Below are 72,089 nucleotides of genomic sequence, written 5' to 3' on the forward strand. Positions count from 1 at the left end.
GTAAAATAAAGATAAGCTGCTTAACGGTTACAGATCGCCCATAGATGGCTCTCCACTAACCTATTACTCAAATGGAGTGTAAAATCTGATATGGAGGGCACTTAGTTAGGGATATAGGCAACAAACTAGTGCAATTCCCAATTGGGAAACATTTTGCGCCATTATCCACCTAACATTAACAATATTTAATTCCTTATCTCTACTACACCATTGTGTTGTTGAGTACTAGGAATAATCAATTTTCTAAGCATCCATCTCTCTTCACAAAGTTTTTCTAAAAAAATAACTCAAATAGATACTTGCCACCTTGGTCAAAACTAAAAGCACAAAAGCTCTTATCTAATTGATCTCGACCTCATATGTGAAATGTCAAAAAAAAATCATCTCAAAACTTTTGACTTATGGGAGATCAAATAGTCTTGACTCAGATGCGTATCGTAATCTATAAATGTGTCGAGATGGAGGCTTAGCTATCACACCCTCACACATATCTAGTCACAAAAATCATAGTAGACTAAATGCGCCAATACAAATGACCTTCTACAGCTTTCCTACTTACTTGTGCGCACCCATTGCGAACAAAGTTACACATTCACATGAGAGCAAGATGTCATAAGCGAGTGGGCCCGAGAAGGCCTACTCAAACCATCGTGTCATCATCTCATTAATGTGATTAAGTATAATAAGCCAATGGTTCATGACCAATGTCATAAACTAATTCCAATCATCTTAATGTGTGAGTTCTCGAAGACAAGTTTCAAAGGTTTAGGCCCAACTAAGTAATGACTCACGACTAAGTCATATTCACTAGATCATAAAAAGGATGTCATGGAGATATCAACTGCGCCTAAGTCGCAAATTTAACTAGTAAGTGCTAATCCCCTGCACCTTCAAGTCAATTTTATTCTCCATACACTTTAATACATCTAGTTGAAAGATGACGATACTCCTCTTGCCATATTTATTTCTTGTTTCATAGTTACTTGCAATTAATTCAACTATCCACAAGAATGAGAGAATAAGCTATCACCTATAGCAGCTCCTGAAGTAACTTAAGCGCGAATGAGGCTAAAGAGTCTAATTTCAACACAATGCTCTCACAAGCGATTCGTCAAATTCTTAGAGTCATAACAACCTTGTCGGCCTTGACCTTTTCATTACTATGTTGCAACGTTTGCGCTTAGTGGTAAATGTTATTCAAAACGTTAGCCTAGTAAAGGAATCACACAAAGAAGCACCTCATCCATGTCTCACACTCAAGTGTGGAAACAGTAAGTGTCCAGACTTAGACAAGTTGGCAAAGCTAATAGATTTTGTAGCTTCTAAGCGCTAATCTTTTAACTTCACGTGATATTTCAACGCACACTATTATAGTGCACGAAATTTTTGCCCCATCCACTCCCAATAATTGGATAGAGAGCAAAACACTGCTCAAACTGGCTACTCGTCTTACACTTGATGACTAATTTATTTAAGCTCGCATTTCTTGGATGACGTGGCTCATGAATGTTACTTCATCCAATGATGTAACATTATTTACAAGTCAAATTACAAAGTCAATCCGCGCAGCTCAATAGTCAAGATCATATACAGATCTATTGAGGGCTTACTAATTTCATAACTCCAAAACTCGCCAACCAAAACTACGTAGCGTGCCGCTAACCATAGCGCACACATTAGTTTTTATTATGCCAAACAAGGCAACAAAACCACGGCGACTTTGAGTCATGTTTCCTTACTTTGGCTCAATTAAGGTTTGACCTAAAGTCTCCAAGACTTTTGCTCATCTAAAGAATGTGATTAGTTTGTTCACATTTGAACATCTCTACTAAGTCTAGGTCAACCAAATTAACTTCCATAAGCTAAATCAATTTAGAGAGAAATTCGCATTTAGGATTAATTTGATTAGCATAATATAATTTTGCCGCAAAAATCTAAATTAAATAGTGACAATATTACACAAGTCGCAAGATCGAAAATCCGCTATGCTCGTAATCATTTCTTGCGCCACAAGTGACAATTATCCAAAATTTAGTTTAATTTATGCGCAAAATATTGGTTTTCGGGAGTTAATCTACAAAGATTTCTCTCAACCGAATAACCTCCCACTGACTATGGCATATACAAAGCATGATAAATTCCATACAATAGCATCTTAATGTAAATTTACAAATAACTCATGCTATATTCATTTAATAATAGAATTCAAATAAATAAATAAATCACTAGTCATGCTCCTCTAATTACAACATATTACAAACCCAAAAAAAAATATGCTGTATTTAATATTCAGATTATGCCATAATTAAAGTGTACATCATTTTGAAATTTTCTAGAATTTTTCTGAAATATTCTGGAATTTTAAATAACTAATAAACACACATAAAATTAGAAATAAAAAATCCAGAAACTGATAAACTGAGACAATATTACCAGTAGATAGTAAAACATTTCAGAAGTCCACAATAAAAATTTCAACTCCAGAAAATTATTTATGCAATACCAGAATCATTTTAAAGCATAAATAATGAATTATTAACACAGAAAAAATATTTTTTATTTTCGTAAAATTTTCAAAATTTTACAGAATATAGAAAAATTAATTCTGAGTCTAACAGTACAAACCATGCATAAAACAAATATGTAATGAATTAATAATGACCATTTAACGTGATACAGAATTAAAAAAACAGAACAAACGGTGCCTTAGGCATCAGCAGCCAAGCCAGCCAAGCCGCCGGAGAAAAACGGCGCGGCTCAGCACCGGCTCGGAGCGGCTCGACGCACGGCTCAAACGCGGCTCGGCGCTCGGCTCCAGCACGCGGCGCGCGTGCAAGGCGCGGACGGCGTGCAGCGCCGCTGACGCGCGCGTGATGGCGCGTGCAGGCGCGTCTGTAGGGCGTCTGGCGCGTGTGGGCGCGTGGCAGTGCGTGGCTGCGGCTTACGACGTCAGGTGGCGCGTGCATACCACGCGCCGCCTTCCAGGGTGTTTTCTGGTCCCATTTTTGTACTGCCAGACTCCATTTTCCAAAATAAAATCATTTATGGTCTTAAAAAAGACATTAATGATCATAAAAATGAAATATTTTGGATCTCTACCTCTTTTATAAATATACACATGATAAAAGAAAGCACGAAAATACCCATACATGGCTCTGATACCAATGTAAATCAAAGTATAAAACATGCAGCGGATAAAATGTTTAGATCATACCTTTTTGATTTACATTGAACCTCGTGGATAAATCACGTGCTTCCAGAGCCTGATAAACCATCCCAACAGTGAAGTGATATTACAGAATGAATATCACCCACACAAATCACAGTGCAAATGACTTGATCGTTGTTCTTTGGGAGAGAGTCAGTATATGGGTAAAAAACAGATCATACGTTGTTTCTCTCTTAATCACCCATAACCCATATACCAGATATATAATATGTTATTATTATCTATCCATATCAGTAATGGAGATAATATCTGTATCTTGAGTGGTTATCCTAAATAGGTTTGCATTCAATTTCAAAACCTATTTGGATAAAATTCAAATTTAAATTCAAATGGTCATGCCACATGGGCGCCCATTACTGACAGAAGATCTTGCATTTATCTCTGACCTTGAGACTTCAGATTACTCTGACTATGAAATTCCTAAATTAAGCATAGATTAGGGCTGCATGTTTGTAATAAATTATGTTAGGTTATTCATTTTTTTATATTTTATTTTTTATTTTTGATAAGTTATTCATTATATAGGATTGTTTTGGGAAGTAGGTTAAAACCTAGATTTTTGATGTGTAAAAAAGTAGAGAGGTGATGTGACCCAAAAGAGTTTAAAAGCCAAAAAGTGACTTTTAATCTCTTCCCAAAAGAGGCCATAGTATTATTGTAGGTGTGTAATATAGCGACCCCGGTCTTTTTCCATTTTGATTATTGTATCCGGACTTAGGTTCCGTAGATTCTGTCATTGTATAATTGTTGTTGTTGTCCCTTATTTTCTCATTTGGAATTATAGGATGTGTTGGGCAGGTTTGTTTCAGGTTAGTTGGGTTTAGAAACCAAATGTTGCTGTCCAGGTTTTTGGTTCTTCGCTCGAGCGAGGAGTTGGTCGCTCGAGCGAGAAGTGGCGTCCAGTATGGACCTGTAGCTTTGCATTCTTGGCTCGAGCGAGATTTTCTTCGCTCGAGCGAGTTAGTTTGTTCTTCGCTCGAGCAATAGTTCCTTCGCTCGAGCGTGAGTCTGGTTTCAGACCTGAGGGTTTGAGTTCTTCGCTCGATCGAGCTTTCTTTCGCTCGAGCGAGCTTTTGGGTTGTTCGCTCGAGCAAGGCTTCCTTGGCTCGAGCGTATATTCTCTGTGTCTGGTCGCTCGAGCGACCAAGTATTCGCTTGAGCGAGCCTGTCCAGTTTAAATACACAGCAGCGGGATTTGATCAGTCTTTTTCATATTCTTTTGATTCCAAACCCTAAGGTTCGACCTCTCTCTCTCCCTACTCACCTTCTCTCTTAGGTTTGATCTGTTTAGAGAGTGTTTCAACCCTAGTTGCTTTATTAAAAAGATAGAGGGAGTCGAGAGCTTTCATTTAATCTGGACATTTGGCAATTTGGAGCATTTTGGTCTTTGGGCACTCATCTCTGTCTTTACCATTTGGGTTGTTTTCTCTGAGGTAGGGATTTCCTACTCCATTTTATAGGTTATGTTCTAAGTTTTGGTATTTTAATATGTTGGGAATACTTTGGTAAATTTTGGGAAAAACCCTAGTTGAATTATTGAATTGATTTGTAAAAGTAATTCATGGAATTGGGAAAAGAGGGTTAAATTCATGGAATTGGGGAATTCATTGATTAAATGGCATAATTGGATAGTTTGAATAATTTGTCTATTGGATTGTAGACATTGCATGTGGATTAGGAATAACTGAAACTAATCACATTGATTAAGTCATAAATTTTGACTATTGCATTGATACAGAAAATACGTGTATTGATTGAGCATTGCATTTGCATACATTGTTTTGTGTGTGGGAGGAGATAGGGGATGTACTCCACGGTTTAGGGGAAGATAGGAGATGGACCTCTAAACCGGATTTTGTTTGGGAGGAGATAGGGGATGGACTCCATTAGCATCACTTTTATGTGTGCTTATTTATATAGAAGTGTTTTATTGATACAGCACTAAAATGTGTATCAATCTGGAAGTATGAAGTGTTTTGATTTGAGCTTGAGACTCATTTGTTTGTTGATATTGGAAGGATGTGAATATGATATATGTAATTCACTGTTGTAAGTTTGGCCAGGTTCTGAGCCATGTTGATAAAATTGGAAAGTAAAACGTATCTTAGGCAATAGTGTCATGAGACTGTAAATGAAGTAATTGATTGTCTTGGTTAACCATCTGTTGAATGCTATTGCTTTATTCATTGCTTATATGTGGTTTAGTATATTTCTACTGGGCTGTGGCTCACCCTTTATGGGAACATCATTTTCAGGTTCAGGTGATAAACTACCTCCAAGGACTTAGCTTGGGAGGGTTTGGCTTCTGGATTGAGGAAGACTACCTTTAGTTAATTGTCTTTATTTATTAGTACATGTAAACATTCAAGCCTAGGGCTTTTCTTGTATTGAGTTAGAACTCATATTTTTGTATCCAAGTGTTGGCTTGGAAAGATGTAAGCCTGTAGGGCATTTTATTCGATGTTACATGTAATGCTTTATTTAGTAATACTCTGATGAATGAATTAATAAATTGTCTTCTTTAAATAATGCATGTCAATGATATATAATGGGTTAATTTTGAGGGCGTTACAACTTGGTATCAGAGCGTACCGGGTTTGAATACTTTGGGTACGTGGGAAGTGATTAGTATCACAATGGGTTCGTCTCGTTTGATAGAGACTTAGTGCAATGTTATATGCTTATGTGATAACATGTTTATGTGATTATATGGGTATGGAATGTAGTTTCTAGGATGTTGATTGGACCCTTGAGTTTCTAGTAGTCTTGTTGGAAAGGCACTTGATCACTGCTGCTTCCAACTGGAACTATAGTAACGCAATGGGACTATCATTATCCAGGAATGAAATTCGTAGGTGCTTATGTGATTATGTGCTTACGTGGAATGAATTATTGTTGTCCAATGCATTAGGACGTGAGTGTTTAGCTTCGGCACATTTATTAATGTGCTAATGTCTTTGTTTCCTTTATTAGGATGTCAGGACGAGGACGAGGACGCGGTAGGCGTGGTAGGCCGGGTAGGCAGGAGGTGCCTGTGCCAGAGGAGATTCCGGTAGTTCAGGAGGGAATTGGCCAGGCCAATGTGGCCGAGCCAGTAGGTCAGCAGGCTATGGGCGCTCTAGCCCGAGAGATAGCAGGGGCATTCAGGGAGTCAGTAGGCATTCTCAGAGCTGAGAATCAAGCTCAGGTTGTTGTGGCGGATGCAGGACCTTCCTTTCTGAAGAGGGAGTTCTTCCGGTCTAACCCGGATGAATTTGTGGGTGATCCTAAAGAGCCGCTTAAGGCAGATGAGTGGCTCGAACAGACAACGAAGACGTTTGAGATGCTTGGCATCGAAGACGAGGGGTTGAAAGTGACCTTGGCATCTTTTCAGTTGAAGGGGGATGCGGGTCAGTGGTGGAAGTTCACTAAGGGGCGTATAGGAGCTACATGGGAGGCTTTTGTGAATGCTTTCCAGGAGAAGTTCTTATCTCCAGCAGTCAGGGAGAAGCTGCGAGACCAGTTTTGTCAGCTTAAGCAGTCGAGTTCTTCTGTGGCCGAGTTTGAGGCTGCATATACTAGCTTGTCCAGGTTTGCACCTGAGTTGGTGGCGTCTGAGGAACGCCGCTGTATTGAGTTTGAGAAGAAGTTAAGGCGTGGCCTCAAGCTGAGAGTTGGGGGAACTATGATTCGGGATTATGGGCGTATGGTTGATGCTGCAGCCCATATGGAGATCATGATGCAGGAGGAGGAGGAAGGGCAGAAGGGCTCCAAGAGGAGTCAGGATGGTCAGAGTGATGGTAGGAGACAGAAGGGTTTTAATCCCCAGCAGTCTCAGGGTAGCTTTTCTAGATCGACTTTTCCTGTGCCAAGTGCTAGTTCGGGGAAAAGCAGTCAGGGAGACATTACCTGTTTCAAGTGTGGCCAGCTGGGCCACAAGTCTCCAGTTTGTCCTCAGAGGGGAGGAGTGCAGAGAGCAGCATCATCTTCGGCTCGAACTCAGAGCCAGAGTCAGGGTAGAGGCCAACCACTCTCGTGTTATCAGTGTGGTCAGCCAGGGCATATGAAGAGGTATTGCCCGCAGTTGGGTGGCACACCTGGTGCATCTGGTTTGAGGCCGATTCAGGGTCAGCAGCCAGCTCAGTCAGGTCAGGCCTCGAGGGCCAATCAGGGGGCTTCATCGTCCCAGTCAGTGCAGCAATCTTATGCTCCTAGGGGTGAGCAGGTTGATCAGAGGTCGTCTGGGCGCGTGTACGCTGTTACCGCGCAGGATCTTGTACCGGCACCATCAGTCGTGAGAGGTACCTTCTTGTTTTGCAACTCGGTTGCTAATGTTTTGATTGATACGGGTGTATCTCATTCCTTTGTGTCTGCTGCATTTGCATCTGTTTTGGAGTTGGAGTTAGCACAGTTAGCATCTCCTATATGTGTAGTGTCACCTCTTGGGGGTGAATTGATTTTGAAACAAGGTGTCAGGGGTTGTGATATAGAGGTTGATTATCATAGAATTCCATTTTCCTTTGTAGTTATGCCTATGAGGGGTTTCGATGTTATTTTGGGTATGGACTGGTTGTCGTCATACCGGGCAGTTATTGATTGCTACCGCCAGAGGGTCACTTGTTGTACCGTGAGCGGAGAGTATTTTCATTTTCTGGGGGACCGGGTTGGTGATGTGTTGCCACCAGGGAATGTTCCACGAGGACGGAGTGAGCTTAGTAGTCTACTTGCTAACCTTTAGATTAGTGAGGATAAGGAGACACAGATTGTGTTGCCAAGGGTGGTTTGTGAGTACTCGGACGTCTTTCCTGAGGATCTTGTTGGTTTGCCACCGCATCGGGAGATTGAGTTCTCCATTGACCTAGTGCCCGGCACGGCGCCGATTTCTATGGCACCTTATCGTTTTGCCCCAGCCGAGTTAGTTGAGTAGAAAATTCAGCTCCAGGAGTTACTAGACAAGGGTTTTATACGTCCTAGTGTTTCGCCGTGGGGAGCACCGGCCCTCTTTGTTAAAAAGAAAGGTGGTGCTTTGAGACTTTGTATAGATTACCGGAAATTGAATCGGGCTACGGTTAAGAATAAGTACCCTATGCCTCGTATAGATGATCTGTTCGATCAGTTGAAGGGTTCCCGTTGTTTCTCGAAGATAGACTTGAGATCGGGTTATCATCAGTTAAGAGTCAGGGAGGAGGATATTCCGAAAACGGCTTTCCGTACGCGGTATGGCCACTATGAGTTTCTGGTGATGCCATTTGGGCTCACCAATGCACCGGCAGTCTTTATGGATTTGATGAACCGGATCTTCCGGGAATTCTTGGATCGGTTTGTAATCGTTTTTGTGGACGACATCCTTATTTATTCACCTTCTGAGGAGAAGCACAAGGAACACTTGAGAGTGGTGCTTGAGTTACTTAGAGCTCATAAGCTTTATGCTAAGTTTGGGAAGTGTGAGTTCTGGCTAGAAGAGGTCAAGTTCTTAGGCCATGTAGTTTCTGGGGAAGGAGTGTCTGTTGATACATCTAAGACTGAGGCAGTGCAAGATTGGGCACAGCCTAAGAGTGTGTTTGAGATCCGCAGTTTTCTGGGGTTAGCTGGGTATTATCGGCGGTTTGTGAAAGATTTCTCCAGATTAGCTTCGCCTTTGACTAGGTTGACTCGGAAGGGAGTCAAATTTGTATGGAGTGAGACTTGTGAAAAGTCATTCCAGGAGTTGAAAGTTAGACTGACCACCGCTCCAGTATTGATTATTCCAGAGAGAGGGTTGGGTTATGCAGTCTATTGTGACGCCTCACGAGAGGGTCTGGGGTGTGTATTAATGCAAGAAGGGAAAGTAGTTGCCTATGGCTCACGTCAGTTGAAAATTCACGAGCAGAATTACCCTACGCATGATCTAGAGTTAGCAGCTGTGATTTTTGCCTTGAAGATTTGGAGGCATTATCTTTATGGTGAGAGATTTGAGGTATTCTCGGATCATAAGAGTCTGAAATATTTGTTTACACAAAAAGACTTGAACTTGAGGCAGAGGAGGTGGATGGAGTTTATAGAGGATTATGACTTTGAGTTGTATTATCATCCGGGAAAGGCCAATGTGGTGGCCGATGCCCTTAGCAGGAAACCTGTTGGTGACATAGCTAGTATAGCCATCCGAGAGTGGGAGATGTTGGGTGCACTTGGGGAGTTTGATTTACTTCTGGGCGAGTCCGTTGAGACTGCGGCCTTGTTTTCTGTTGTTGCACAGCCTACACTTGTGACTCAAGTGTTGGAGGCTCAGAGAGGTGACCTTGAGGTAGAATCTCTCCGTGAGAAGATTTCCGGTGGGAAGGTTGAGAAGGGTTTGACGGTGTATCCCGACCTGAGTGTGAGATACCGAGACCGTCTGTTTGTGCCAGAGTCTTGTCGAGAGGAGGTACTCCGAAATTTTCATCATTCACGCCTTGCGGTGCATCCGGGAGGCACTAAGATGTATCGGGATTTGGGTCGCCAGTTCTGGTGGCGGGGTATGAAGAGAGATGTGGCAGCTTTTGTATCTAAGTGCCTTACTTGTCAGCAAGTGAAGGCTGAACATCAAAGGCCAGCGGGCTTGTTGCAACCTTTGCCTATTGCCGAATGGAAGTGGGAACACGTCACTATGGACTTCGTTGTGGGTCTTCCGAGGACTCAGCGGGGTAGTGATGCTATTTGGGTGGTTGTAGACCGGTTTACTAAGTCGGCGCACTTTATTCCTATGCGCGTGAGAGATTCGGTAGATCATCTCGCCGACTTGTATATTCGGGACATAGTGAGATTGCATGGGGTTCCAGTGACGATCGTCTCAGATAGAGATCCTCGTTTCACTGCCAGGTTGTGGCAGAGTCTGCAGAGTGCCTTAGGCACTAAGTTGACCTTTAGCACGGCTTACCATCCTCAGACTGATGGGCAGTCCGAGCGTACTATTCAGATCCTTGAGGATATGCTGCGGGGTTGTGTTCTAGACTTTAGTGGGTCGTGGGAGAGGCACTTGCCGTTGGTGGAGTTTGCCTATAACAACAGCTTCCAGTCGAGTATTGGTATGGCACCATTTGAGGCCTTGTATGGCCGACCGTGTAGATCTCCTGTTTGTTGGGCCGAGGTGGGTGATGCACCTCTGTTGGGTCCGGAGTTGGTGAGGGAAACGACGGAGAAAGTTGAGCTTATCCGTAAGAGGCTGGTTACAGCACAGAGTCGTCAGAAATCTTATGCCGACCGTAGGAGGAGACCTTTGGTGTTTGAGGTGGGTGATCGTGTCTTTCTGAAGATATCACCTAGACGGGGTTTGATGAGATTTGGGAAGAGCGGGAAGTTGTCCCCTCGGTTTATTGGTCCGTTTGAGATCCTTGAGAGGATTGGCGAGGCTGCTTATCGTTTAGCTTTACCACCGCAGTTGTCCGGAGTACATGACGTGTTTCATGTGAGTATGCTTCGGAAGTATGAGCCGGATCCATCACATGTGTTGGATTGGACTGATTTGGTGATTGATGAGGATGTTTCGTATGAGGAGAGACCGGTTCGGGTCTTGGATAGGCGGGATCAAGTTTTGCGAGGCAAAACCATCCCTTTGGTCAAAGTTTTGTGGAAACACCACGGAGTAGAGGAAGCCACTTGGGAACGTGAGTTGGAAGTCCGCCAGAAATATCCGGACATGTTTGCTGATTTGTAATCTTATAATTAGATTCTGTTATATTGTTAAACTTAAGAGCTTTATATATGTCTTAAGTTGTGAAACATTAAGTATGTTTTGGTAAATGGGTCTATTTTGAAACTTGCTTCATTATAGAAGTTTAGTGTAACATTGCATATGTTGATTGCATTGTTAAATGTGTTGTATATATCATGCAATTGAAAGGAATAATGCATAATAGTGATACAGGCTGAAATATGTGTTGTTTATATATATTGTGAAGTGCCTCTTGATAAAGAGTTGAAGTGACCAGTATTGGGTCAACTTGTTTATTATTGTCCTATAATATCTTTGGGAATTGAGAAAAACCTATTTTTTAAAAAAAAAAAAAATTAATTAATTATGCTTAATTTCGGGGACGAAATTCTTTGAAGGGGGGGAGGTTATAGCGACCCCGGTCTTTTTCCATTTGATTATTGTATCCGGACTTAGGTTCCGTAGATTCTGTCATTGTATAATTGTTGTTGTTGTCCCTTATTTTCTCATTTGGAATTATAGGATGTGTTGGGCAGGTTTGTTTCAGGTTAGTTGGGTTTAGAAACCAAATGTTGCTGTCCAGGTTTTTGGTTCTTCGCTCGAGCAAGGAGTTGGTCGCTCGAGCGAGAGGTGGCGTCCAGTATGGACCTGTAGCTTTGCATTCTTGGCTCGAGCGAGATTTTCTTCGCTCGAGCGAGTTAGTTTGTTCTTCGCTCGAGCAATAGTTCCTTCGCTCGAGCGTGAGTCTGGTTTCAGACCTGAGGGTTTGAGTTCTTCGCTCGATCGAGCTTTCTTTCGCTCGAGCGAGCTTTTGGGTTGTTCGCTCGAGCAAGGCTTCCTTGGCTCGAGCGTATATTCTCTGTGTCTGGTCGCTCGAGCGACCAAGTATTCGCTTGAGCGAGCCTGTCCAGTTTAAATACACAGCAGCGGGATTTGATCAGTCTTTTTCATATTCTTTTGATTCCAAACCCTAAGGTTCGACCTCTCTCTCTCCCTACTCACCTTCTCTCTTAGGTTTGATCTGTTTAGAGAGTGTTTCAACCCTAGTTGCTTTATTAAAAAGATAGAGGGAGTCGAGAGCTTTCATTTAATCTGGACATTTGGCAATTTGGAGCATTTTGGTCTTTGGGCACTCATCTCTGTCTTTACCATTTGGGTTGTTTTCTCTGAGGTAGGGATTTCCTACTCCATTTTATAGGTTATGTTCTAAGTTTTGGTATTTTAATATGTTGGGAATACTTTGGTAAATTTTGGGAAAAACCCTAGTTGAATTATTGAATTGATTTGTAAAAGTAATTCATGGAATTGGGAAAAGAGGGTTAAATTCATGGAATTGGGGAATTCATTGATTAAATGGCATAATTGGATAGTTTGAATAATTTGTCTATTGGATTGTAGACATTGCATGTGGATTAGGAATAACTGAAACTAATCACATTGATTAAGTCATAAATTTTGACTATTGCATTGATACAGAAAATACGTGTATTGATTGAGCATTGCATTTGCATACATTGTTTTGTGTGTGGGAGGAGATAGGGGATGTACTCCACGGTTTAGGGGAAGATAGGGGATGGACCTCTAAACCGGATTTTGTTTGGGAGGAGATAGGGGATGGACTCCATTAGCATCACTTTTATGTGTGCTTATTTATATAGAAGTGTTTTATTGATACAGCACTAAAATGTGTATCAATCTGGAAGTATGAAGTGTTTTGATTTGAGCTTGAGACTCATTTGTTTGTTGATATTGGAAGGATGTGAATATGATATATGTAATTCACTGTTGTAAGTTTGGCCAGGTTCTGAGCCATGTTGATAAAATTGGAAAGTAAAACGTATCTTAGGCAATAGTGTCATGAGACTGTAAATGAAGTAATTGATTGTCTTGGTTAACCATCTGTTGAATGTTATTGCTTTATTCATTGCTTATATGTGGTTTAGTATATTTCTACTGGGCTGTGGCTCACCCTTTATGGGAACATCATTTTCAGGTTCAGGTGATAAACTACCTCCAAGGACTTAGCTTGGGAGGGTTTGGCTTCTGGATTGAGGAAGACTACCTTTAGTTAATTGTCTTTATTTATTAGTACATGTAAACATTCAAGCCTAGGGCTTTTCTTGTATTGAGTTAGAACTCATATTTTTGTATCCAAGTGTTGGCTTGGAAAGATGTAAGCCTGTAGGGCATTTTATTCGATGTTACATGTAATGCTTTATTTAGTAATACTCTGATGAATGAATTAATAAATTGTCTTCTTTAAATAATGCATGTCAATGATATATAATGGGTTAATTTTGAGGGCGTTACATGTAATGTTATGTGTTCCCACTATGAGTTTGTGTATTTCAATAATTTTTGCATTTTAAATATTAGTTATGTTTTCTATGGCACATGCTTCAATTGTTTATTTATTTATTTATATTAATGGTTTGTAAGAAAAGACAAAAATGCAAAGGAATATGTAATTAACTTTCATTTCAACAAAACTTGATAAAATTAAATTATGATTTTTAGAATTTAATGTGAATTGAATCCACATCATTTCATTAATTTTTTATTTTCTTATATAAAATTAAATTATGATTTTTATTTCTTTTCAAAATCATTCGGGCTTGAAAAAGGTGTCAGAAACCACATGGGCTTGGACAAAAACTAAGTTTTTGTAATTTTTTTTTTCCTATCCCACTATACTGTAATTTTTCTTTTTTATTATTTTTATGTTGTAGCAGTAATAATGTTAAGTGACACTTGAAATTGCATGTTCAAAATGCATCTTCATTTGAAATTGCATTTGCATGAAATCGAATCTTTATCAATAGCATTTGCATTTCAAATTACACTATTTATCAAGGATTTCAAACATTGCAAGCCAATCATCAGCATAGATGGAACCTTTCTAACTGGAAAATATAAAGGTAAGTTACTAATTACAATTTCATGGGATGCAAATAATCATGTATTTCCAGTTGCCTTTGCCATTGTGGAGGAGGAGTAACTAGATACTTGGTCATGGTTTTTAACTTGCATTAAGGAGTACGAAACACAACGGACTGGCCTCTGTCTTTTATCTAACAAACGTGGAGAAATCTTATCATCTTTGAATGCTCATGTTGGTAGCAACATCCAAATGGTTATCGTCGCTACTGCATTCGCCATCTTGCCAACAACACTACCATGCAAAGTACAACAATGCGATATTGTGAGACATGATAACTTCTGCAGCTTATGAGAATCAAAATAAGAAGTTTGACCAGAAAATAAAGTAAATCAGAGACTTAAATTCCAAAGCTACTGATGAACTTGATCATGTGCCACTTCAACTGTGGCCACTAACACATAATAGTAGCAAATGTTATGAAGTTATCACTACCAACCTTTCTAAAAGCTTCAATGGAGTGTTAAAGGGTGTACGACATCTTCCTATCACATCATTGGTATAACTAACTTTTTATAAATGTGTTAGTTATTTTTGAATAATCTTCACTGTATTTAAATAGATTAAATTCTGTTGTGTACTAAACAACAACAAGAATATAAAGAAATGAAGGAAATGAGAGAATTTGTTTGATTACAAAAATCAAACTAGATATAAATAAATAAATAAAAACAAATTTTATTTTGTTACAAAAACAAAATTAATAAAATCTGATTTAATAAACAAATAAAATAGAATAATAAATTAAACAACTTACTTGATTAATTTCTTCTAATAAATATCTGATCAAGTCCAGTGTTTGACACTATGTCCTTAAAACAGATTCGTCCTCTCCTCGGTGCTTTCAGAATATGGACGTCTATCTCCCAGGATGAAATGATCAACTACAAACAATAGCAGCACTACAAATTGTTTGCCTAACGAACACACAAAGTGTTTATACTCTTTCTCACAAAAATTAAATGCAGCAAAATGAAGAATAAATTTGCAGAGGTGAAGTACGAAATTTCTGAATGTGTAAACATCAAATGAGGGCTGTCCTATTTATAGATATAGTGGTGGCTGCAGGTTTTGAATTAAACAGGTGCAAGCCTATTTGAACAGGTATGACACCTGTTTGGTTTTGAATTTAAACAGATTTGAATCTGTTGGGTTCAAAAATTCAAATAGATAAAAAACGGGAAGGGCCCTGTTTGGGTGTACAGTAAAACTGGACCAGTTTATTTTTGGAATTAATTTGAATTTTAGATTTTATTTTTAAAAAAAATAAAATTCAATTCAAATGTTTTTGACCCAAAAAGAAAGGTATTGGGCCGGACAAGCCCAACCCAACCTCACACCATGCACCCGCGCCCAAGTCTGCCGGGCGGACGGCGGCAACACGCGTATGTGGTGATTTTTGGGTCCAATGGGTCTAGCACATTTTGCCCATAACCTCCCTCTCTAAAACACTTGGGCACCCCTTGGGGCACACCCCAAGTTCCAATCCCATGCCTTATAAACCCATTCAAAACTTTCCACCAAATCAATGTGGGACAAGCCTTATTTAAACCTTTGAGGAATTTTCACCAAAACTCCATTTCCATGGAACATACTTTGGCTTCAATTTCCCATTCACTCAGTAATGGTTTTGAGCAACTAAATATACCACGTGAATTACAATGCGGCATAGAACGCATTACCACTTTGACCCGCGAAAATCGACGCACGGGGCCCACCTAAAAAATAGACCAAACTTTGGAAAAAATTCTGTTATTAACCCAGAAGTTCTAAACCATTTCCAATAATCCCCCACATGAATGGAATTTGATGACAACGGAAATGCAACAATATGCAGACTTTATCGAAAGAGTATAAGTCGAAAATATCTTGCATCAGGATAGGTAGCTTTCGGTCTTGAACCTTTCCTAGTGATAACCTATCGGACTTACTAGCTAACCAATAGACGCGATGCCTTGAATTGTTCAGCCGTTTGTGTAAGCCAAGACAATAGATTTCACACAAAATATCTTCTAACACATCGTGGTTCTCACTGTTGTGTTCATTTTGGCCTTGAACGCTCCTAGTTTTCATAAGTGTTTCTAGAGAATTTAGCCTCTTATCTTCTCATAGAACCGGCTCCAGTTCGACACTCATATAGGTGATTCTTATTGTGAGTATCTCCTTATACTCGTCTTGATTTTATGCCTTAATCAAGATATAAGTAATCATTAAAAGCAAAGTTTATCCTTATACCCCTACAGACAACACATGTTGCAGATATCACTCTCACCATAGGAATGGGTAGGAAATTTTAATCCCTTGGTGATTTCTGGCGAGCCATACATAACTTAGTTGTCCCTTTGAACTTAGTTCTTGGGATCTCCAATCATATAAGTAGGGTTACCATTATGACGACTCTTATGTAATAGGCTTTAATCCCTTCCCCTTCGATGAACTATACACTAGCTCTTTTGTCACACCTTTTGTTAACGGATCCGCAATATTTTCTTTAGACTTTATATAATCTATTGAGATTATTCCATTTGACAACAATTGCCTTACGGTATTATGTCGACGACGAATATGTCGTGACTTACAGTTATACATGTGATTTTGTGCCCTACCTATTGCAGATTGACTATCACAATGAATGCAAATAGCTGGCACAGGTTTTGGCCACATTGGAATGTCTTTAAAGAAGTGACGAAGCCATTTTGCTTCTTCTCCTGCTTTGTCTAATGCATTGAACTTGGATTCCATTGTGGATCGTGCAATGCAAGTTTGTTTCGTGGATTTCTAAGAAACAGCAGCACCTCCCAGAGTAAAGACATATCCACTAGTGGATTTTGAATCTTTAGTATCCGATATCCAATTGGCATCACAATAACCTTCAAGTACTGCTGGATATCGAGTAAAGTTCAAACCATGATCACAGGTGAATCTTAGATATCTAAGAACCCGAATGATTGCCTTCCAATGGTCTTCTTCGGGGTTACTAGTGTACCTACTCAATTTACTGATAGCATAAGCTATATTAGGACGAGTACAATTCATTAGGTACATTAGACTTCCAATGATTCGGGAGTATTTTAACTGAGACACTGCATCACCTTTATTTTTTGGTAAATAAAGATTGACGTCTACAGGTGTTCTAGCTAAACTCATATCATCCTTGATAAATTTACCAAGAATTTTCTCAATATAATGTGATTGAGATAATGCATATCCGTCAGATGTTTTAGTAATTTTCATTCCTAATATAACATTTGCGACCCCCATATCTTTCATATCAAATCTTTTGTTAAGCATTTGCTTAGTTGATTTGATCATGTTTTGACTACTTCCAATGATAAGCATGTCATCCATATAAAGACAAACTATGACATAACCTTGGTCAGTGTTTTTAACATAGACGCATTTGTCACATTCATTTATCTTAAACCCATTAGTAAGCATTGTATGATCAAATTTTTCATGCCATTGCTTAGGTGCTTGTTTTAATCCATAAAGAGACTTTATAAGCCGACAAACTTTCTTTTCTTGCCCTGACACTACAAACCCTTCAGGTTGCTCCATATAGATCTCTTCATTTAGATCACCATTTAAGAAAGTTGTCTTAACATCCATTTGATGTATTTCTAAATTAAACAACGCTACTATAGAAATAAGCATGCGAATGGATGTTATTCTTGTCACAGGGAAATATGTGTCAAAATAGTCCAGACCTTCTTTTTGTCTGTAACCTTTTACTACAAGTCTTGCTTTATACTTGTCAATTGAACCATCTGCTTTCATTTTTCTCTTAAATATCCATTTATATCCAAGAGGTTTAGAACCTGGTGGAAGATCCACCAATTCCCAAGTATGATTTTGCATAATGGATTCAATTTCATTATTAACAGCCTCTTTTCACAAAGGTGCTTCAGGACCTGTCATTGCTGCCTTAAAGCTTTGAGGTTCATTTTCTAACAGGTATGTCAGAAAATGTGGACCAAAGGATTTTGATGTTCTCGCCCTCTTACTTCGTCTTGGTTCATCATCAGTTAATCTTGTTAGTCGAGACCATTACTAGTCTCTTGTGTTTGATTGTCATTAGTTTCTTGACTTTGAGTACAATCATAAGTTCTTTTCTGTGAACTTAATTCCTGTCCTTTCTTGTAAGGAAAGACATGTTCAAAAAACACAGTATTCCTTGACTCTATAATAGTGTTCACATTTATATCAGGTATTTTTGATTTATAAGTCAGAAACCAATATGCACTACTATTCTAAGCATAACCAATAAACACACAATCTACTATTTTTGGTCCAATCTTAGTCTTTTTAGGAATATGAACTTTAACTTTTGCCAAACACCCCTACATTTTTAAGTATTTGTAGGAAGGCGGTCGACCTTTCCACAATTCATAAGGAGTGCTGTTGGTTTTCTTGTGGGGTATTCTGTTAAGAACATAATTAGCAGACAATATTGTTTCCCCCCACAAGTTCTGTGGTAAGCCTGAACTTAGTAACATGCCATTCATCATTTCTTTTAGGGTTCTATTCTTTCTTTCAGCAATTCCATTTTGCTGAGGAGAATAGGGTGTTGTAGTTTGGTGAATAATGTCATGTTGTGCACAAAATTCATTTAATGGTGCATCATATTCACCACTTATATCACTTCTAACCATTTAATGGTTTTACCAAGTTGATTTTCAACTTCTGTTTTGTAGAGTTTAAACATTTCTAAGGCTTCATCTTTACTTCTAAGTAAATAAACATAACAATATCTTGCGCAATCATCGATAAATGTTATGAAATACTTTTTGCCTCCTCTAGTTTGAATAAATTTTAGATCACATACATCAATATGAATTAATTCTAGAGGTTCGGTTTTCCTTTCAACCGATTTAAATGAAGCCTTAGTTAGTTTCGCTTCTACACAAGCTTCACATTTATGATTAGAATTAATTTCAAACTTTGGTCTATAATCCAAACCAATTAATCTACGCAAAGCATCATAATTTACATGTCCTAATCTACCATGCCATAAATTCGACTCAAGAATATAAACAAAAGATGTGTTATTCTTATTCATAGCAACTTTCGATACAACTGTCATTACATTCAACTTAAAGAGACCATCACTCATGTATCCCTTACAAGCATACATACCACTCTTTGTTAATACAAATTTATTAGACTCGAAAACAAGCCTAAAACCATTTTTACTTAACAAAGAACCAGAAACTAAATTCTTCCGGATGTCAGGTACATGCAGTACATTGTTGAGGGTCAGTTCTTTCCCTGATGTCATCTTCAATATCACTTTCCCTTGTCCAGTCACAGCAGAAGTAGAAGAATTTCCCATGAAAAGTTGTTCACCATTTGCAGCCTCAAAGTAGGTAGTGAACATCTTCTTGTCCGCACATATGTGACGAGTTGCTCCAGTGTCAACCCACCACTCTTTGGGATATCCAACCAAGTTAGCCTCAGACACCACAGCAGAGAGGTTGATGTCATTCACTCCGTCAGAGATGTAATCTAGTTCAGTTACATTGGCTTGATTAGTGGTCTTCTTGCTTGTACTTTTATGATCCTACTTAGGGCGGCGGCAGTCAGAAGCTCGATGTCCAGTCTTGTTACAGTTATAGCATTTTCCTTTGAACTTCTTATTGCTATCGCCTTGTTTAGGACCATCTGCAGTAAACTTCCTCTTTTTGTTATGTGGCTTATGAACTTGTTCAACCACATTAGCCTTGGACTCAATGGGATTTTTTCCATTCCTCTTTTCAGCCTTTCGGTTATCTTCCTTAATTCTTAATCTTACAACCAATTCATCCATGATCATCTCTTTACGTTTATGTTTTAAATAATTTTTGAAATCTTTCCAAGCCAGTGGTAACTTTTCCACTAAAGCAGCGACTTGGAATGACTCGCTCAGAGACATACCCTCAGAATGAATATCATGTAAAATTAATTGAAAACTTTGAACTTGAGAAATTATCGTTTGGGAGTCTATCATAACGAAGTCCAGAAATTTACCGACAAAAAATTTCTTCGTGCTGGCATCCTCTGTCTTGTATTTCTTCTCCAAAGAATTCCACAATTCTTTTGCTAACTTCAAAGAACTGCAAACATTATACAGCATGTTGTCAAGGCCATTGAGGATGTAGTTTCTGCATAGGAAATCTGAATGTTTCCAAGCATCTACAGCGGCAACAACTTGCCGATCACTTTCACCCTCTTTAAGTGCTGGAGCCTCTTCATGGAGAAACCGAGCCAAATTAAGAGTTGTAAGATAGAACAGCATCTTCTGCTACCATCTCTTAAACTCAGTACCATTAAATTTTTCTGATTTTTCTCTATGATTTATTGGTACATGAACATGGTTCTGGATAGGGACCGGTGTTGGTGTAACAATTGGAGTACTACTTCCAATTGTAGTTTCAGTAGCAGTAGCCATAATCTCTGATTACAAAAATCAGAAAAACTAAAACACAAATTAATTTTCTAGTTACTAAAACTAGAAAATAAATTATTACACAAAATAATTTTATTTTCCTTGTTACTAAAACTAGAAAAATGAAATATCACAATAATTTTCTGTAACACAAATTTAATATTCTGCAATTGTTAATGACATCAGTATATTACTACTAGTTGTCAAAGAAAATAGACAGTATAATACTACTATCTGTCAAATAGCATAAACCACTATTTGTTTTTCCAACCAGAATATGTCTTTATGAAATCACAGAAAATTAAATACAATGAAGATACCAAAATAAGTCTGTCTTAAGATTGTTGGGCAATCTTCGCTGTATTTAAATAGATTAAATTATGTTGTGTACTAAACAACAACAAGAATATAAAGAAATAAAGGAAATGAGAGAATTTGTTTGATTACAAAAATCAAACTAGAAATAAATAAATAAATAAAAACAAATTTTATTTTGTTACAGAAACAAAATTAAAATCTGATTTAATAAACAAATAAAACAGAATAATAAATAAAACAACTTACTTGATTAATTTCTTCTAATAAATATCTGATCAAGTCCAGTGTTTGACACTGTGTCCTTAAGGCAGATTCGTCCTCTCCTCGGTACTTTCAGAATATGGACGTCTATCTCCCAAGATGAAATGATCAACTACAAACAATAGTAGCACTACAAATTGTTTGCCTAACGAACACACTAAATGTTTATACTTTTTCTCACAAAAATTAAATGCAGCAAAATGAAGAATAAATTTGCAGAGGTGAAGTACGAAATTTCTGAATGTGTAAACATCAAATGAGGGTTGTCCTATTTATAGATGTAGTGGTGGCTGTAGGTTTTGAATTAAATAGGTGCAAACCTATTTGAACAGGTATGAAACCTGTTTGGTTTTGAATTTAAACAGATTTGAATCTGTTAGGTTCAAAAATTCAAATAGATAAAAAACGGGAAGGGCCCTGTTTGGGTGTACAGTAAAACTGGACCAGTTTATTTTTGGAATTAATTTGAATTCTGGATTTTATTTTTAAAAAAAATAAAATTCAATTCAAATGTTTTTGACCCAAAAAGAAAGGTATTGGGCCGGACAAGCCCAACCTAACCTCACACCATGCACCCGCGCCCAAGTCTGCCGGGCGGATGGCGGCAGCGCGCGTATGTGGTGATTTTTGGGTCCAATGGGTCTAGCACATTTTGCCCATAACCTCCCTCTCTAAAACACTTGGGTACCCCTTGGGGTACACCCCAAGTTCCAATCACATGCCTTATAAACCCATTCAAAACTTCCCACCAAATCAATGTGGGACAAGCCTTATTCAAACCTTTAAGGAATTTTCACCCAAACTCCATTTCCATGGAGCATACTTTAGCTTCAATTTTCCATTCACTCGGTAATGGTTTTGAGTAACCAAATATACCACGTGAATCACAACGCGGCATAGAACGCGTTACCACTTTGACCCGCGAAAATCGACGCACGGGGCCCACCTAAAAAATAGACCAAACTTTAGAAAAAATTCTGTTATTAACCCAGAATTTCTAAACCATTTCTAACAATTTTCAAGAACGATGTAACAAAGCCAATGTTAAAATGCACGCCGGTGAAGTTTACAATGCTTATGCAAAACAGATGCTCACCAAATGGAAGAAAAAGTCCAGGGGTCATTCAATTCTGAGTTTCAATAAAAATTTGTGTATTTTTTATGTTCAAACTTCTATGAACCCCTTATATTCGAATCGGGGTTTTCATCTTCACGTGGTCAACTTGATGGAAAGAACATGTGACTGTCAAAAATGGCAGAATTATAAAATTCCATGTTCTCATGTCATTGCAGTATGAAAATTTGCCAGCCTTAACCACCTGCAATATGTTGATGAATGTTACACACTAAAAGAACAAATGACATGTTATTAACACTCATTCAATCCTATAGTTGATGCTGCTTATTGGCAAGAGCCTAACTTTCCTAAACTCCATCCTAATCTAAACCTTGCTAGGACTTGGGTTGTCCAAGGGCAACACGACTTCAAAATGCTATGGATTAGCGCGAGTCTCAAACCAAACAAAACTGTGGATTGCATGGGCAACAAGGTCATAATCAGAGGAGATGTTCAAATAGCAATATAACAGCCTCAAGTAATGGGCCACATAACTAATGATTATCCAAATTGATTGTACCATGTGTTGTATTTTAATATTGAATGTAATGTTATCAATCTTAAGTTATGTTGTATGTCGTATCATATTTCTTAATATAAAAATGTGTTATAACATTTATATTTTTATGGGTAAAATGAAGTAAATAATAAACATTACAATTGACATAGTTGTAGTTTTATATAGATAGATGATTCAGAGAGTTGTCAATTGACATAGTTGTCACCAATGATGTGAAGTTTAAAAACAAATACATTACACCTCACACTTTTCATATAATTATGCTAATTTCCTTTTTAGTAAAGTTAAATGGATCGAAACTAATGCAAATATTGTGTAAATACAAAATAAATAACATAAAATACACAATTTTGTTTAAAAAGGATGACAATATTATTTTTTCATCCATATAACTAAAAATATTATTGATTAAAATTAAGTATCATACAAATTAAAATAAAAGAATTCAATGTAATTGTGTTAAAATTATAGCGTTTGCTATGTTACGTTAAGGGAGTCCTTATCTTTTCTCAAAATTCAATTCAATATATAAGATGGGAAAAGTGAAAAAAAAAAAAAAAAAAAAAAAAAAAAAAAAAAAAAACATACAAGGAGTGATGATTTGACATGAATAAAAATTTATATGTACTAAAATAATATGAATAATTTGGCTATGTATGTTAAAAAATGTTGAAACGAATGGACTTTTAATTTGCCAAGAAATTGCTGAATTTCAATTTCTTTCCTATTGGAAAATAATGGTTTTTTGGCAACTTTAATTCGAAAGTAAAGTGGGACTCAATCGCCGATTGAGGTGGGTCTGAGTGTTTTATATTCTCTTAAGTGAGAATATTACAATATAAAAATGATGGGCCGTTAAAAGCTGACTTTTTAGTTTTTTTTAGCTTTTTTGACTTTTTTATTTGAGATGTGACGTAACCAAAAATGGGTTAAAAGCTGGCTTTTGGCTTTTTTTTGTATGTTCCCAAATGGCCCCTAAGTTGTGAATGAGAATTGTTTCATTAAATGGGCATCAATAAAAGTTGGACTTAGATTTGGTCTTAGTTTGGACTAGGCCTATGCTTGTTCTTGTGCAAGTGCAAGTGCATGTGCATGTGTTGGGTCTAGTCCTGGTCTTGGTCTTAGACTTGGACTTAATCTTGAGCTTGGGCAGAGTTGTGCTATATTGGGCTTATCTTGTGCATGTATTTGAGATTGGGTTTGGATCGGGTTATGACCCAACATCTATATCCGTTTTGAGACCTATTTGTTTGAATTATTCAAACATCATTATATACATATTTATTTGTATATATTAAGCACATGAGAGTTTTAGGCTTTTTATAACTCTCATCTTTTGATGATGGAGTTGATGACCATATTAGTGGCCATAGGTTTTCAACTTATGTAACTCTAACCCTAATGGCTAGAGTTGATGGCATTGGTTGATGGCAAGTTAATGACCCTATTGATGTTAGCCTTCATGGCTAAGGCTCTCCGTTACTAGTATAAATAGAGGCATTTCTCCTCCAACTTAGTAGGTTGTTTTAGAGAGATTTTTTGTGATTAAAAATTTGTGGTTTCCTTTAGATAAATTTGGAGATGGTTTTTACACCAATTTTTTTCCCCTATATTCTTTTTGCTAGTCCTTTATTTGGTTCTTATTAGAGAGAGTGCTGTTATTGTCAAGTTCGCCGAAGCTATTCAGAAGGTGCTTCTGCTCTAGCTGATTTCGATCGTCGTATCCTTGGAGACAGACGCTGGCATACCTCCAGCACCTATCAGAAGGCGATGAATTTGTTTTTAAGGAAACTGTGGTATCACACAAGTTTCAGTTTGCATCCTTTATATTTTTTTCTTCAAAATTTTAAATTTAAATAATTTCTTGCATATTATTTTATATGTCCATTTGAATCCATCTTGTAATATGTTTCATGATGTATTCTAGCTCATGCTTGTATTTCTTTTAGTCATGTAGTTTATTCTATATTTCATTCTTTAATAATAATAATAAAATGATTATTTTGTCATTTATATTTTATTTCTATTTTATATATTTTTCTAGTATTATTATGGAAAAATACCAACAATGCTAAAACATATTCATATAAATAGTTTTTGATAAAATAATTTAGTTTTTTATTTTAATTTATTCTTGTAACTCTTGGAATTAAAATTGATTTAATTACCTAGAGTTATTAGATTTGAGCTGTTTATTTCTAGTAATTTATTTATACATTTTATTTTATTTTAATAGGTTATCATTGCATGAGTTATTTGGTGATTAGTGCATGAGTTACTAAGAGTTGATAAAATAAAATAAGAATTTTATTACTTAAGGTTCTTAGTAATTTATTTGATTTGTTTGTTATTTATTTTCTTTTGTAACTAATTTTCTCTACATGTTTACTTAAACGCGAAAGGAGAATCTATATTATGAACAAACAAAAAAAATTAGAACTAGCAATTTAAATTACTAAGGATTACCCAAGCATGGATGGAAATTGTGGACATATTTGTGAATTCAAGTGTTTATTTTAATATGGAGAATTATATCGATTTTAGTTCGTTAATAATTTTGATTTATTTCAATTAATTAAATTTTGGAAAAATCGAAGTGTTGGATTTCATATTTTGAGAATTTCAAAAGATTCGTCGCGTCAATAGCTTTCTGAAAAATATAAAGAACGTCTCAAATGGAGTCCGGATGAACCTACACAACTACTAAAAAATTTGGTAATTTTTGTTGTCAAATGATGACATCATCACAAGTCAGTAGCCATGTCAATGACTTCTGGCAGACCAGTCAGCGATACGTCAACAACACAGTCATGTCATCATAATTTTTCAAAAATTGTATTTTGGTCCCTGTATTTCAAGATAATTTCATTTTGACCCCAAAACTTTTTGAAATTGAAATTTGGCCCCTAAATTTTTTAGTATGTGCATTTTAACCCCTTAAGTTTATGATATTTGTAGTTTGGTCCCTAAAATTCCTAGTGTTTGCAATTTGGTCCTTGGAGTTTATAGTATTTGCAGTTTAGCCCTTAAAAGTTTATGAAGTTACGATTTGACCCTCGAAGAAATGGTAGATTGTGTTTTTGGCAAAACAGACGATTCCAGATGCAACCATGAACTCCATTTTTTGCAGATTTAGATAATTTATAATTGTAATAACTACATTTTCATTTGTAGTAGTTTTGATTTCCAAATTGTAATACTTTTACTTTAGTGAAAGGGAATGAGAAAAAAGAAGTTTATAAACCTTTGGGTTTAGAAAAAATCTTTATGACTAATTTTATTATTCCAAATCGTTTTGGTTTTTTGTAATAGAAACCAAAGTTTAGCCTTAGCTAAAGAGTATTTATGATTTGTATTCAGAAATAGCAACTAAAACGGATTTGATTTCAAATCTTTAGGATTTGAGAAAGTCTTTGGGTTTAATATATTTATTTCTAAAGTGTTAAAAAACCAAGTTTTGGGAAAATCTTTGATTATAATTTGATTATTTTCAAAGTGTTTTGGTTTTGAGAAAAGAAACCAAAATTTTAGTATTAGCCAAAATATTTCTGATTTTTATTCAGAAATAATGGACTCAGTTCGGGGAGTACCGGTTAACTTTTGTGAATGGTGTAATTCTTGTAGCAATTTTTATTTGCTTAGAAATTGGTTTTTAACCTGGTTTATTCCCTAAAAACTTAATTTTGAATTTGTTTCCCATTGATTATGGGTCAACAAACTCTTGAAAGTTTTGTCTAAGGTTAATTGGGTTTTAAATGGGACCGTTGTGACCCCTCTAATCTTCTTAGAAACTTTCCTGACCTTGTTCGATTTTGAAGTTAGTAGCGAGCTAAGTTTTGAATTAAATTTCAGTCTTTAGGATTTCGTAATGTTAATTTGTATTCTAGAGAAACATAATTGTTGAAATTCTGTTGTGGTTTTCAAAAATGGCTTTAAGATGTGACAACAGAAAATGTTGTTCCACCTAACAACCTTAAGCCTTGCGATGTTCTTAAAGGAAGATCAAGAGAAATCAAGTGTGATTAGAGGAAATCATAAGATTGCACGATAATTAATCAGAGGCAATAAGTATGTTATCCTTGTGTCAATTATAGTATGTGTGATTACTATATGACTTTGCTTGAAAGCAAAGATGAGACAACCCGTTAGGGTGGATGAATATATTTTTGAATTTTTAAATTTAAATATATTCTTAAATTGGTGGCTCCTAGTGAGTACAAGATCACTGATCACAAAGATAGAAAACTGCTAGTTCCTAGGAGGTATTAAACCACTAGCTACACAGTTATGAGATTATGGTTCCTAGTAGTGAATAGATTACTAATCACATGTCAAAACATGATGATTCTTATTAGTAGAGAGGCTACTGATCATATGTCAAGACATGATGATTCCTAGTAATAAAAGAGTCTACTGATCCTATGTCAGGATGTTGTGATTCCTAGTAGCAAAGTGACTACTGATCACAAGTCAAAATATTGTGATTCCTAGTAGTAGAAAGTCTACTGACCGCATGCTGAGAAATTAGTGATTCCAAGTGATAAGACAACTGGCTATGTTATGAAGTTCCGAATAGTAGACTATTGAACATTGGATTTGTGTTTCGTAATAGTAAGGCTATTGGCTTCACAGTGATGGGTTGGTGCCTTGAATTTGGAAAATATCTAATTTGGTTGATGACGGTCTTGGAATATATTTTCTGTGATATGATTTTGAGAGTTTCATAATCATTGTGACACAAGGAATTATTTAAAGGCCTTGTATGAATTTTTGAAAAGGCTAAAAGCCTTCATATAAATTCTACAAATGTGGGGGTGTTATGCAAAAGGTGGTAAACCTAAAAATCCCTAAACCCAAGAGGGTTAGGATAAGCCTAAAAATCCATTGACTTTGTATTCAACGGTTATGCACAATACAATAGTGCATATCTATTTCCTTATGGACAAATCTAATATTCAGATTTACACGAGAATACTATCATGAAATTGAGGAAATGGTTTTCATGAGAAAAGAGATGAGCCTAGAAGATGTTAAAAGGCTAGGACTTTAAAGTTCTTCTATCTAATCTTCTTAAACCTATACAGTGGCTAGTAAGGCTAAAAGATTATTTGAAGCTGTAATTTCTCTATGAAGAAGTTATTAATTTAACTTTATCTTACATAGGTAGTCTTGGCATGCAAGTGTATAAAAGCCGATGAGACAGGCTTGTTATTAAAGGATACTAATGGAAAAGAAAGCCTGGATTACTTTGATACGTGATCACCAGTTATGGTGAGTGTGATCATAATTGTGCGAAGTCTAGAGATACATCAAGATAGATGTTCAGATAACTTTCCTATATGAAGATTTAGTTGAATAAATCTTTATGGAACAACCGGAAGAATTTGTCAGCTCCAGGACGAGAAAAGTCTATAAGCTTTGAAAATCATTATATGATTTGAAACAAGCACCATAAAACTTGTATGAGAAGTTTGACAACACTATGTTGTTGAATGAGTTTAAAATCAATGAATGTGACAAATGTGTATATGTCAAAGACACTAGCAGAGGTTATGTTGTTTTGTGTCTATACGTTGATAACATACTCATTATTGGTAGCAATGATGAGATGTTCAGAACTACTAAGAAGTTGTTAAACTCTAACTTTTACATAAAAGATATGGGCCTTGCAGATGTGATTCTGGATATTAAGATTACCAAAATATTTGGTTGTATTATACTTTCTCAGTCTCATTGTATTGATAAGATACTTGAGAAACTTAGTAAATCAAATACTAGTGTGTCAAAGACATCGGTAGACTTGAGTCTACATTTGGCCGAGAATAATGGTGAAAGTGTATTTCAACTAGAATATTCTTAAGTCATTGGAAGTTTAAAGTATCTGATGAGTTGTACAAGGCTGGGTATAACTTACTTAGTTAGCAGGTTAAGTAGATACACAAGTAATCCCAATGCCTATCTTTAGAAGGCAATTGTGCCGGACTAAGGTTCTTACGGTATAATTGGGATTATGGATAGCATTACACTTGATATCTTGTTGTACTAGAAGACGTGCCTAATGGATATCTTGTCTGTTAGTGAACTTGTTGTACTTGATATCAACGATGGAATCTGAGTTTATTGCTTTAAATAAAGTTATTGAAGTAGCTAAATGGCTTTGTTGTTTTCTTGAGGATATTCCATATTGATTGAAACTTGTGTTAGCAATTTTGTACACAGTTGGAAGGTTTAGACATATCTGTCATAGACATGGGTGATGTTTGGGAATTAAAATTTTAGCAGTTTTTAGGCTAAAATCCACAAAAAGACAAAATATGCTAAAATAGCCAATAAAACAAAATGTCACATCAAACCCATAATCGTTTTAATTTTTTTCTCACAAACATCACATCCAATTACAAAAAAATCCAATCATATTCCTAAACACAAAAATCTTAGCCTACTAAAATAGTAACTTCCCAAATGCCCACAAAATTCTATATGACAACTACTCTCTTATATTGTCACTATAGACTATATACAGTCGAAAGACAATATTACGGATTCGTTAACTTAAGGGTAAAATCGAGAGTTAGTAAGAAGTCGTTAAGAATAATGGGGTTAAGGCCTTTAGCTATGTTACCAGAACGGAAAACTCAACCTAGTTAACTGGAGATCCCATGATTTGTTGGGATATACCTCCTTATTGGAGTTTGAGACCCAATTGGTTTATTAAAAGAATTTTAATTTGGTTTGGTTTAGGTATAATATATTTTTGTATATTATATTTGTGGAGACCCAATTCAATTTGGTAACAACTAGGGTTTTTGTTACAAAGTCTAAGATTTAATAATATATATATATATATATAGGTTTTGTTGCTTTCTGCCGATGGGTGTGTGGCTGCCTATTCATATTTGTTGAGAAAGTGCTTGGTGCACTTGTGGGTTTGTTATTCAAGCATAAGCTTGCTGTATTGGGGAGTAGAAGTCTTAGATGAAATTCGGTGGTTTTTGTGCATGATGTGATGTTGTTTTGAAACTGATTTGGTTCATTATTTTGGGTCTTCTACAACTCTAGTTTCGAAGACTTTTGTTCATCTATTTGGTGAGGTCTTTCCTCTTGTTTATTCGTGATTATTTGGAATTCACCTAAGGGTGATTTTGTGAGACCATTCGTGTCTCGTTTGTAATCGTTTGGAAGCTTTTTGGTTGATAGTAGAATCGGATTTCGATCCCGTGGATGCACCTCACATTAAGGGAACCACGTAAAAATTCTTGTGTTGCTTTTGATTTAATTTTTCCGTATTAGTTTTTATTCCCATTTATTGATTTACTTGTGGGGAATCATATTTTCCCTAACATGATTTAGGTTCAAAGGGACAACCTAATTTCGTGTAATAGGTTAGTCACTGTGGAGTTAAATCCTTCTACCCATTCATTTATATAGTGATATTCTGTGGAGAGGAATGTTAAGCTGATGCTTTTAATGACCTAAATGTTGTGAATAGTCAACCGTGGTATAGCGAGATACCTTATCTATGTCACTTATGAGTGCGAATTAGGGCCGCTTCTTTAAGAATTGACAAGACCGAATTCTTTACAAACATTCACTGAACCAGGCAAGTGTTCTAGGGTCAAACCGGACACAACAGTAAGAACAGAACGATACTTGGAGTAATTTTTGTGTGAGATCTATTGTCTCAATTTACACAAACAGCAGAACAGTTCAAGGCATCACATTTACTGGTCAGCCAGTAAATCCGATAGGCTTTCACTACAAAAGGTTCAAGGCCAACAATTACCTTTTCTAATCCAAGGTTATTCTATGTGCTCTCTCTCCGAGTCTTTGTTATTAAGCGTTATTCGTTTATCTTTATTCGGCGAATTTTATTCATGTGAGGGATTGTTGGAAGATAATGATTTTTTGACAACTTTAATTTGAAATTAAAGTGGGATCCAACTGTCAGTTGAGCTGGATCCGAGTGTTTTGTATTCTCTTAAGTGAGAATATTACAATACAAAAATGATGGGCCGAAAGCATTGAGTTGTGAATGAGAATTGTCTCATAAAGTGGGCATCAATAAAAGTTAGACTTAGATTTGGACTTAATCTTAGTTTGGACTGGGCCTAGGCTTGTGCTTGTGCTGGTCCTGGTCCATGTGCTAAGTTTGGTCTTGGACTTAATCTTGAGCTTGGGCTAAGTTGTGCTGTATTGGGCTTAGCATGTACACGTATTTGAGATTGAGCTTGGATCAGGTTATGACCCAACATCCGTATCCGTTTTGTGACCCATTTGTTTGAATTATTCAAACATCATTATATACATATTTATTTGTATATATTAAACACATTGGAGTTTTAGGCTTTTTGTAACTCTCATCTTTTGATGACGAAATTAATGACCATATTAGTGGCCATAGATTTTCAACCTTTGTAACTCTAACCCTAATAGCTAGAGTTGATGGCATTGGTTAATGGCAATTTAATGACCCTATTGATGTTAGCCTCCATGGCTAAGGCTCTCTTCTACTAGTGTAAATAGAGGTTTTTCTCCTCCAACTTAGGGGTGGTTTGGAATGTTCTAAATAAGTGTATTTTTTTGTCTTTTTATATATAAAAAAAATATGTAAAAAAATAAAGAAAGTGAGTAGAAAAGTAGAGAGGAGATGTTGATAGATGTTGATTAATATGACCCAAATAAGTGTATGTATGCAAAAAAAGTGCACTTTTTTAGTGCATGCCAAACACCTACTTAATAGGTTGTTTGAGAGAGGTTTTTTATAACGGAAAATTTGTGGTTTCCTTTAGATAAAGTTGGAGATGATTTTTATACCAAATAAATTTTTTCTATTTTTTTTTTTTTTTGCTAGTCCCTTTTTTGATTCTTGTTAGAGAGAGTACTGTCATTGTCAAATTTGCCAAAATTATTCAAAAGGTGTTTTTACTCGTCGTATCCTGAGAGACAGATGTCGGTGTACCTCCAGCACCCATCGGGAGGTGGTGAATCTGTTTTAAGGAAACTGTGATATCACTCAGATTTCGGTTTGCATCCTTTGTCTTTTGTTATTCAAAATTTTAAATTTAAATAATTTCTCATATATTATTTTATATGTCCATTTGAATTCATTTTGTAATATGTTCCATAATGTAATCTAGTTCAGTCTTGTATTTTTTTTAATTCTGTAGTTTATTATATATTTCATTCTTTAATAATAATAAAAAATAATTGTTTTATCATTTCTATTTAATTTTATTATATATATTTTCTAGTATTATTATGGAAAAATACCAACATTTTCTTTTCCTTTTCCTTTCGAGCAAGTATGACAGGTTTCAACCAAATCTAGATTTCATTTTTCTTCTCTCGATCGTTGAGCATGATCGACTTAACTCTTTTCCATGCCCCATGGCCTCTCACTTTGTTTCTTAATGTCATTTTTAGAATGGATTTTATAATTACGCAACTTAAAATTGCATTTTCAAGTTTGTATTCTTTTTTCTCTAATTTGCATTCGAAAATCTCTGTACGTATAGATGTTTGTATCTCTATATACAAGATGGGTTGCATGTGAGAGAGGGTGTTGTTTAGCTCATTTGCTAACAACTAGAGCTTTTTGGAACTAGTAGTGATATAACACATTTTTGAAGTCTTGCATCCAAGCCTTGATCTCTGTTCTTTGGTTAGACATGTTATTTTACAAGACAAACTGCTCTTTAATGGTTCTAGTCTAGTCCCAAAGATGACAAACCATTACCATTCATTGGTTTCATTTACAGTCCTGAAACAACGTTGAAATTGTCTTTTCAATACTTAATATTGTTCTCTAGTGTTTGATTGCTAGCTGGTGAGGAGACCCATATTTCTCTCTGCAGGGCTTACATTTGCTGATGAGTAGGACGCAGCTAATAAACCTTTGAATTTTAATTTTAAATATCATTTTTATAATAGATTTTGTAATTGTGTAATTTAAAATCGCATTTTCAAAATGTAAGTTTATGTTAAAATTGCATGTTAAAAATATAATTTCAACTTGTCACATCAAAGCGTTGTTATTCATATCGACTTGAAATTATATGTTCAAAATGTGATTTCAAAAGTGGATTAATTTCACAAATAATTTGAAAAATGGATTAATTTTCTAAAAAAAAAATTTAGAATATTCAAAAAAAAAAAAAAATCCCCATACCAGCCCTAAATGACAAGATCAACAATTTCACAATGATTAATTAACAAGATTGACAAGTGATTTATTGATATTATTATTATAAGTTAAAAGTTTAATTTAAAAAAAATAAAAATTTTAATTTAATTTATTACAAAGACAGAATCCTACGGCAGAATCCTAAAATTAATTATTTAAATTTTTTCTTTTTATTAATTTTGATTGCACTTTTCAAAAAAAAAAAATGGTTCCCAAACAAACAAACCAAATTTATGACAATGTAAAGCAAACCCAACAGAGGGAGCTTGACAATCAATCACCATAGCCATGGACTTGTCGAAGCTCCAATCTAGGGTTTCATCTTCCTACATCCCACCCCACCGCACTCAGCTCCACCCTCGCACCATCCTCTATCCCAACCCCAAACCCTCTTCGTCTTCTTCCAATCGAGACAAATGCCTCATCCTCTTCGCCTCCCTCTTCGTCTTTCCTTTCCTCTTCTACCTCTTCTACACCGCCCTCGGCGTTCACCAATCCTCCAAATTCGGCGAATCCAAGACCAATCTCTTCGGCATCATCATCAATGCCTCCCCAACCCACTCTCGAATTCACGTCTTCGAGTTCCTCAACCCTGGTTCCACCTCTCTTGAGGTGAAGCCGGGGTTGAGTTGGTTTGCCGGAGATCCAGAAGGGGCTGGAAGGTCGGTTGTGGAGTTGATTGAGTTTGCCAAGAAAAGGGTTCCTAAAAGTGAATGGAGGAATACTAAAGTGCAATTGATGGGTAGTAGTGATTTGGAGAGGGTGGAATTGGTTGCAAGGGAGGCCATTTTCGAGTCCTGCAGGCGGGTTTTGCGGTCCTCTGGGTTTTTGTTTAAGAACGAGTGGGTGGCTATAATGGAAGGTTGGTTGGCTGGCTGGCTTTTCTTTATGAATGCTTTAATTTCTCGTTTGAGTTGCTGGTTTTTATATAATTGAATTGATTATGGGTGTTGCTAGCAAATGTAGTAAGGCAGATAAAACAGAAGAACAAGAAAAAATGAAGAAGAATCCAAGCATTTTTTATTGAATTCTAAACACTTTTCGTTAAAATTAAAACAGTTTTCAACTCTTTTCTATTCTGATAATTTTAAAGGTGAGATCTTGCTTATCCACCTATGTTGGGTAGTTGAGCGACCAGAGATGATCCATTTGGTGTGTTTTGCTGTTCTTTATTACCATGTGGTAAATGCCACGTGATACCTTGGGACTACCTAATTATTTTATGGATTTATGATCTCATTTATTCAGCTCATTGTTTTGAACATGCTATTTGCTTACTAGTCTTTGGTGAGAACCTGTATCGGACTAGCTATTAATGAACTAGGTTTAGGATTCGGCAACTTGGTAATGCAATCTATGTTTATGAGATTTTTTTTTTTTTTTTGTCTGTACATTATTACCCAATGGTTAGAACGGTAATTGATTCTCATGTGTAGAAAGTCTGCTAACTAATTCTCATGCGTGGAAAGTTTGCCAACTACTGATCTAAGTCACATTGTGTATAATCCTGACTCAGGTCGAGAAGAAGCTCTTTATGCTTGGGTGGCTGCGAACTATGCTCTTGGAAGCTTGGGAGGAGAACCTCAAGATACGACTGGGATTGTTGAACTTGGTGGGGCATCTTTGCAGGTTCTTTTCATTTTCATAGTGACTTTGCCCATAATTTGTATTATTGTTTTAGCCGGTGGATACTAAACAGGCACACAGACAAACTAGTAATTTACTTGAGTGATGCACAAGTTAAGGTACAAAACTACAGATATGATCTGCTGGATAGGAGGAAGACTGTCCTATGTTCCATGAATTTTTGAATGATTAGATTGTCTTATATTTTTATAAAATGGATAGACAATAATGTAGTAATAAGAAGGAAAACTATATTTGAACTTTCCTGTAACAACATTATAATCATGTAAAAATTAAACAAAAATTTACTATAAACATTACACAATTTTAAATTGTCTTTTATAAACTAACAATATTGTAAATTATATATTAATTACACAAAATTGTCTTTTATAAACTAACAATATTGCAAATTATATATCAATTACACAAGGTGACCGCTGGTTATGTATAAATAAATTTTGAAGTCAAATGTAGATGTGTTGGCTGTGTTTGGAAAAGTCTGGCCAAGTCTAATTGTGCCTAAAGAGTTGATAAAAAGAAAATTCTTGTAGGTACATGGTCCATTTTCCCGCATGGTTATGCCAGCACCATGTCATCCTTTCCATGTGCTTGTGTCTCACGTTTCATTCTCTTGAGGCGAAATTTGGAACAGTAGGGTATCACCACGTGTCTTGTTGATCCCCTTGGGATCAAATTCTATCGATGAAAGCTAGCGTATGTGCGCCTTAACTTGGAGCCAAGGGAACAAGTCTCCTAGAGCCAGTCTCCTAAGGCACTCCTTATACACTCGCCTGGATGCGCTTGGTCTCCCTTATCTTGGCTGAGCCGTTCTCTACTCCAGTGTGTCCCTCCTCCAGTCATGACAACTCCCTAGCCATATCTCGGTAGGGCCAAGTGGCTGTCCACCCTAGTCTGTACCTTCTGGCCCCGTCTGTTTGGGGTTATAGGGAGGGGATTGGGATTACTAATCCCTTGGTATTACTAATGGGGTGTTTGTTTTGAGAGATGGGGAGGGGACTATTAATCCCTTGGTATTAATAGTCCCCTTGGAAGGGGGATTGGTAAGGAGGAGATAGAGATGGTATTAGAAAAATAGTGAGGGGATTAGAAATTTTTTTATTTTTTTTATTTTTTATATATTGGGAATTTTTTTTAAAATATTAATGTTTCATTTTTTATATTTTTTTATTTGTTTTATTATTTTATATAAAAATAATTTAACAATTTCTCACTATTAATCCCCTCACTATAAATCCCCTCCATTCTATCTCTGAAAACAAACGGGACCTCTAAGCCTTATGATCCCTTCTCTAATGGAACCTTGATGTTTTCATGCTGGCCTAAGTCAATAGGGAGCCTCTCGGGTTTTGATGCGGTCATAGGGTGGCTGAGCGCTACCTTGTCACCCTCATGCGGTACTTTTGGGGTCATGTGGCTTGGGGCTAGGGGTGAGGGTTTATCAAGGTATTGGTCCCACCACCTTTGAAAGACTTGCATTATGTCCTGTCTTAAACGAAGATAGACCTCCACAAGAATGTATTATAGACCAAGATGAAGGCATGCAATGTGCTTTGTACCGCTTTGTACTTGAGGAACACATCTTACTACCATTGTGGCTAACACTACTACTTGTTACGATCATGTCAATAATGGAGCATCAATTAGGTGGAGCGAACCCCACCTCACGTGCCCACTTGGGCATGTTCCCTTAGCATGCCAAGCTGAGTTGGCTTGACCCCTTTAAGAGGTCCTTCTCCATCCATAAGCAAGTAATTTCCTATGTATTGGAGACTTGGGTTCACCCTACCTCTACTGTTGTCATTCTCTTTTTCTCTCTCTGTCTCTCTCTTGAAGGTTGTTTTAGCTATTATTTAGTTGATTTATGGTGGTCTAGTGCCAATTCATTGCCTACCTTACTTTTCATAAGGTTCCTTTAATTAGCTTTACTCACCTTTGGCCATCCACACATCTACATTGGGATTTGCTTTGAGGGGATGGTAGGTGTGAGATTAAGGAACACAATGGACGGAAAATTGTAAAATTTTGATGATTGTGAATCATATTGTTAAAATGGTAAGGAGTGGCTAGAGTGGTGCACTTTTTGGATAACTGTAGCTGGTAAAACCAAAAAAATAGTTTGATTGAAATTATACGAGGGATTGCATGTGATTCTCCTAGAAAGCTCAACAATGTTTTAAACCTACAATTCTGCTTGGTTTTGTTTTCTACATTATCGTGTATGCAATGTAATTTAAAGTTTTTTTAAAAAAAAAAAAAAAAAAAATTAAAGGGAAAAGAAAAGAAAAGGAGTTCTAGAGTGAAATATGTTTTTTGTTGGTACATTGTACAATGGTCTACTTTCTAATGAATTTTAAGAATTTAACATACCTAATGATCAATTGCATACTTATCTCTTCACAATTGTCTTTGTTTAACTTATTCCTTGTAACTGTTATTGTAGAAGTTGTGCCTTTGCAGCCATTATTTTGAACTTGGTTACTTTGGCAATATACCTCCTCTATGTTTCATAGACACATAAATGGTGACTTGTGCTTTACATATCGGCATATATACTTGCGCGTTTAAGTCTTGGAGAGAGACATTTTCAGCCATACTGAACAAAAATAAAGAGCCATAGCACTTCATATATATTTAAGTCCTATATTTCATCATTATGAAGCTTGCTGAATTGACTTCCTGTGGGAGTTAGGAGTATAGGCTGTCTTAAAATTTCCATTACCAAGGTGGTCAAACCAAATTCCTGATTACGGCGATGGTACACCGTGCCTCAATACCGCAGTGATCATGGCGTGCATCCCATAGCTTAATTGCAGTGGTTATACCACACAACTTACGTTAATTACAACGGTAATTGTAGCCAAGGTTTTAAATAGCAGTTGTTATGTATCGTATCTGCCGATACGTAAGGGATTTTCGACTTTCAATACCCTTATTCACTGATATTTCAGACAATACTGTCTGATATGGACCATTATATGACCGTATCATCGATACCATTATTTAAAACCATGGTTGTACCGCACGACTGATTAACCTAGGCTAGAGGCATGAACTAAATAAGTCAAAGCCTTTGGCACACGCCATGAGACTCTGGGGTCTTGTGGCTTGGAGGCTAGAGATGGAGGTTTTGTCATAGCGCCAACCTACTGAGTTGGACCGCATTGGGTCAGTCCTACTGAAGAGAGGCTTTGCCACTAAGCTTTATTTCGAAAGCCTTCAGAATCAAGAGATAATCTTAATTGCCTAACTAACTTCTAATAGCTTGACAAGATCCCTAAGGATATGACAACCATCTTGGACAGTTTGTTTTGGTTAGATACTCACCTTTTTCAGATAAAATGTAAAAGATAGTACTCTCCTACATCACATTAAAATACTTTAAATTTCAGGTTGTCTCCAAGTTCTGTACAACGATTCCATCTTTCTTCTTATCATACCCTCTGACGGGTGCCTTTGATATGTTTTGCCATTATTCAGTGAGCCTATTACCATCTGGTCATCCCACTCCTCAGACAATTGATGATAATAATATGTTTCAAAAGTATACTGGAAGTATGGGATGTGATTGCAATGACATGGTCAGTGTTTTAAAAAGCGTGCTTAGGCGCGCGCCTAAGCTCAAGGCGAGGCAAGGCGCAGCTTTGCGCCTCAGTCATGGTGAGGCGAGGCGACACAGGTGAAGCGCTGCCTAGGCGATGAGGCGAGCGCCTTATTACGAAGCGCAAGGCGAGCGTCTTGTGCGCCTCGGCTTTCTTCCACTCCCAGGTTCTGCTCTCTTCTCTTCTTCTCTTCTCTGCTTCTTCTCCTCTGCTTCGTTTCTGCTTCGTCTTCTCTTTCCTTCTTTCTGTCTTCTTCTCGCTCCTGCTTCACGATCGCTTGCTCTCTCTTCTGCTTCGTTTCTGTTTCACGATCGCGAGCTCTCTCTCTCTCGCCTTCTCTCTCGCGATCGCGGTCCCGATCTCTCTCTTCTGCTTTGTTTCTCGTTTATGATCACTCTCTCTTTCTCTCGCGATCTATCTCTCCCTTTTATCTTCTGTATTCATATATGCATATATATATAATATTATATAATACCGATTATATAATATATAATATATAATCTACAATATACTTATAATATATAAAATATAATTGATTATAATATATAAAATATAATTGATTTATATATATAATATTAGGAAAATTTACCCAAAAGTCCTAGTTTTTGAAACATTGAACCATTTAGTCCTAAAAGTTTTCTTATGCTCCATTTAATCCTATTTTTATATCAACATGATGTGAATGATGTAAATGATCTAATGTTTCATTCTATAATTTCCAAATTTATTGAAATCTGATGAACATTAAATGTTTTTCATCCTATATTTTCAAGCATTATTGAAATTTGATGAACATTAGATGTTTGAAATCCAATGTTTGTAACATGACTCTGATGTTATTAACATTGGAATGGGACCTTTCAGTCTATAAGAAAACTTTTAGGACTAAACAGTGCATAAGTTATTAATTTGGGATTTATTGGTGCATCCCCCTAAATATTATACCACACCTATTATATAATATATAATATACTTATAGATAATATGTAAAATAATAATTAAATAAATTAATTATATATATATATTAAAAATTAATATTTTGCTTAATAGATAATAATAGATAATAAATAAATAATAGATAATAATATACATATTAAATAAATAAATTAAAAAAAAATAATAGATAATAAATAGATAATAATATACATATAATAGATAATAATATACATATTAATAGATAATAAATAAATTAAATAATATATATATTAAAAAATTAATTTTTTTTTTCTTATTAAAAAAATTAATAATATACATATTAAATATTTGTTTATATTGGAAATTGTGCTTTATTAATATTTTGCTTAACTTCTATAACTTGCGCCTCGCTTTGGTGAGGCGCGCGCCTCGCCTTGCGCCTCGGGGCTTAGGCTCCAAGTGACCTCGGCGCCTCGATGCGCCTAGGGCTTTTTAAAACACTGGTACATGGTCTAGTAATTCATATTTACGATTTTATACTAGGAAGCATAGATACGGATACGAGATACGGATACGACACGATACGGATACGGCGATACGACAAAACCTAAAAAAATAGGATACGGGTACGGCTAGGATACGTTTGTGGAAAATATATTTTTTAAAATTATTAATAGTGAGTTACACATAAGCTAAAGAATGTTAAGAAATCACAATGTAATTTTATAATGCACAATACTATCCTTTAAGAATTTTGTATTAATTTAAGCTAGTAGCTTGTTTACTTTTTAAATTTTTTATAGGTCTTGCAAATATTTCATTTCAGTATCAAGTTTAATATATTTATATTACAATAATAGAACAATTCACAACTTGTCCCTATGCTTTTTCCTTTGACACTAGTGAAAAATATTATATTCAAGTTTACTTGCTTATTTATTTATTGATATTTAATTTTACCATTGTTATATTCTTTTGTTAATTCTTAGTTTCTATGTAGTTATAGGGGACATGCAAGAAATAATTAGGATACATCAATTTGATAAATTCTATTATTTAACTCACTATGCTCTTCTTATCGAAGAACTTAACAAAGTATTAGAAAAATATTCTTATATTTATACTCGCAATTATATTGCATTCTATTACTATGCAATAAATGTTACAATTCTAATTTCATAAAACAAGTAAACATGACTTGGAGTATCCGATACTTCAAAATTAAGTATCCGATACTCTGAAATTAATGAAAAATTAATTAAGAAGTATCCGATACTTTTAATAAGTATCCGATACGTATCCGCGAGTATCCAAGGAGTATCGGTATCCGATACGGATACGATACGGATACGTCACCCTATTTGAAGTATCCGTGCTTCATAGATTTTATATAACATGTGGTATTGGCTTTCCACTATCCTTTTCTTTGTTTTGAATATGTTAGTGGATTTTTCATTTCATTTAAGTGAATGATTATTGACTCATTGTACTGAGATATTTACCTGGGTGAACATTAATCATTTAGAAGATTGGGAATTCTTTCCTGAACCAGTTGATGTATGGACGCAGGTTGCATTTTCTCCTAGAGATCCACAACCAATGCAACTTTCACAGATTATCAAACTGGCTGGAGTGACTTACAATCTGTATACGAAAAGCACACCTTACTTTGGTCAGGTGTCTCTTTTTTTATTATTTTGGCATTATAATTCTTATGACATTGGTGTTTAACTTTCTTATGTTTTCTTGACTTTATTATACCATTGTATGTTGGTTTATTTTTTGCATAGACACTTTGCTTTAATCTTTTTTTGGTGTTTTTGGGGTGGGTTGGCAGGTAACCTGAGAAATCTGTTTCAGTTTGAAGATGTCTTGTACTTGGGTTTACACTGTAGGTTAACAAAGTCAATGTTACTTGCAAGAACTTCTTTCTTAAGGCACACCTAATAGATTATATAGTTCCTTTTATTTTTATTATTTTTGAAGAATATGTTGCGATGTCCCCTGAGAACTGTTCTGAAAGCATATTTTAATGTTTGAGCAGATTCCTATAATTCTTGTATAACTTCTGCCAACCTTAAAACATTTCTGACCCGCCCAAAAAGAAAAATGAAGATACATGAGTTGAAAATGGATGAGGAGAGAGAACATCAACCTCAAAACACCTGACCATCATGGACCTGTTTACTAGATGGGGTGGCAAAAATGACTCCTGCAAATAAAGTAGTGGGGGTGGCAGGGAGAGGGGGAGGCTCGGTGGTTTTAAGTTATGAAAAGTTCAAAATTTATAAAACTCTCATAAAGTTGTGTTATTATTTGAAAGTATAGAAATGTATTATGAGTCGTTTAGTTAAATCACATACTAATAGGTAATGGTAACTGTCCACAGGATCATATGGGAAGGAAGTTGAAAGCCCGAATGGCAAATGCTGAACAACTTTTGACATTAGATTTAATTATAATTGTGCAGGCTTTGATTACATGAGGCCATTTACTATGATTATGTTGACTCGTAAATTTTTTGGAAAAGTTTGCCATCATTTGAGAAGTTTCTTTTTACAACTTAATTCTTTTTAAGTAATAATTTGTTATTCATCCTTAACAATATCCTGTCGGCACAACATTATTTATTATTTATTTGGAAAATTTTGAGGAAAAAAATTGGTTGGAACACGTATTGTTTTGTGGAATAGGAATACGAATATAATAGGCCATGCTCTATGAAGGACGGTTGGAACATGCATAGTTCTACATTGTTTCTGTATTTGTCAAGAGATGTCACTTTCTTTGAGTCTATTCCTTGTTACTCTGAGCCTCTTTCACATGATCTTCCTCTTCTTGTTCCTAGTCTCATTTTTCCCAAGTAGTTGTTTTTGCTTAGTTGTTCATCAATCATGACACATTTGTTCTTTTTGAGAAATGTTTTCCCTTTTCTTCTTATGTAAATATGGCTCATAATCAGAATCAAACTATATGTCATGTGTGACTTGAGCAAACACCAAGGGCCTCTGCCCTTCACATCCCTTGGATAGATAGAGAGGGTGCTAGGGAGGGCATAAAAACAGAAATTGCACTTTATGTTGACATGCATATATGGCTCATAATTTTCATTGGGTATTCTTATGAAGGTCAACTGCATCAAAGGGTAAATGGCTGACATTGAACTTGGTAAATAAATTGGTTGACTAATTGAAAAATCCCCATATGATAGAAGTAGAACAACGCTTTATATCTATTTGCTTGAGGTATATTTTGTAATTTTATTTTTTGTAAGATTTTTCATTTGTGATGTATCTAGTAGTAGGCTATTACTTCTGATCATTATTCTAAATATAAGTTGTGCAGTCAATAAGATGACAAAGACAAAGGAAAACAGAAGAAAGTAAACTTTCTAAATTTGTAAAATAGTGGATGGCAAGTGGAGACAATGAATTCGTATTCTATCCGTCCTTTCTTTTTCAAGGAATTGATTGTTACTTAATTTTTTTAATTTATTTTTTATTTATTTATTTTTTTTTATTTTTACAAGAAGTAAAAGGGGAGGAGTCTGACCTTTGTTCTTCTACAGGATGCAATATGGGAATCACTATGTGATCTACACAACTCAAAAGACTTGTTAACTTGTAAGTTTTGTAGTTTGAGTATTTCCTTCTATTTTCCTGTGGGATAAAATTTGATTAGTTTGTACTTGCAAACTATCAACATATAGCTGTTAGATACGTAGGAGGTTGACTTCTAATTGCTTATAGAAAAATTCTTTGGTTCTTTGTTCTTGCATTGTTCTCATGACTTTGTTTTGATATGACACCTCCCATGTCTAGTGTGATCAACATATGTCTGTTGATTTTTCCTTGTAACATACATGCTCCTATGTTGTATTTACCTATAACAACTTTCCTTTTTGAACAATAGGTGTTCCTCTCCCATAATTATAAACTAATTCCATCACAAAATTTATTGCAATAGAATTGCTTATAAAAAAACTAATTCTATATATTTGTTGCCCATACATCTCCAAGAATCCAAATCATCATATAATTTAAAAATAAATTGTTTAGTTTTGGAAATGAAAGACACCTCTAGGATTATCGAGGACATGCTGATACTAAGTAAGCATTGATATGGAGATAGGATATAAACATCATACAGTATCGACATATTGATTCGGCAAATCCTGAAAAATTTTAGATAGTGCAATGTGGATATAATTCTTATACATTGATCAATTTATAAAACAGGCATAACAGCAACTATGAGCTTGAAAAGGTGAAATTGATTATTATATTATGTATACTTTCATCATTTCCAATTCTCTTTGCTATCTAAGTAGTTATATTGTACACACATTTAACCTCATTTCTGCAATTTCTTGAGCAATTATTGCTTTGTTGACTGGCTTCATTGTCAGCTTACCTAATTCTTGTTTGACTACCACATTTGTCGTAGGCGTAATGCAAGCAATAGGTGGTTTGGCTTGGTTGAGCAATGCAATGCTAAGAAAAATGTTTCTCCTGCAATGAGTAATTTGTTTGGAAAGAAAAATGAAGTGGAAAGTACAGCTTTGATTCATTATGGTCATAAAGATAACTTCTTTTTTTTTTTTTCTTTTGTTCGGCAACAAAATAAATTTTATGGTCATGAAGATAACATTGTTTGATTTTAAACAAACTTCTCATAGCATTGCTTTGTGAGTTGTGACCCAATTTATACACATGTTTCAATTGTAGTGAACAACATTCCCATGATTATTTTATGTTATACAGTCATTATCTTGTTACAGTGACCTTTAGCCTAATTTTGCAGTTTCAAGTTCCAGAGAGGATATTGCAAGTAATCCTTGCATTCCTAGAGGGTATGACTTTGCATCAAATGCAAGTGATGCAAAACTTTTGAGATCTTATGCAGTGGGAAACTTTTCTGCATGCAAATCTGAAGTGATGTCATTGTTGAGGAGACGAGGTAAGCTGGCTGTGTAGTCTGTTAGTATAAACACAGTACCATAGCAATTCTAGGATTTAATTTTCTAGTTGATCATATTATTCTGATAATAGCTGTAAGAAATAAATGCCATTCCTTTCTTGAAACATGTGTAGCACACACAGGAACTCTCTTAAACAATTGACCATTTTTAGTATAAATGAAAGAGGATTACCTTGTACATGCGGGAACTCTTATGATAATTGGCATTTTTATGAATTAGAAACAGACAGCAGAGAAATAAGCGAGTGTTACCTAGATCGTTGATTTTTTTCAATCTCGCAGTTGAAAGAGGGACATTTATAGAGCCAATAACGTGTCAGACTTTTGTTTTTCTCAGTGACTACATAAAATATAGTGCTAACAGCTTCAGTCATATTTTCATTGTTAGTCTAAGCATGAGCCAGGGTTAAGCCATGATGGTTTGTTTGGCTTCTCATACTGCCAAGCAACGGTAATTGGCCATCTTATTTTTTTAAATAAACATGGAAAACAAACAAGGCCTAATATTTACATGATAGTTTTTTTCCCCTTTTTCTAGGAATGAATTGTTCTCTCTCTCTCTCTCTCTCTCGCAAGGAATCACTGTTGTTATGCATGTATGAATGGGAGCTCCATTGTGTCCAGAAAAAATAGTCTCTTTGAATCTTCAGTTGCACCTCAACGTTGAAGGTCACAGAGTTGATGATATTATTCTTTGATCCTTCAAAATATTCAAGAATTATTAGTAGGTTTTGTTATACTTGGATTCTTGACTACAGGCATCTGCCATAGCTTGCCATGAGTGATGCAAGATGAGAAACTTCTTTGTTCTGCTTGATTGCTGTTCCAAGTATAATTATTCAATTTATGTTCCAATTAAGGATATAATAGAAAAAATTCCAGAAAGGTAGATTGGAAAAGTTCCCTATACCATGAAATGTTTTATGCTAGAAATTACCATTATACTTGTACATGTTTGCCACTACGAGTGTAACACATGATGATTACCTAGAGTTTTTGTATTCTACTGTTTATTGTGACGGAAAAGTGGTGGGTTAATAGATTAAACAAGGGAAATAAGGTTAAGGTTTGTAAAATAATTGATTCCAAGCAATAGGTTAAGATTATGGTGATCTATGAAGCACATACACTCCAAATTAGTCCTAACCATGTTCGGCATATGTCCGACACCTATAAGCCTCAAACACACGAGGATACATGTTAAACACTCCACATGGCATGCCTATTTTTATTATTAATTTTCGTTTTGGATGGAGACACATCACAGACACACCCTAGGACACATTTGACTTGTGATTATTTGTTTTTACATATGATCTATTTATTATTATATTAAATGCTTTTGATGTTTGTGAGGTAATGGTTTATCATTGAAAAATAGTTTTTTTTTTTATGTTGAATGATGTTTAAATTATAGACCAGGTTATTTATCCAAAAAAAATATATATATTATAGATCAAGTTGTTTTTACATGTTAAATTGGTTGGTTTTTCATTAGTTTTAGATGTCTATCAATGTGATATCCATATACATAGCAAATAAAAACATGGACCTCGGGCCGTATATCCTCTTTTTGGACTTACAAGGCAATAAGTCCAGAGACTTTTTGTTTGGGTCCAAAAGGATAATATCACGTCAAAAGACCATGAAATATATTTAGATACCATTGTTTTCTTCATCATCATTCACTGCAAATTATTCTCAGTGATGGTTTCATCTCATGTGCAGATATATGCTTGCATCCACCTTGTGAAAGAGTATCATCTTCCCTCGTTGAGTTGCAAAGCCGGCTTGGTCCTCCAGATAAATTCTTCTTTATTTCTGAGGTTTGTTATCAGTGACATACATTGGAAGACAGCAGTATCTGTTCTTATTCATATTATAATTTATAAAGTTTACATCTCTCTCTCTCTCTCTCTCTCTCTCTCTCTCATGTAAGCTGAACAATGCTTTCTTGAATTTTGGGTGATTTGGATTTGGATTTGGATTTGGATTATTTCTACCTTAGCTAGGGCTGCATCAATAACTTATGATCCCAATTAACGAAATTCATTGCTGAAAAATGTGAAATATATTTAGATGACAAATGGTATCCTAAAAATAGATTTCAAAGTTGCTAAGTCTCGAGAATGGATCCCTACGGTTTGGAATGGGAATCACATGGTCTAGCTATTCCTGGAAATCACAAGTGTGGAAATGAAGCAGCCATTCCTAAACACTGATTCCCACAAACAAAATAAAGCTGAGGTGAACTTGCGCAAACTTAACAAATTTAATGACCTTTTTGTAAGTTTTATTATTTTTACTTAGCAGAAAAATTTGCACAAACATCATTAACTTGGTCCTCTAATGAGCCTTGTAGAATTGAGTAACCTATACCGAGATTCACTAATAAAATGCTTATGCTACCAAAAAATGAATTGCAATAGCATTCAATTAGGAAACGTAAAATTGCCTGCCAAAACAGTTTTTGGACAGTATCACAAGAATAGACCATATCATACAATGCATCATGTGTCATTTTTGAGTCAACATCCCAATTTTGCACCATTGTCTTCACATGGATTGATTCTCTCTCTCTCTCTCTCTCTCTCTCTCCTGTTATTAGTTTACTAAATTTTCTTTTCAATATTGGACAGTTTTTTGGCCTTGCTCCGATGGCTACTTTATCAGAGTTGGAGGCAGCTGGCCATCATTACTGTGAAGATGATTGGTATCAACTGAAGAGAAAATATCATAGCACTGATGACCTGGATTTGTTGAGATATTGTTTTTCTTCTGCATATGTTGTGGCATTGTTGCATGACAGTTTTGGTATCCCAATGACTGATAAGAGGTAAAGTCCCCCCCCCCCCCCCCCCCCTCTCTTCTGAATGGTTAGCTTTGTCATCTTGTTTCACATCTTATTCTGACACATATTTGCAAATTTTGACGGTAAAAAGAAAAAAAAATGGAGAGAAAAAACCATATATTCTTATTCATTAACCACAAAATCTAAATTACTAAAATGGTTTACACTGATAAAATAGAGTGAAACCCTAAAACCTAAAAAAACAAAAATACTATCAAACTAAATATATAAGAACAAAATACAAATAATACAAAACACGCATTCACACTCCTCCCCCCTTCAAACTCATGATGCAAGCCCTGTAAGCATCGACAGTTTGTTAGGTAAGAACTGAAATCGGGTAAACATGTGATTTTGGTGAAGAAGTCAGCAATTTGTAAGGAGGAAGAGATAAAGGCAAGATTGGTGGTACCTGATTGAAGATGATGAATGAAATTACAATTAATCTTGATGTACTTTGTGCACTCGTGGAATTGTGGGCAATCTGAATAGCGCTCTGATTATCGCAATAAAGGCAAGTAGGAAATGAGATGGAGACACCCAAATTTGAAAGGAGCCAATGAAGCTAAACAATCCTCGTTCATGACATTTGACCTCAGCTATAGACTGAGCAACAAGTCTGTTTCTTAGTTTTTCACAAGAGAGTTACCAAGAAGTACACAAAAACCAATAGTAGACTTACAATCGGAAACATATCCAACTCAATTATCATCAATGTAAGCTTGAATAGTCAAAATGAAGCAAAAGATAACAATAAATAAACTCTTTAAATGCTCACTACACAAATAACCTAACCTAAAATGTCAAAAGATTAATTTGACTCAAATTCTGATTTAGACATAATGAAGATATTGTTGTGGAAGAGAACTCCACAAGAATATGCAAAATCTCCATCATATATAAGTCACTAGTCCTATGCCTGATCTTAATCTACTGTTTCGACTTTTGATCTTGAACAACACAACCAAAAGAAGAAAAGAGAACATCAAATCCTGAATTAGAAAGTTGACTAATAGATAATAAGTTAAGAGACAATTGGGGTACACAGGACAAAGATGTAGAAGGAAGAACGAGAGCTCCACATTCATAGGAGATACAATATTTGGTTGTTTAAGTGTGTTTATTAAGTGTGATTTTCTATGATTTCGATGGAGATAAGTGCTATTTGGAAAACTGTAGTCGAAGCTCCGTTTGGCACTAGATTTCAAACAAAATAAGTTTGTTTGGCCCTATACGCTGAAAATCTTAAGTTTTTTCGAACAACTAAGGCTGAGTGTAACTAGTTTAACCAACTTTGGGCCGTTTGGTAGACAACAACTCATCAAACTTGATTTGTTCAGTTCAGCTATTGTTAGCTGAACAAACCAAGTTTGCGTGGGTGTTGTTTTCCAAACAAATCTAGTTTATTCGGCCGTAGTTGTCACCCTCATGTCATCCTCCTCTGGGGTAGAAGAGATGGAAGAGGGAAGGAGAGAGGAAGAGGGTGGGTGTAGAGAGGTGTGAGGTTTAGGATGGAGGTATGTTTGTTATTAGGAGGGGTTTAGAGAGAGTGAAAAAATTAAATTTTATAGGTGGGTGTAATAAGAAAGTAGGTATAGAGATTTGAATCTGTGTTGTAAATAGAATCTCCCACAAGAGCAAGGAAAAGAGCCGGTAATATGGGTCAAAATACAGAAATACCTTTCAGACTACTAAGCAATTAAATGTAGGATAAAGACATAATATACAACACTCCTTAAGGTTGGTGCGAAAATGTCTCATGCCAAACTTACAAACAATGGAATGGAGAACCTTACTCTTCTAGTAAATAGATCAATCAATTGATCTTTTGATTTCACAATAGGCATATAAGTCAAACGCTTATTCAACTTTTTCTTGATGAAATGTCTGTCAATATTGATATATTTTGGTCTAATGAGCTATATTAATAATATCCTTATTATCACAATACAACTTCTAGATTGAATTTGAGGATTTCACCATGATGGATTTGAAATAACAAAGTAAAATTAGTTGTTTGAATTCCCTTTCATTTTAAGGCTACAATGATCATGATAAAATGCATGTCTTCTTGCTCTACTCTATCTTCTCTTTTAGTTTCTCAATCTATCTATTATTGTCAACTTTACTATATTTTCAAAAAGTTTAACCTCAAATCCCTTCCTTTGAAATCCCTCTATCCAAACAAAACATTAATTTCATTCCAACTTGCTTGTCATTATATATGTTGGCATCTTGTATGTTGCTTCATCGCTTGTTATTGTTCACTTAGTTTGTCAGTGTTGCACTTTTTACAAGTGTTGAGTTAATATTTCAATGAAAAGTCCAATTTTCTTTTGCTATTTCCACCCTTACATGCTGATTTAAAATTTAAAAACCATGAGAAAAAAATTCCTATCGGAATTTGACGACAGAAAATTGTTGTATGCAGGATTAGATTTGGCAATCAGGTTGGAGTCATTCCCATTGACTGGACTCTTGGAGCTTTTATCCTCCAAACTATCCGGGAGCCCCTTCAATTGGAACCGAATGAGCTGGGCGAGATTGTTGGAAATGACGCAGTCGCTTATTTCTCATTGTTTGCAGTACTTTTAATAATTGTCCTAGGTGCATTATTTTTATTAAAATGTCAAAAACCACAATTGAAGACAATATATGACTTGGAAAAGGGGCACTATATTGTCACCCGTATGCCCGGGTAATTTTGTCTTTAATTTCTTCATCATCTATAAAAAAGAAAAACGAAAAAAAAAGTGTTTTAATAAACATGGCTGATTTAGATTTCTCTGAACTGTGTAATATACAAAAAGTACATATATATATATATATATACACATGAGAGAAATTTGCAAAATAGCATTCACATGATTGAAGATGTAAAGGAAGTGTATATGATGGTCTCTTGCCCATTTTATGGTTCCTAAATGAATGGTCAGAACACCGTAGGAGTTTTGCATATGATTACATATGATTCTAGCTTTGGGCAATATAAATTGGAAGTAATCTTTATAGTTTTATTTGAATTTCAATTTAATCACTTTTGACTATGTTTGGATCATGAGTTTAGGTAGAAATTTAAAAAGTTATATTTCACTGACATTTCACCTTCATTTTTTGTTTTTCTTTTTCTTTTTCAAATTTTTATTCAAATTCATTATCTAAACGCGGCCATTAGTATAGCATGCATTGTTTTTGTCTGCAATACTAACAGATTATGGAGGAAGCATACTAAAACGAAAATGAAATTGTAAAGTTAAAAGTGATGAAATTAAAATTATGAAGATCTGAGTAAAATCTCATTAATTTACTCAAAAAATGTCAAATTGTAAACCCATTCTGAGACCAATCTGTTCAACTAGTCAGACAGTAAGCATTAAAGCGTGAGAGACACAGAGAGAGAGAGAGAGAGAGAACAAATATCTGGGGATTCAGAGGTCTCGACTCCACATTCATTATAACCAAATCTTCAAATTAAACCAACCAAAACCGAGGTCAGAACCTCTAAAAATCCAGAAGCTACCCAGATAAAATGAAATCAAATTCAGTGCGTCAGAGGTCTGTTTGGCATTTCTTATTTCTAATTTTAGAGTGCACTACCCATTTTACAAACTCACCTCTATCTTGTATTATCAATCATTAAGCAAATACTCTGCATCCAAACTCAAAATCATCTCTTACGCCTTTCTCGTCTTCAATTAACCCATTCCTTTTTATTTTTTATTTTTAAAATTTCAGTATAAAAATGATCAAATTACATAACAAAACTGAATAAAAATGGTATGCACACTGCACTAACAGATTATTCACAAACTGCACACTCAGCCAATCGATGGCAAAAAGCATTCTCTTCAACATTAAACTAATTATTTCTGCCAAAAAATATAGTTTTGACCTATTGCACAAATCATATTAATTGTCTACACATGGATGCAATTTTTCCAAAATTTCAATGGAAAATGAAAATGAAATAGAGGGAGGGAAAAAATCCACTTGGGCCATGGCCTGCAGCCAAGGAAAGGTAACCCGCATGTGAAAAAAAAAAAAAGAGCTCAACTCATAAATGTGTACTCATTTAGTCATTGTAATTCAAACTGTCATCGTCATCGAGCTCTACTTCAGCATCATCTGACCCACCAAGGAGTGACAGGAAAACTAAAACTGCTACCAGCTGTGTTACCAAGAAATATTTGGCCCGTCTTCTAAATTTTCTCTCTTCCTCTGTCTTTTCCTTTTTAGGTTTGCTCTTGGGTTTTGAACCTAAAAGGATAAAAACTCAGTTACTCTTACAATTATGCATAAAGAAAGAAAAGGCAACAGAAAGACATATAGTTGGAACCATATCTCAATAGCCACAGATCAGTTCAAAGAAGAAAGAAATATTCGGATATAACAATTAAAAATCATCACTACAATCTTTGTAAAGAAACAATAATAAAAATTCCCCACTCATGACAGCTGGGAAGCATGAATGAATTTATCAACTACATTCCAAATGCAACCACAAAGACCATAAAGATTTCCCCCGCACAGAAAAGAAAAGAAAGGAAGAACCCACTCACCCAAGCACAAAGTACTCAACTGCAGAATTCTAACTAGAGTAGAGGGACAGTTCAAACCATCAATTGAATGTTTTATTATCTCCAGAAATATATTAATATGCTCCTCTCAAACCTCAGCAAGTACTTAGATAAGAATGCCATAACGCAATTTCCAAAGGAAATCAATGCGACACCCATCACCCGTGTCATGTGTTTTATATTGCATTGAACACAAATCTTGCTTCCCTAAATAAAACAAAAACTTTTGGAAAGTCGAAAGAAATTCAAGGTTATAATATCATTTCCAGGCTTGTAGGCCTGTGATTTTCCAGTTAATAAATAGAAGAGGCCAGGAGGGTGAATTTCTCATGTTACCTAGAATGTGGATTTGTGGAACGGAAACGTGGTACGCCACATGCTCTAAATTGTGGTATAATAAGAGTAGGCTTGTATAGTTTACACTAAAAATTTACACTCTGTTTGGGAAACTAGGAGACAAAAGAAAAGAAATGATTACTTTTACGAAAGAAAAGAAAAGAAAAGAAAAGAAAAGATTATGTTGTCTCTCCTACTTGTGTGGGTAAGTAGGAGAGAAAAGGAAAGGAAAGTAAAGAAAATAATTTCTCTCCTATCTTGTTTGATAAAACTACATAAGAGAAAATAAAAGAAATGTTTTCATGTTATATTACTAAAATATCCTTTTTATATTTGGTGACCATACAAGTGAGGACATGAGTGTCAATATTTTTATTTCTTTTATATCTACAAGGATATTATTGGGATTATGAATATAATAATCTCCTAGTTTCTTTTCTCTCCTAATCTCTCCACCTTTGGAGAGATTCAAAAATAGGGTTTGAGGAGAAATTGGTTTCTCCATTTCTCTCCTATTTGGTAATCCAAACAAGTAATTGAAATCCATTTCTCTCCATTTCATTTCTTTTCTTTTCTCTCCAAATCACTCAAACCAAACAAAATGTTAAGGTATTTTTAGTCTAGAGAAATTTTATAACAATTAGACATCCAATAATTTTTTTGTTTTTGTTTTTTTAAATTAATCATATGGCAACACATTTTTATGAATATTATGACTCATTTTTTATGTATTGTCATGTTAAAATTTCACTACCCTTAAATTTGAGGCCATTATATTTGTTTTTTGGATAAATTACACTCACCTTCCCTACGGTTTGGGAAAAATATAGTTAGCTCCACACTTTTGACATGATTACACAGGTCTCCCTTAAGGTTTTAATTCACATAAGTTAGGCCCTTTTTCACCAGTAATTTGTTAATTGTATGAATAAAAAAAATGATATCGTCATCTCTTTTATACGAAAATGTATATTTATCTTTGTTTATTTCAGTGTTACCCACTACCTGCATTAGTTTTGGCCAATTTACTAAAAAGGAGGTTAGTGTAACTATGTCAAAAGTGTGGAGCTAATTGTATTTTTCCAAACCTCAAAGGAGATGAGTGTAATTTAGGCTTGTTTTTTTTTACTCCAAAGGAAACCCTGAAATATATTGGAAAAAACTTATGGGATTGTTTTGGATCACGAAATTTAACGTTTTGGAACGAATGTGTACCATATTTCGGAACGTGCGTTCCAAAAAGGTAATTCGCTAGGAATCAACATTTTCTGGTAACACTCATCAACCTCTGATGTTGGTTGTACAGCTACTGATATCACCAATACACTAAAATAATAAATAAATAAAAGAAATTGCGTGTATCAACAGATTCACCAAATTGTCCAACAAATTAAATGCTATCACATTATCCAGGCACTCAAAAGGGTAAGAAAGCAATATTATTCATAGGTTTTTATTCCTTTTGCCCATACCAAGAAGCCAACTAATGACAAGATCTAGCATAAAACCTATCCACTTTCTTCATCAATACCAACCAGCAACCATAATCATGAAACTAAAGCAAAGTTTGCAAATATCTGAGATATGAAATAAAGAAGAGCCCCAATCTACCACCAATGTCTTTGGTTACCCCTCAGCCAGAATGATTGAAGGCAATGTTTACCAATGGCATTTCTATTTTAGGCAGCAAAAAAAAAAAACATAAAAAACCTTAAACACTTAACTGACACATAAAACTGTGGTCTAATTTATTATAGTGTCCAATAGAGACAATACGGAATTCAACACCACAGAAATAACCAATGAAGAGATCCATGAGTGAAAGCCAAAAGTATATTACACCAATTTGAAGTACCTCCCCATCTTTGAAATGATGACGATGGATCTGCCGGGAATGGTGGAGTAGAAGAGGATGAACCACCGTCTATGAACTCCATCTTAAGTTTATCAGCATATTGTACTAGATTAGAATGCTCCACAAGCTTGCTCCGCAGAACTGATGTGTCCTATTAGTACATAATTAAACATTGTCATCCTTTAATAACTCAATCAAGGTAAAACTAACACCAACAGTATGGGAATTGTCACTACATCCCATATTGGTAGTATCTATTTAAGCATAGTGTATCTGATTACAATATAGTTTATTGTAATATGCACTGTATAATAAATATGTCCATGTGCAGGTTGTACCCTTTAATTATCCTAACTCTTAAGACCCACTTCAACCAAGTTATCTTAACTTTTAAAGGCCGGCACAAGGGTGTGAAACAGTTAGATAGAAACCCAAAAACCAAATAGACATACCTGAGTCGATATGAAATAGGCAACATGTAGAATTATAGACTCGACAGATATGACACTGTTTTGCTGACCTAGTGGTTCATTTGAGTCCACGAATACTCTTGAATTTAGTCAGTTGATGCAGATATGAATCTAATGCCCACAAAAGAAAGGATGGCAAAACGATTCAGTACTTTTAGCTATTTTTATGAATCTTTTCCGAGGGTGACTGCCTGCCGAGAGACTGAACACTTACAACTGTGGCAGCAAGACAAACATTTTGAAGTCCATTCCCAAATCTCTTCACCAGTTGGTAACAATGGGAATCAATCTTTTGACTTTCATGGAAATCTTACTATTCAAGCATGCCGCTTTTAACATCTCAAGGCACCAGATTTTATGCAATCTTGTGCTCATAACCAGTGTTCTATTTCTAGCTAATATCAATTTTGTGTAACAACGTAGAAACAAGTACCAGTCAACTCTAACTGATTTATTTGTTTTAAGAAGGACCAATCAACTCTAACCAATATGGAAAAGAGAAGGGAAAATTTTGTTTATTTTTTCATGCATAATATATACCATAAGATACCAACTTTAGCATGAATACAGACATAATAAACCACAATCATCTTTAACAAAGATCATCAAAATGATGCCGTCAATAAAGGTACTCACAGGTAGTGCGTGAAGTACAAAAAGTGCATGCCCAAGGAAAACTGCATCCAAACTCGTTGGCCTGTAACCCCAGAGCACATTAATTTTATTTGTCATCTCATTAAAGCGAATTTAAGGCTTTGAAAGTTGCTTCGAGTGTTTAATATCTGAGTGAAGTAAACAAAAATTAAAACAGCATATGTTGTAGTCACCTGCTCTCAAATAAAAAGAACTGATCCCCTAACCTAGTTGATAGAGCTCCATAAGCAACTGTTGCTCTCCTGTAAATCTGTCCAACCGAAAATTATTGAAAGTGCACACTTAAGGATAAGTGCAAGTGCACATTTTTGTAAGAAGAAAGAGAACAGGTAAAATCAACTCCTCTAGCATGTGCTATTTTAACAAGAGAGAGGAGAGAGAGAGAGAGAGATGGAAAGTACCTCCTCTTCTCTTCGGTCTGCATTTTCCTTTGTTATTCCAATTAGTTGTTTTGTAATGCGAACTTGCTTGAAATACAGAAACTTTCCAATTGGCCATGGCAGGTCAGAATAATATACCTTGTGTGCAGAACTTCCATCAGAGCCCACCCATAGTTCATACATCAGTGCATCTGCAAGCCATGAATTAACCATTGCCTTTGTGGATATCCATTCAGGGACAGAATGAACTTCGGAGTCCAAATCAACAATACCATCTTCTTTTAAGCTCTCAATAACCCCACCCTTCTCATTGTTGTAGGCCACATAAGTACCAGACTCAACATAAGGAATTTGATCTAGCAAAATTGAAGTCAAAGATCACATTATGATGACAGCAATAATAGCATTTCTTTGCTCATTAGAATAAAAAAGGTACCGAAGTTTGGTTATAATTTAATTAACTTAAAACATAAAACTAATAAAATCATATTACACAAACCTATTGTGTTTTCCAACTCGTACACAATAAAAAGCCAGCTTAACCACTATTTCAATACCAAATAACATGGTTATACAAGAAAAGCCTTCACCAACTTATGGACTCTGCTTCTCAAAGCCCTTTTTCCATTTTGCTTTATCCAGACCATTACATGGATATGCCCAGTGTCAAGAGTAAACTGTAGGACAAGGTAAAGGATCTAATTCCTCATCTCATTGCACATTATTTTTTGGTGTTGCACTTCTTAGCAACATACTGGAGCATGACAATGTACTTTTAAGGGGACATAACAGGTGTTGCAAGAATGCTTGTAAGGCCGAAGCCTTAATTGCATTTGAAATCATGTTAGTCATTGTTTGTTTTTCACTTAAGTTTACTTGTAGCAACTCTACATGTGCCACGCTTAGTGCTTCATGTTTTACACAACTGCTCCCAATCCAATAAGGAGAGTTGTGCGTTAGGTAGCTTGACAACTAGCATGTCAAAATCCTTATGAACATGAATCTTGATATGAATATGCAAGCAAGGGTTGGGGTGTCACCTATAAGCAATGCATTGTGCCTGTATTCGGGCATTTCGAAAAATAGGCAAGGGGACCGCATCTGCACCCGGGTGAGGTGAAAAACAGATGTGTAATACCCTAGGTATTACTTGTGTGTGGTAATCGTGCATTTTGTCTGTGCTTTATGTGACCACACTCTATGCTTCAATAAAAAGGCTATGTGATCATCTAAAGATGTACTGGGCTCCTAGTAAGAGAATGTTATGTGGTTAATGCTTGAATTCAGAAGATGCTCAACACTTTAAATAAATTGTCCTCTAATATAGGAGATTTTGTATAAACAGATGCTCTATAATAGCAATGCCTATATTTATGTGATTACTTTTCTCGTTGAAACAAGTCTTTTAGATATGAAAATTAAAAAGGAGTGATGTCCACTGTGTGTGTTGACTAAAGATTGCAGTAGGGGACACTTGAATGAGAATTGTTTAATTGCCTTAATGATGTTTGGATGGTTAATCAAGGTGCTCAAGCAATTTGGTCCAATGGCTACTACATTCTCAAACTGTGAGTGAAAAACTAACCGTAATTAGTTAATCTTAAGTATGATTAATTAGCATAAACATGATTAAGCTTAAGTGAGACTGTTAATGCTAAGCGTGATTAACCAAGGTAATCGACATTCATTACCTTAACTATGATTAATTTGTGTCAATCAATGTGATCAGTGTAAATTGTTGAAGTACACACCTTTTCTTGTGACATCGCCTAATTGCATTTTCCTACAATGTTTGTGACACGTGCTGTATTAGATATAATTTTGCATGTATAATTTTTAATAAAATATAAAAGTGCAGAGACAATCACAGAGTCATCATTGTGAAATCTGAAATCATTATTTAAGAAAATAAGAGGGAAAGTGAGGAAAAGTATATATAAAAAAAAAAAAAAAAGGAAACAAAGGAGAAGCCTGGAAACTCAAAATGAGGTATAGTTCCTTATCCTTCGCCTAGATCTATTTCTATGATATGAAAATAACATGATTAAAATAGGTTTAGAAAGGGTATTTGATAACAATTAAGATTGAATTACATGTTTATGTATAATTCACTCTTTTTGGTTGGGAGAAATCTGAAAGCACACCGGCTTTCCTCGAACCAAAGCCTCTATAATCAAGCAAAATCATCTTATCACAAGTAGATGGTGCCACCCAATCAATATCCACCAAATGAAATAGTTAATTTCTTATCAGTTTATGGCTCAAATTTATTAACTTGATAGTTTAAAAAGGAGTCACCAATTTAACGGTTAAAACTCAGCAATCAACCTTGGGATTGTGGGTTCAAATCTGAGAAAAGACACTTTATGCAAATAATGCCAAAAGTTAAAACTGTACCCAATCTATCCCTCCTAGACTCCCATTTTTTTGTTAGTTTGCACTTATAGCAACAACGATAAAGAATAATTGAGCATCTCTAATTGAATATTTCCCTGACATGCAAATTGCATCAACATGCCCTTTGAAGTTCGGGCAATGCAAAGCAATTAACCTTAATGGTGATGTAAAACCCCAATCCATCCTTGGGTCTTGTTAGTAGTTTCAGAAATGCTTCCTCACTGTAAATGTTCAGTGGCACATGACATCATGGCCACTCCAAGAGCATATTGAGGTCCACCGTCTCATAGGCTCCACCAAAAAAAATTTGTACCAAAATCTCTCTCTCGCACACACACACACACACACACTTTTCATGTATTTTCTTTAAATCATTCAAAATTGATGTTTATAGACTTAAAAAATTAGATCAAATTTCGATGACATTGGAATATTAACAGTAAGCCAGTGATTATAGCAGAAGAGCGGCAATCACAGTAACAGGGTTCCTATAAAGTACAGCACCAAATAATCCAGAAACTAAAACAAGGGTAAAGGAATCCATCTCGCAAGTATATTTTAATTGATAAACATCGTAGAAAGTATATATTTTTTTTAAATTCTATTCGCCAACTAGAGATAAGTTCTGAGGCCTCTTAAGATAAAGCATATATAACCAATCACAGCCGCTAAATATGACACTAAGAAGTCACAAATTATAATCAGCTGTCCAAACAACTGGGATTAGCCTAGCCCAGTGGCTAGAAACCCGTGTAGTTCACTACAAATTCATGAGTTCAACTCCACCTCCCCCCACCCAATGTACGAAAAACAAAAACAAAAATAAAAATAAAAATCTCTAAAAGAAGGGAAGTGTTTGGATGTACAAGGTGCATACCATATGCACTTGCATAAGTTCTCACAAATATATATAAGTTGTCACACAAAATCACGTAGGTTCTCACAAATATACGTAAGTTGTGATTTCTCAAATTTTTATGAGGTATCTTACATTACGTATGTTTGTGAAAATGTACGCAATTTTGTGAGGTAACTTACGTGTACATATGGTATGCACTTGCACTCTTAAGAATTGCCCCTAAAAGAAATCACCCTAAATTCACCCACAGTGGTGTGGTAGGGTTGAGTCATAGTTGGTTGACTCTAAACAAATCAATAACTTACATGCAACGGTTCACACTATTGGTATAAATTTAGGGTTGATGTTTTAGGGGTCTCAATCATTTAAAAAAAAAAATCCTTCCCAACAATCCAAGCATATCATAAATTGACATTAAAATAGTAAACAAATCCCAAAACAGTTAGCTCAAAACAAAGAAGAGATGCAAAATTCAAATATGAAAACACGAAGGAGACCAATAAATTTGCAAAAAAAAAAAATAAAAAAAAATCTACAATAATGAGAATGAAGAGAGTGAACCTGAATCAGGGTAGGTAAGATTGAAAGCCAAATTGAAGGGAAATTGAGCAAATTTGAGGTAAATGTAAACAGGCAAACATGAAGGGCAAGCTGTGGGGAGACCGAAACATGGTTTTCTCGCAACAAGAGTCACTTCTTCATCCATATGTATGCGCATATATATATATATATATAGAGACACAGAGAGAGAGAGAGATGTATATGTATATGTATATGTATATATGTGTGAGTATGAATTGCTTTATATAATGAGGGTTTTGTTACACTGGTTTTGAAATGGTGAAGAAGAAGAATGAGAAGCAATCATAATATGATTTTGCTTTGACGAAGGGAAGACGCATAGTAAACCCTAGGGGTTTTTACCTGAAACGGTGTCGTGGCAAGCTGACGGTTTCTTGGGAAATTAACTAATGACCGGAGTGTTTTCGGTGTGTGACATGTATCCATTAGTGTACATGTGTACTAATTAGTGTTAGGATATTATTATTGACTATATTTATTATATAAGTTATAAATATTTAAAATAATACAAAATGATATTATATCATCTGTTAGTATATTAATGTGTATATTAATTGACACATATAACATTATTTGAATGATTTTGGGTTATTAGGGTTTACGTACGTGTCTATGTGTTTGGTAAAGATCTATGTGTTTGGTAAAGAATTTTGTAATTTTGTTAATTTTGTTAGGGCCCTAGCATTGCTTATAACACTTTATTTGTGCATTTTAATTCTTCGAATATAAAAAACAATATATATATATATATTAAAATTATTGAAATGTCTCTTTCAGAGCATCTTTAACGTTGTGGTTGATAAAATTGAAAGTTAAAAATTAAATATTAAATTTTTTAAGTTGAAAATTTATTTGATAAAAATTAAGCCTCCGTTTAAGAAGTGGGTTGGCTTTTTGACTTTTTTGGCTATTTGAGCCTGGGCTCAAAAGCTTGGTTTGGGAAGGATTTTTTGACTTTTTGGCTTTTTTGACTTTTTTTGTGAGAGAGGAGTGTAATGATTATGGGTTGGATGTGATGTTTTGTCTGTTGTGACTCAAATAGCATATTCTGTCTTATGTGGCTCAAAGAGCCAAAAGAGCCCAAATAAGCTCTTCCCAAACGACACCTAGTGATGAACTAAAATAAATTATTTGACATATATAAAATTAAATTTAAAATTTATTATTTTAAATTTGTAATTTGTAATTTTTATATTGTAATAATGGTGGCAGTGCTAATGACAATGGTAGTGGAAATACTAAGATTGTGATTGTGATTGTGATTGTGATAATGCTGGAGTGTAATGCAATGGTGGTAAAATGGGATGATGGTAGTATAATGGTGGTGGTAATTTTAGTAATGGAATGATGGTGATAATTATGACAATGGTAACAATGTGTATGTAGGTGAAGGGTAGTTATAATGGTGGTGGAGAGGTAGTCCTAATAATAATGGCAACTGTGGTAATAGTAATGAAATAATAATAGTATAATATCTATGCAACGATAACAATGGTGATAGAGGTTGTAGTATAGTGGCGGCGGTGGTGGGGAGGAGTGGTAACAATAGATGATGTGGTGGTGGCAGTGATGGTAATGGTAAGAGTAGTGGCGACACACCATCAACAGTAGTGGGAAGAAGATGGCAATGGCAATAGCTACAATGGTAACGTGACGATGGTAGTGGTAGTAATAGCTGTGTTGGTGGCATGTTGATGGTAGTAATAATGGCAATGATAGGAGTGGTGGTGATAGTGAGGTTATAACCATGTATGTCAACATATATGTATAAGTATTTTATAATTCAGTCAAAATTAAGAAGGTTTTTTATCACTTAAAATTTTCTTAATTTTTAGTCTATATTTTAATAGTCACTTAAATTTTTAAATGATATCCATTATGCTTACCAAATATATTTAATTAATTTTCACTTAATATATTCAATTTTAAGTGTAAATTAGGTTATAAAACACCACTTAATTCTTAAACTTTTTTTTATTATCAAATTTTTAAATTTGATGAAAAGTGCTCAAAAATTATCTTAAATTCATTCATCAAAATATCTCCGCTTGCTTTAGTTTTTGAATAGGGTTTTGAGTTTTGAGTTGTATTTTGAAAGATAAGTTGTTGAAAAGAGTATTTAAAAATTAAAAATTTGTTTGGTTATAAGTTTTGAAAATAATTTTTGATATGATTTGCAGTTTTTTTTTTTTTTTGTAGTTAAATAGACGGGTCTGAGAGGAAATTTGATTGATTGATTGATGTGTAAAATATGAGAGAATAGAGAAGTTATTAGTTGGTCCAATCACTACAAAAAAATTACTTTTTTGCGACGGTAAAATACCGTCGCAAATACCCAAAACCCCGTCTCAAAAGCTTTTTTGTGACGGTAGCGGGCTTTTAGCAACGATAATAGGGGGGTCGCAACAAAGAGGGGTTGCTAAAGGCCTTTAGCGACGGTGTGACACCGTCGCAAAATATAGGCGACGGCGAAAGTGCCTTTTAGTGACGGCAAAATACTGTCGCTATTAATGTGTAAAAATTTTAAGTTTTTGAGACGGCACTGTGGTACCGTCGCTAAAAAGGTTATTTGCGACGGTAAAAATATCATCGCTAAAAGTTTTATTTGAGACCGCAAAAATGCCGTCGCTAAAATGGTTATTTGCGACGGTAAAAATACCGTCGATAAAAATAGTATTTATGACGGTGAAGGATACCGTCGCTAAAGGCCTTTTGTTCCAATTAACTAATAATGCCAATATCTTTGGCGACGGCTATGCTACCATCGCAAAAAACCCTTTTTGAGACAGTATGATACCGTCTCAAAAAAAAAAAAACTGCAACACAATTATTAAAAATATGAAAATTACTTGTATTAAATGAAAATAACTAAAAAAAAGACCGATAATTATATAATAATATAAAAATTCCTGTATATAAATAAAAATCCATCCATAATTAAAGTATTCTTCCATTCATAACAACACATCATCAAAATTATCCCACCACATAATGTTGCATAATACATACATAATGTTCACAAATCTAAATAACGTAAATCAAAAATAAAAGTATTCGTCATGATTCTTCCGTGGATTACAAAAACAAAAGTTTGTCACAATCTTCACACGCCTGCATTCCACAAGAAGCAAATTGCTACTCAGGAAATATCTGAAAATAAAAAATAAAAATAATTAATGACAATATAATTATGTGTTAATATTTTAATTACAAAAAAACATAAAAAATTAACTACTATATAATTACAAAGATAGTTAAATAAATAATTTTGGCTAGATAGAAATCCGACCCTAACTCCCAAACCGGGAACCTAATTTGAGCCCCGTCTTCTCCCACAAGTCTCTCGTGCCTAGGCGGTCGTGTGTGCCAAGTTTCGTGCCAATCCGACCCCGTTTGGTGATTTTGGGGCGTCAACACCTCGAATTCAAGTTTCTTGAGAAACTAGTTTGCCTAGACCGAAATAGGGCTCTAACTCCCAAACCGGGAACCTCATTGGAGTCCCGTCTTCTCCCACAAGTCTCTCGTGCCTAGGCGGTCAAGTGTGCCAAGTTTAGTGCCAATCTGACCCCGTTTGGTGATTTTGAGGCGTCAACACCTCGAATTCAAGTTTCTTAAGGAACTATTTTGCCTAGACCGAAATAGGGCTCTAACTCCCAAACCGGGAACCCCATTGGAGTCCTGTCTTCTCCCACAAGTCTCTCGTGCTTAGGCGGTCATGTGTGCCAAGTTTCGTGCCAATCCGACCCCGTTTGGTGATTTTGGGGCGTCAACACCTCGAATTCAAGTTTCTTAAGGAACTAGTTTGCCTAGACTAAAATATGGCTCTAACTCCCAAACCGGGAACCCCATTGGAGTCTCGTCTTCTCCTACAAGTCTCTCGTGCCTAGGCGGTCGTGTGTGCCAAGTTTCGTGCCAATCCGACCCCGTTTGGTGATTTTGGGGCGTTAACACCTCGAATTCAAATTTCTTAAGGAACTAATTTGCCTAGACCGAAATAGAGCTCTAGCTCCCAAACCGGGAACCCCATTGGAGTCCCGTCTTCTCCCATAAGTCTCTCGTGCCTAGGCGGTCGTGTGTGCCAAGTTTCGTGCTAATCCGACCCCGTTTGGTGATTTTGGGGCGTCAACACCTCGAATTCAAGTTTCTTAAGGAACTAGTTTGCTGAGACCGAAATAGGGCTCTAACTCCAAAACCGGGAACCCCATTGGAGTCCCGTCTTCTCCCACAAGTTTCTCGTGCCTAGGTGGTCGTGTGTGCCAAGTTTCGTGCCAAACCGACCCCGTTTGGTGATTTTGGGGCGTCAACACTTCGAATTCAAGTTTCTTAAGGAGCTAGTTTGTCTAGACCGAAATAGGTCTCTAACTCCCAAATCGGGAACCCTATTGGAGTCCCGTCTTCTCCCACAAGTCTCTCATGCCTAGGCAGTCGTGTGTGCCAATTTTCGTGCCAATCCGACCCCGTTTGGTGATTTTGGGGCGTCAACACCTCGAATTTAAGTTTCTTAAGGAACTAGTTTGCCTAGACTGAAATAAGGCTCTAACTCCCAAACCGGGAACCCGATTGGAGTCCCGTCTTCTCCCACAAGTCTCTCGTACCTAGGCGGTCGTGTGTGCCAAGTTTCGTGCCAATCCGACCCCGTTTGGTGATTTTGGGGCGTCAATAACTCGAATTCAAGTTTCTTAACGAACTAGTTTGCCTAGACCAAAATAGGGCTCTAACTCCCAAACCGGGAACCCGATTGGAGTCCCGTCTTCTCCCACAAGTCTCTCGTGCCTAGGCGGTCGTGTGTGCCAAGTTTCATACCAATCCGACCCCGTTTGGTGATTTTGGGGCGTCAACACCTCGAATTCAAATTTCTTAAGGAACTAGTTTGCCTAGACCGAAATAGGGCTCTAACTCCCAAACCGGGAACCCCATTGGAGTCCCGTCTTCTCCCATAAGTCTCTCGTGCCTAGGCGGTCGTGTGTGCCAAGTTTCGTGCCAATCCGACCCCGTTTGGTGATTTTGAGGCGTCAACACCTCGAATTCAAGTTTCTTAAGGAACTATTTTGCCTAGACCGAAATAGGGCTCTAACTCCCAAATCGGGAACCCCATTGGAGTCTTGTCTTCTCCCACAAGTCTCTTAGCTTACAATGCAAAGAATTGAAAGATACATTTTAGCTTAGAATGCAAAGATACATTTTATACCTGATCTTTTAGTGGTGGTGTATATAGATTCTCGTCTTCTGCAGATTCCCTAAATGCCCGGTGGCCACTCGATGCAGCAGGAGCCTATGATACTCAATGCATAATGTGTTAATCATATTCGAATTTTATACATAATGTTGTGTGAAAATTTAACTATCAAACAATTTAATTTATATCGAACCTGTCTGTTGGGATCCACACTTGCCCCATGTGACACAAAGGTCATCATCTCAGCTCTTAGCTGCTGTAAATGTGTAGAGAACTCTGCTCACAGCTCCTCCCTCAACTCATCCCTTAACTGCCGCACAAACCTGCTGGGTGATCTGAACAATAGTCGATGGTTGGGGTGCTGACTGTGATGGCCTAGCACCATCTTTATACACTGCTCTCCGAGGCACAGTTCTCCCGTATGTGTGACAATATCCATGATTGTCATGACCTATCAACTCATGGAAAATGGCATTCTTAGCCTCCAAAGTCCGACAATCCTCAGGTAGCATAGAGAGTTGGCCATTAAACTCATCCTGTATTGAATAAAACATACAAGTATATACCAAATTAAGATGGTTGACACACAAAAAATAAAAAATAAACTTTAAATACAATCAAAGGTGTTTGGAAACTACCAATGTCTGGATAACCTCTGGGTCGTCTGCTCTACGTGTCATAAGCCAAACATTCATCTTATCAGTAGACTCCCCTTTATTGGTCATCTACATTTTTTTAGAAATATGAAAATTAGAATCCAAATAATTTGCAAATATACAATGTTTATTTATATACAAAAATAAAACAATAAAATATAAACCTCATGCCGTATCTGAGCGAAAGTAGTACGCCCTATGGTATGAGCTATGCCGTGAGCTCACCGATTTTTAGCGTTCCTAGTTGCAATTTTCTATAACAGGTTCAACAAATGTAAGTATATAAATATGATTTCTATGTTTACATATCATACATATAACTTATTTGTATACCTCAGCATCAGAAGTACGCCAATACTCTACAAGTTCTTCCCACTGACTTGGCACAATGTGCAAAGGAACATCATCCTTCAGATTAGGATCTTCGCTTCTAGGCTTGAAATACTTAGACTTAATCTTATTCTTGTGATCCTTCCATATGCTGTTACAGTTTTTCATGCAGATTGGCTTGTACTCCTCTGGACATATATTCAAATTGTCCTATAAAACACAATTTCAAAGTTTAAATAATAATAACACAATTTTGGAATTTCAATTTTTGGACAAAAATATACTTTTAGCTTCACATCCTTCCAATAGCATCAAGAATGTCATCAAGCACAGTGTTCCAGTCAAGAAAAGTAAGAGGAACAATGTTACCATTTCGCACAATAATGCCAAGTTAAGTAGTTAACTTAAACACGTTATCCCCTATTAGACAGTAATTTTCATCAAATTGTACGTCCAACTTTGTACCAGTACCCCACTCCCTAATGCCCTTGGCACATCCTCTACCACGCCTACTCGAGGTTGATGAAGAACTAACATGACCTGCGAGATACAATAAGAACAAACAATATGCAATGATAATAAACAAATGCAAATTTAAATAATGTCAATACAAATCAATTTCTTATACCTGAGGGAGGCTGTGAAGAAGTCGAAGGGTCTGAAAAATACAATGAAAATAAACAAGTTATATGTAATGAGAACAAATAAATATATATTTAAATAATTTTCATACAAATCAAAGCAAATTTATATACCTGCGGATGGCTCATAAGCCGATAACTCTAGTCGGGATGATAGCTGCTGCGGTGCCACTGATGGGGGTCGATGTGGTGGCACTAATGGCCCCTCTGATGGTGCTCGCTGTGATGCCTCCTCTAATGGTGGCGCCATTGATGGTGGACGCACCAGTGGTAGGCGTGGAGGCTGAGTAGATGATAGCTGCTGTGGTGCCACTAATGGTGGTCGATGTGGTGGCACTAATGGTGCTCGCTGTGATGCCTCCTCTAATGGTGGTGCCTCTAATAGTGGTCGGTGTGATGCCTCCTCTGATGGTGGTGTCGCTGATGTCCTCTTACGTATCACATCAGACATCATGCGCCGAGGATGATCAGGTTTCCTCTTCCTTCCCATAATAATTTGCAAGCAATATAACATTAATTGACATTAGAAACATAGACAATGGTTTGTCATCAACCATAATATGACATTAATTGAACTAATACAATTACAAATACAATTAAGAAACTGATGATTAACTACAACCTTGGCCTTAATTGAATTACTGATGTTGATTAAATATCAGCCTATTTGAACATCAACTGTTTCCCCTTCTGCGGCTTCCCTCACCCAACCAACTTCTTCATCACAAAGCATTATATTTTCTTCAAATTGTTGGCTCATATATGGCTCGATTTGTGGATCAGTCGAACTCATATCAAATAAACCTCTTTGAGACATCTTCACCGCCACTTGCCAGTCTGGTTGTAATGGGTCTGCAACATACCAAACTTGCTCTGCTTGGGATGCCAAGATGAAAGGTTCATTGGTAATTCGATCATCTCGGTACAACAAATGATTGAAGTTGACTAACGTGAAATTGAAGACATCTTGTATCTTCCCGTGAATGTTGTCAATCCAATCACACTTAAACAACACATGCTGCTTCTCATTGGAATATCTAATCTCAACAATATCTGTCAATTGTCCATAATAGTACACAGACCCCACACAAGGATTCTTGTCTTTCCGACTAGCATAGCTTATGGTATCTACCTTCAAAGCTACACCACAATTTTGTGTGGCTCGACGGTCATCCATGGCCTTTACTCGATACCGAAACCCATTCATTATATACCCGTTGAACCTCCTTGCCAGGTTATGAGGACGATTTGCCAATATAGTAATCTCTTTAGAAAATGTGACATCACTAGTCCTTCGCAAAGTTTGAACCTATTTTAAAAATAAAAATTGTAATATTTAAAATGTAGTTTGACTTAGGTAAATAGAATCTGTAGATTTAAATACATACATGTTCCTTGAACCAAATGTGAAAAGTTTCAAAATGTTCACGCCGAAGCTGATGATCGTCAACACGAGGCATTTTGACCTTAAGTTCTTCAAGGTGTTTGCTGTGTAAATTGAAATTTTATCAAAAAACAAAATTGGTTCAAAATTCAATGAAAAATAATAAAATATTGAGTGAGTGACATAACTTACTTTATGAATGGTTGAACCGCGGATGTATTGAATAAGACATACCGATGAGTTTGTGCCCAAGAAGTGTTATCAAGATAAAAGCTTGTGATTTGACCAACAGCATGACCCAGATTATCATCACCACTGTAGTTCCTCACGGGTCGATTAAATTTAGTTTCCATATCATTGAGATATTGTGCACAAAAAATCATGCATTCTTCCATAAGATATCCTTTAGCAATTGAACCTTCTGGATGAGCTCTATTACGTACATATTGCTTCAAAGTAAGAAGATACCTCTCAATTGGATACATCCATTGAAACTGAATCGCTCCACCTAATAATGCTTCGTCAGCTAGATGTATAGGCAAGTGCTCCATTATATCAAAAAAAGTAGGAGGAAATATTTCTCTAGATGGCAAAGTGTTATGGCGATATGATCTTGAATATATTGCAAATCCGTCGCACGATTCACTTTGGAACACAATTGTCTAAAGAAATTGCTCAATTCAATCAAAGGTTCAATTACATTCTTCGATAACGATCTTCGAATGGCCAATGGAATTAGTTGTTACATCAGAATATGGCTATCGTGGCTCTTAAGACCCCCAATACTTCTATCATGTAAGCGCACGCGACGCGATATATTGGATGAATACCCGTTGGGAACTCTAACTTCCTTCAATACTTTCAAGAACAAATCTTTCTCATCCTTGGTCATCGTGAATTGTGCCGATGGTAAATAAGCTTTATTTGACCCTCTTAACTTCAAATGTAGGGGTTTTCTAATATTTATTTCTTGTAAATCACGCCGAGCATTAACACCATCCTTCGATTTTCCTGCAACCCCTAATATTGTCCACAACACATTGTCACAAACATTCTTCTCTATATGCATCACATCGAGGTTGTGTCTAATTAGATTGTGCTCCCAATATGGCAGTTCATAGAAGATACTCTTTTTCTTCCAGCTATAGGTGCGATGTCTAGCTTTCTCCTTCTCTACTTGTCTCCTATGCCTCTCCTTAAGGTCATCCCTCTTGTATTGGGTTAAAATACCCTCAGATTCTAATTGTAGTAGCATCTCAGTTCCAGACAACAATTTTGGTTTGAATCTGACTTCCCGACTACCATCAAATGATACTTTATCCTTTCGGAATTTATGGCCACTAGGTAAAAATCTGCGATGACCCAAGTATGATTGTTTCCTACTATGCTTCAACCAACACGATGTAGTTTCCCTATTGCAATAAAGGCATGCATATTAGCCTTTAGTGCTCCATCCTGACAAGTTTGCATATGCAGGAAAATCACTAATTGTCCACAGTAAAGCTGCATGCATTTGAAACATTTGATTTGTTGATGCATCAAATGTGGAGACATCGTCATTCCATAGTTCTTTAAACTCCTTAATCAACGGTTGCATATACACATCAATCTTGTCGCCAGGTCCTTTCGGGCCGTCAATAAGCACAGATAAAATTAGAAATGGTTATTTCATGCACATCCATGGCGGCAAGTTGTATGGAATGAGTACAACAGGCCAAGTGCTATGAACTATGTTCATCGTCCTGAATGGGTTAAAACCATCAGATGCTAAGCCAAGCCTTACACTTCGGCAATCATTACTAAAGTCAATATTCCGACGATCAAAATCTTTCCATGCAAGGGAGTCTGCAGGATGCCTAAAGACACCGTCATTAGTTCGTTCCTCTGCATGCCATCTCATTAACTTAGCCGTCTTGGATGACATAAACAATCTCTGCAACCTTGGCTTTAAAGGAAAATACCTCATTTGTTTTGCAGTTATTTGTTGGCCACCGTTGTGAGGACCATTTGAACCACCATCACCATTTGATTTCCATCTTGAACTGTTGCATATGACATATTTATCAAGATTGGCGTCCTCGTTTTGAAACAACATGTAACTGTTGGGACATGCATCCCACGTCTCATACGTGAAGCCTAAATCTGTTGTGACCTTTTGAGCTTTATAATATGAGTCCGGGAGTTTCACACCCAACGGGAACGCCTCATTCAATAACTCAAGCAACATGTCAATAGACTTGTCTGTCCACTAATTAAGCACCTTCAAATGTAGAAGTCGAACAATGAATGACAAAGATGTGAACTTCTGACAACCCGGATACAATTCACTTTGTGCATCTTGAAGAAGTTTGAAATACTTTGCAGTCTCTGCATTTGGACCGAGCTGGGGTTCAGATGCATGGGGATTTGGCCCCTGTGGTTCATTACCCTCAACACTTATACCGGCATGTGGATTTCCCATAGCCCCTTGTATCATTCCAACCATATCGTCCCCAATGTCTAAATTAGCTAATGTTTCATTCTCTCGATTACCATGTAGAGATACGTAAGATTCCCCATGATTAATCCAATGTTTGTACTTTTTTAAAAAATCATTCAAAATCAGATGCTCCCGTACACCCTCTCGCACAAGATGGTATCGATTCTCACATTTTCTACACGGACAACTAATCATCGAACCTTCAACCCTATTGGTGTAGGCAAACACAAGGAATTGATCAATCCCATTAATGTATTCCCTCGACATCCTATTTGGCAAATCAATCCAACTCTTATTCATCATCTGTACTTCCCTCATATGTGTTTCCCACTATTAATTTGCTTCAGGCAAACTTACTAGGAGATATACATTTCACATGCAAAACAAATATGCCCTAGAAAAAAATATAATTACAACAAATGTAAGAGTCATAATGAGATGTAAGGGTAAAAATCTGTTGTGACCTTTTGAGCTTTATTTTATTTTAATAATTACTACATTTTGAATCATGTTCCCATAAAATCACAGCCTCTAAGGTCCAAAATGATATTCATGAAAGAAAAACCAAGATGCATATTTCAAAGAATTACCTACCAGATGGGGTAAGGACGAAGAAGAATTACCTACCTCTGTATCAAGGTTAGAGGATGAAAATGAGGAGCAACTGGACGAAGGTGCGTGTAAAGGATGTGCTTCTGTTGCAGCAGGATATAAGCTCTCTGTCATTAAAGATTTGCCTGCATTAATAAATTAAATGTACAATAGAGCTATTTTTTATTCTTTTCTTTTCTTTTCATTATGGCTTTTTATCAAACATGTTTAATTCAAAAAAATTATGAATGTAAAAAAAGGAAATCAAAATGAAATAGAAGCTGTGTTTTCAAAAAAATGAAAACAGAAATCGAAAACACAGCCAAACACACTCCCTCGTTAATCTTTTTACAAATCTAAGATCCAAACACAAAAAAAAGTTCCTGGTTGTAAGGAGAGATTCCACTCGTCATTGGTTAATGTACTGCACCAACTGAAATAAAAAGATTTTTGCAACAAACACAAACAAAGGACATGATTTCATGACATCAAAAAGCAAAAGCAGCCCAAAACAATTTTTGGGATTCAACTATGTAACTAGAGGCAGAAGTATCGAGCAAAAAAGTGTGAGAGAATTAAAATTACCTCCAAACCAAGCACAAAATAGATCCACACATGTCCCAAAACACTTATACACATTTCAATACACTTTTTACACACTTTTTACCTTAAGGGTTGTTTCTAGCATTGTTCAATATATATGTATATAAACATGTATGCAATAGAAAAGAAGGAACCTCCTCCATAAATCATTACCTTAAAGTAGTGGATTGCCCCCTGTAAGAAACCACCATGAGCAGATCACGAAAATGACCAATATTTACAAGCCATACCAATACACAAATACCTGCAATAACCTACAAAGAAGAATAGGACGACGAGGAGGAAAAATCAGGAATGCACACATATAAGGCCACACACATCTAGAACCATGTAAACTAAGCATTTCAAATAACAAAATCCAATTATTATAACCATGATTGATGAATCAAATTGCCCTCAAGCTGCTAGACATTAGGCATATTTGATTATGGTTGCTTTTTCATAAGTCTATTTGTTTATGATTACTCGCTCTCCCTTTCCAATCAAATTACTCTTTAAATATGGCCTTGGCACAGCGGTATGCGCATGGATTGATCCGAGAAATAAGACAAACCCAAATCAAATGTGAAAAACAAATTAGAGCCATGAATTTTTAGCAAAAACAAGAACTAAATTGTTTAGCTGCAATAGACCTTATGTGATAAGAAACAGTGACCCGATACTTGTATTATAGAAACTAATATTCAAATGGATATGAAAAGTCATCAAAAAATTAGTTAGTATGAATTATTCATGTTTTCATGAATTATTTCAGAAAAGAAGAAAAACCCATATCAGAGATGAAGGGGTTGTTGGAATAATCTTCTGTGTAAATAAAATAAATTAAAATAAAGCCAAACAAATAAATAAATAACGTACCGTATTTATTTATCGAACTGAATTAAAAATTCAAAGACCAAGTCGAGTGTGTGACACTCTGTCTTTAAGACAGATTCGCCCCGCTACGGTACTTACGATTGAGTGGCGTCTATCTCCCAGGATACAATGATCTTCACAAACTGTAGTAGTACTCCAAACAATTTGTTCGGTGAACCAAACCTGTGTTCTATACTCTCTTTAATTTATTCTAAAACTAAAATATGAAGAATAAATGCACTAATTGGACAGCAATTTAGACAATCTGCAGACTGATTTTCGGAACTCTCAAAAAGTATAAAGATTACTGGAATATAATCTCAATTTATAGGCAACATACTGCGGTTCGAACAGGTTCAAAATTAAATGAACAGATGCAACTGTTAAATTCAAACAAATCTGACCGTGTACTTATAACTAATATTCAAACAAAAGAAAAAGTGCCGTTTGGAGACAAAGTTTGAACACTATTTCAATTTATTTGAAAAAGTACTGTTGGTTTGTGGAATAGTTTTACTAAACTATTGGGATACTTTTATTAAACTATTTTAAATAGTTTAATCATTTTTAGGAAACCACTTTAGGAAACCAAAAATAAATTTATATTAAAATTTAAATTCCCACAATAATT

The 72,089-nt window shown here is 35.8% G+C and overlaps 2 protein-coding genes across 8 annotated transcripts; one reads left to right on the forward strand and one right to left on the reverse strand.

The window, feature by feature from the left end:
• The first annotated feature begins 32,828 nt into the window (after positions 1-32,828).
• Positions 32,829-49,400, forward strand: LOC114270951 (putative apyrase 6). Of its 2 annotated transcripts, XM_082907012.1 has the most exons (8): positions 32,829-33,500; positions 34,155-34,267; positions 40,372-40,479; positions 42,371-42,425; positions 43,606-43,761; positions 45,511-45,608; positions 46,422-46,618; positions 49,065-49,400. In XM_082907012.1, the coding sequence occupies exons 1-8, from the start codon at positions 32,927-32,929 to the stop codon at positions 49,333-49,335; spliced, it is 1,572 nt and encodes a 523-aa protein (XP_082763138.1). In that variant the 5' UTR covers positions 32,829-32,926; the 3' UTR covers positions 49,336-49,400. The 2 variants fall into 2 exon arrangements, with proteins under 2 accessions (XP_082763138.1, XP_082763139.1); XM_082907013.1 differs by lacking the exon at positions 40,372-40,479 and having other exon boundaries at positions 32,838-33,500.
• Positions 49,401-50,463: 1,063 nt separating this feature from the next.
• On the reverse strand, positions 50,464-59,101 carry LOC114279879 (mitochondrial outer membrane import complex protein METAXIN-like). 6 transcript variants are annotated; one of them, XM_082907020.1, is made up of 7 exons: positions 58,723-59,029; positions 56,657-56,688; positions 54,927-55,261; positions 54,699-54,775; positions 54,508-54,568; positions 53,402-53,552; positions 50,464-50,890 (listed from the first exon to the last, which is right to left on the reverse strand). In XM_082907020.1, the coding sequence occupies exons 2-7, from the start codon at positions 56,682-56,684 to the stop codon at positions 50,706-50,708; spliced, it is 837 nt and encodes a 278-aa protein (XP_082763146.1). In that variant the 5' UTR covers positions 56,685-56,688; positions 58,723-59,029; the 3' UTR covers positions 50,464-50,705. The 6 variants fall into 6 exon arrangements, with proteins under 6 accessions (XP_082763146.1, XP_082763143.1, XP_082763141.1 ...); XM_082907017.1 differs by having other exon boundaries at positions 53,387-53,552; XM_082907015.1 differs by lacking the exon at positions 56,657-56,688 and having other exon boundaries at positions 58,723-59,101.
• Between the last annotated feature and the right edge of the window lie 12,988 nt (positions 59,102-72,089).

Source organism: Camellia sinensis, chromosome 14, assembly GCF_055761805.1.
Source record: "Camellia sinensis isolate YWXY chromosome 14, ASM5576180v1, whole genome shotgun sequence".
NCBI lineage: Eukaryota > Viridiplantae > Streptophyta > Magnoliopsida > Ericales > Theaceae > Camellia > Camellia sinensis.

Coding starts and splice junctions, on each gene's coding strand:
- LOC114270951 (XM_082907012.1), top strand. CDS start 32,927: ATGGACTTGTCGAAGCTCCAATCTAGGGTTTCATCTTCCTACATCCCA. Junction 34,268..40,371: donor TTGGTGGGGCATCTTTGCAG/GTTCTTTTCATT, acceptor GTATGGACGCAG/GTTGCATTTTCTCCTAGAGA. Junction 45,609..46,421: donor AATTCTTCTTTATTTCTGAG/GTTTGTTATCAG, acceptor AATATTGGACAG/TTTTTTGGCCTTGCTCCGAT.
- LOC114279879 (XM_082907014.1), bottom strand. CDS start 58,879: ATGCGCATACATATGGATGAAGAAGTGACTCTTGTTGCGAGAAAACCA. Junction 55,262..58,722: donor TCTTACCTACCCTGATTCAG/GTTCACTCTCTT, acceptor CAATTTTGCTAG/ATCAAATTCCTTATGTTGAG. Junction 50,891..53,386: donor GGGAGGTACTTCAAATTGGT/GTAATATACTTT, acceptor TTATCCTTTTAG/GTTCAAAACCCAAGAGCAAA.